This window comes from Rhipicephalus microplus, chromosome 7 (assembly GCF_043290135.1).
Source record: "Rhipicephalus microplus isolate Deutch F79 chromosome 7, USDA_Rmic, whole genome shotgun sequence".
NCBI lineage: Eukaryota > Metazoa > Arthropoda > Arachnida > Ixodida > Ixodidae > Rhipicephalus > Rhipicephalus microplus.
The window spans coordinates 21,114,394-21,167,560 of record NC_134706.1 but is presented as its reverse complement, the minus strand read 5'-3'; the positions used below and the strand labels follow the sequence as shown (position 1 = coordinate 21,167,560).

At 45.9% G+C, this 53,167-nt stretch overlaps 1 protein-coding gene across 1 annotated transcript; it reads right to left on the bottom strand.

Moving 5' to 3' along the window:
• Positions 1-28,752: 28,752 nt before the first annotated feature.
• On the bottom strand, positions 28,753-50,434 carry LOC119179347 (protein disulfide-isomerase). Its single transcript, XM_075868425.1, has 7 exons — positions 50,287-50,434; positions 46,497-46,963; positions 38,973-39,077; positions 35,721-35,846; positions 34,626-35,129; positions 31,540-31,623; positions 28,753-28,833 (listed from the first exon to the last, which is right to left on the bottom strand). Exons 1-7 carry the CDS (start codon positions 50,432-50,434, stop codon positions 28,753-28,755), a joined length of 1,515 nt encoding a protein of 504 aa, XP_075724540.1.
• Positions 50,435-53,167: the final 2,733 nt, after the last annotated feature.

Below are 53,167 nucleotides of genomic sequence, written 5' to 3'. Positions count from 1 at the left end.
TACTAGATGGTGGTACTTGTAGCCGATGATGAAAAGATGCAAGATGTTATAAACTAGAAAGCGGTACTTGTAGTTGATGAAAGACGCGAGATCTTATAAAATAGGAATGATGTCACATATGGCGCGTGTCATTGGTTGAAGGCAATCATTCGATTTAGTGCGGCGACGTACGCTAGGGGGAGCGATGTAATAAAATCGAGTGGGCAAAATGTACAGAGGATTCATGGTTTACCAGGTTTACCTCCGGAGCTTCGCCCACTCATCATCATTCACTTCGTGGATATGGCGGAATTTTTTCAAGTTTCCTGGCACAGAATTACGATGCACACTTGAGTATTGATGGAAATGTAATTACGTAAGTAAAGTGCACCTTGAAACTGCATTGAGCACCCTCAGCACTGCATACATATTGTGCGATCAGCAAATGAAAAGTGCTTGCATCACTCAGAGGCAACGGTGAGCGCGAGGAGACACTGAAGCGATGGAATGTTTACGCCAACGACAATGGGCCGTCGATCTGTGACAGGGGCGAATGCTTGTTTTCGGATGGGTCGACGTGCTGGGGTTCAACTTGAACCTCTAGGCACGGAGAATAAACGTAAGAACAACCTAGCATCACCTGGATAAAGCCTTGCAGCAACCTAAAAGCGACCTATACAGCACTTGTGTGAGGACTAGAAATAGCCCCGAAGTACCCAGGTTAGTCTTCAGAATAATACAGTTACGTTGTGTCGGGCATTTCGGCTGAGGGCAGGCTTCAGCATATTTTAAATCTTCGAATGCCTGTTTTCATGAAAGTAATTCGCAGTTCAGCAGGCCGTTGGCTGCTGGCCTGCTGAACGTAGGAGGCGAGGACTGCTTAAGTGTAGGCCTGTAGAAATCCGCAGAAAGTGTGTTGCCACAACGTTGCGAATTGGGACCTCACAATATGACGCACATGATGTACAATATGGACTGCAAATACGGCGCATAATAACTTACTTCTCGCAACAGTTCAACAGTGAAATGTGGAAAGGCCCGAGAATTCGGTGGGTAAGATTGGTTGGTCGACCAGGCGAGCGGCCTGTTTAACGTAGGAGGCTGCAAAAGTCTATAGAGGAAGTGTCTCACAGCTGCATCGCGAATTGAGACGCCACAAAATTATGCTCGTGGAACATAATATGAGCTGCGGTGACAGCACGAAGACGCTTCTCCCGGTGACTGCCACTTGCTTGTGCTCTACAATAATGGACCACGAATGCGATAATGCGGCCTGTGAAATGCCCTTTTAGTCTACCACCATACACGCGCTACATGGACATGATAAGCTGTCACTAGAATACTCGAGATTTCAGTAGGCATTGCCGGAAATATTGCGACCTGCTTGCCATTGCATAGCGTCACCTGTCCCCTTCTCGTAGTGTTGGGTATTTATTTACGAAGGCATATACGTACTACATATAGCCATTGCTATGAGCAGTGGGCTGGAGGTAGCGTTTGGCGTCTCACTATTGTGGCCGTTATCAATTGCTACTTGTACAGCGAGTAGGAAACCCAAAAACAGTTAACCAATGGGGAATGGCGGTGCCAGTACTTTTCGGTCTACTTTATGCCTTTCGCGCCATTCGCTACGGAATACCAAGTAGCTGGCTGCATGCTCATAGCCTCACCAAACACAGTCATTAGCTAATTTGCCTAATGTCTTTGTCCTTCTATATTGCAGCGGGTAATAAATACCGTAGCAAGTTATTGTGGTATTTTATTATTTACGCTGTTATATATCGCCCGCAGCGTCCCTTAGAAAACGATGAAGTTGCGCCACATGATCCATATCTAGGCGACAAGCCAAGATTTGACTCTTGGGTGGTCCTATAGTCAACTTGAACCTGATCGCCCTGATCGGGTAGGTGCCTAAATTCTAAGGAGTATCATCATCATCATTACTTCGCACGTTCGACCACGGTGCGAGAGAAGAAAACGCATATAAAAACAACAGCGTCTGGGGTTGTACTTACCTTCACGAAACTAAAGGAATTAAGTTCCTGCTTCCATAAGTATACATTGATTGATTTGTGGTGTTTAACGCCCCAAAACCACGCTATGATTATGAGAGACACCGTAGTGGAGCGCTCCGGAAATTTCGACCACATGGAGTTCTTTAATGTGCACCCAAATCTTAGCACATGGGCCTACAACATATCCGCCTCCATGGGAAATGCAGCCGCCACAGCCGGGATACGATCCCGTGACCTGCGGGACAGCAGCCACTTAGCTTAGCCACAAGACCACCATGGCGGCGCCTTTCATGAGTATCAATCCTGCAGAAATATTCTAACCTAAAAATATTTTTAAACCCCATACGCTGATTTCTGTCCAAGATAGCGACTGTACTGATCGATCTGAACTAGTCAAAAACAGGTATTTCGTTCCTTTCGTTTTATGTACGTTGGTTTTTTTAAGGTTGTGGGTTTTGCATACTGAAAAATCCTCATAAATTATATAAGGAATTCGTGGCCAATCTACCAGAGTGGGTATGAGCCATGTGTGAGGTTTTATCATAATTATCGCTGTTCACCGTCGAGCAAGCATCAGTAAAGTGTGTGCGGACACAAGCGTCTCACATCTTCGCACAAGTTCTATATCACCTTATTACCAATTATCGCAAATGCGCCCATCTACTGTTCTATGAGACCTGGGTGAAAGGTGTTTTTTTTTCGTTGGTCTGTCAATAAATTATCTTTGAATACTGATTTCCAGCCGTAAATCCTTGAGGTATTAACTTTATTGCTACTTTGCCACAAAAAAACCATGAAAAACAAAAAAGAATAAATACTCAACGGAAACCTAATTATTTTGCTTGGACGTCGACACTTAGATAACCTCTATTTTATTTATTAATGTTTTATTAGGCTGTTTCAATTAATTTATTGCTAATAAAAGAGCTTTACATTTAGTACATTTGAATGAACATCAAAATGATATTCTAGAGTTTGTGAATTTTTATGTAACCTCCGTTATAATAAAAATCCATAAAATTGATAGGGCCAAGTAATTCTTGGTCAATCACCTAAAGTGGGTTTGAGCCACAATGGAAGGCGAATAAGCACAAAAACAAACTTTTAATTCTATTCATTTCACAACTGTGTTTAAGCTGCCGTGTTTATTTTTTTAGTTTTTATTAGCAGTCTTGTTGTGTTTGTTTGCAGCGATAGGGATCTGAGAAGCATATACGAGGAGCATGAAATAGCTGCGGGTTGCTACTATCATCAGTAACCTCTCTCATCATCATCTTCATTGTCTCAAGGCACATGGAATCCCAGCTCTCGAACAAGCTGCTTCTGTTCCTCCAAGGACATTTCAATTTAGGTCGGTGAGTGTAGCTTTTCTGTACTGGGCTTTTCAAAGAAACTGCCGTGATTGCTGTGCGTGTACAGCTTATCCGAACCAACAGATGCAACAACGCACGAAACCGGAAAAAGAACGGCAGAGACGGGGTGTGAAGAGCTACCAGCACTCTTTACATTTTCTCTCAGTCCTTTTCAGTTTTGCGCTTTGTTCCATCTGTTGTAATAAAGTCATTAGCCAAGCAAAGTGACCATCCTCATCTAAATCCAACAAGAGCCCGACCATTGGCATTTCCAAGCTTTACGTACTTGTCAACCAGACGAATGAGACCACATGTCCGATCATGCTGACGTTTGAAGACTTACGCCAACGCTTCACGGAGATTCGAAGACCCGTGATAAGGAATTCGGTTCGCGAGTGTGGACACCCGATGGACTCCGATTCAGCAGTGGCTTATACCCTTGTCACACGTAGCAACTTAAGTGCACTTTGAGCGAGTACACTTAGCCGCGAGTGTCATTTGCGCGCTGTCACACGAGCAAGTTTAGTATAACTCGCTGCGAAGTACACTTGTCGGTAAGTGCGTTCCCCAACTTCACTTCACAGCGACAGCTGCGTTGGTACCACTGTCTTGTACAGAAAGACGCTGTTGCCTAAAGCAGTGCTCTACGGTATTTAAACCATTGATTTGTTATGGTAGATACTGCTGTGTATAAAACAAGTCATAAAATACAACAATAACTTCGCTACTTTCACCGTCGGATTGTTTGCGTCCGCGTCCGCTAGGGGGATGCGGCAGCACATGCACAGCAATGGCTGCGTCCGTCGCGTTTTTTCTTCCAGGTACACTTGCACGTGTGTATATGAGTTTGCATGTGCCACAGGTGCTACTTCCACGAAGACAACGTGGTCCGAGGATGAGACACAAGCGCTAAAATAACAAACATGCGTTGTGCTACAAATCCGTCAATCGCCACTGCCATCATTTGCAAAGTACACTTCGCCTCCTCGTGTAGCAGCGAGCCGCCAAAATGACACTTCGTGAGCGTAAGTACACTCGTTCAAAGTGCACTTAAGTCGCCACGTCTGACAGGAGTATCATACGATCACACTCCGGCATTCATCTTTCACGGGCTGCTCTGAGGAGTGGCGTAGCTACAATAATTCTTCTCTTTTACATCCCTAAAGTGCGAAGAAGTTATGAAGGTGGAGGGTTGTGGCAATTTTTTTTACCGCCTTTTGTTTGGCACTGCATGTACTATCTAAATATAGGTACGTCGGCCCCTAATATATTGTCTTCATCGAAACGAGACTGCGTCCCGCGGCAAGAATTCGATACGTCGACCTTCGTGCAAGCACTAGCACACCATAGCCACTAGAGTATATTGCGGCAGGTAGTCGTACACGTTGTTTCGTTAGTTGAAAGATGTGGGCGTCTTGCTTTTCGTGCATTGCTTTTGAGAATCATTTATTGCGAACAAAAAGCAAAGTCACTCTCTCTACTGCACTAGAAGCGAAAGTTGGACCAGTTAGTGGTTCATGCTTGGATGAAGGAACAGCGTAAAAATATAGGCAAAGATAGAAGAATAGATGACAAGGCGCTGAATAGACTACAAGGCGCTGATGACAAGTGCCTTGTCGTCTATTCTTCAGTATTTGTTATATTTTCGCACTGTTTTAGATCCAAGCTCTGTCATGTGTTCTCGCGCTTCAAAAACTGCCCGGAAATAATGATGAGCAAGAGCATGCGTTTACGATAGCAAGAAGATATTTTCAATGTAAGCGTATTGGCACAACTTAACATCCCAACAGATGTGATTTAGGCCTTGAGTGGTGTCCTGTGGTTCCATGGCAGTCCTCACCAGAGGAACGAGTTCACGGAGCTCGGCTGCAGCTGAATCCAATGTCGTGGGTTTGATGGCGGTCACGGCTGTCACACTTCGATGGGAGTGGAATAGTAAAGAGCCGTGTACGCTAATTCCAGTGAACTTTAAAGAACGTGATGTAGTCTAAATTTCGGTAGCCCTCAACTACACTGTGTGCCATATTTATATTTATTTTTTATATAAGAGGTTGTTGTATGCCTTTGTGTAGGTCCATATAAAGGAAGTGGTTAAAAAAATTGCCCGCAGCTTCCCTCGGGGGAACACTGAGAAGGATGTGGAGCATATAATTGGTTAACGGGGTGTTAAAGTGCGACTTACTTGGGTCGATGGCTAAGTTGGTTAACGTGGTTGTGAAATGGGGTGTTAAAGTGCGACTTACTTGGGTCGATGGCTAAATTGGTTAACGTGGTTGTAGGAGGGGGTGTTAAATGAGTGAACACGTACACACGTATGCGAAAGGGCGGCGCTGGTCGAAGAGACGTCGATCATTGTGTTTGTGGATTCGTTGGAATTCATTTCACCGCGACCTTGGACGTCGACGCACCGTACAAACCAACCGACGAGCGGCAACTGAGCGAGCGAGCGCCGACCTTGAGTATATATACAGCGCGACGGCGCATGCACTGTCAGCTGTTGAATGTTCTCGAAGCGCGACGGCGCATGCGCGTCCACTGGAGAATCAGGAGAATTTTAGAATGTTCTCGAAGGGGAGAAGCGCGCGCGGCACAGATGGTGGGTGACGGTGCATGCGCGCGTCAGCTGTCGAACGCGGTGTGTAGAGGAGGAAGGGTGCACAGATGGTGGAGGAGTGAAGCGCGCGCGGTGTGTAGAGGAGGAAGGGATGCACAGATGGTGGAAGAAGGAGGGGGAAGCTTGCGGACGGCGCCGCACTACAAGCCTCGAGTATTAGATGCTCCGCATCTAAAAGGTGCACATTGGCATGAAAATAATGGAAATTAACGAGAGAGAAACTTCAGTAACATATTGTTGTTTTGGCACAAAAATGTTATATATATATATATATATATATATATATATATATATATATATATATATATATATATATATATATATATATATATATATATATTATTATTATTATTATTATTGGATTAGCGTGTGTGCTTCGTGCCGTGGGAGAGAAAGCCCGATTGCTAATTGCGGTTGTCGCATTGTTTCGCGTTCCAATAACCTCATTGGGCATTCTCATTCACACTAGCCAAACATCAGTCACTTTTTCTGTAACGTGGATTTCATGCTTAAATTTTATGCTCACCGGAAGTTTCGAAAACGCGATTCCGTTCACGTACTTACCTTGCTTTATTAGCTTGAGATGCCACAGTAAGCACGACTACTGCCCGTGGGCGTAGAAATTCTGTTACTTCACGTCATCATAGGAAGTCGTCAGAGTGTCACAAGTTGCCGGAATCAGTGGCGTCATCACGACGTCACACGAAGACTTCGTCACATGGAACTGTCACCTCGTAAAATGAAGCCGATATCTGGAGGACTACAGAAAAAGGTCAGGCTCACAAATCTTCCAACGGCCCTAATCCCAGAATCGTCTTGGGCAAATAAGTAAGGGACCTTGCAGTTTTCTCTATCTCGTCCCATGCTCGTAATCGCGAACATCGTAGGCATGAATACGATGCTCTGAAGTCAGCCACATAACAAAATGAACTGAGAAGGCACGAGCGGACATTTCTGTTGGCATTGTCTGTGGCGAATCATCTACTGTCGCAAGCTGCGGCCCCGCTGTGGCCACATGCCATGGCTGTGGCCACGCACTTCTAAGACCAATGCTCCCGATAGCAGACCGCTGGCCACTAGACGTCACCGATGGCCGTTCTAGCACACATTCGAGTGGGCTGTAATATTTTGTGCCCGACTGTACGCCGGTGTTGGCGCTTTAGCACTGGACGCAATGCAGTTTATCAGAAGTTTAACCAAAGTTGACATGTATTTAATGCAGCAAATAGACATGGACAAATTTTGATTTGATTTGTGAAGTTGAACGTCCCTAAACTACCATACGATTATGAGAGACGCCGTAGTGGAGGGCTCCGGAAATTTCGACCACCTGGGGTTCTTTAACGTGCACCCAAATCTGAGCACATGGGCCTACAACTTTGACGATTACTTTGACGATTACTGTTACGCGCTTTCTGCCTACATAAAATTGTTTCTTGATTAGCACGAGTATAGGGAGTATTAAACCCCTTTTCAGGCTGCCAACTTGACCGTTGTCATGCAGTATGATCCAGTTGCCGAAGACCCGGCACAATACGCGTGGACGCCTCACGGACAGGCGCCGAACAAGCAAGCCGCGAACGCTCAAACGCCTTATACACAGACCCCCTTTGGACAAACGCCTTACGGACAGCCTCCGGACGCTCAAACACTCTACGCACCGACTCCATACGAACAGGCAACCAACGACCATATGGCGTCTGACTACGTATCAGTATTGGAGGGTATGTTACCCCCCAAAAAAACGTGTCGTTATAAACTTAGTGTAAATGCCGAGAACGTACGCTCATTAGATGCGGTCTTGCTCGTGCCACGTAACAGTGACGAATATGTACTTTAATTAAAATGCTTGAGTACTACAGAGATAACAGAAAAATGTATCCGACACAACATAACTTCCCAGCAATGTCATCAGCAGCGGGACGCAGACTCTAGACAAACGCGTACACAAACTTATACGAAGCCTACATTCGATTGATTGATTGATTGATATGTGGGGTTTAACGTTCCAAAACCACCATATGAATATGAGAGACGGCGTAGTGGAGGGCTCAGAAAATTTCGACCACCTGGAAATCTTTAACGTGCACCCAAGTCTGAGCACGTGGGCCTGCAGCATTTTCGCCTCCATCGGAAATGCAGCCACAGCAGCCGGGATTCGATCACGTGACCTGCGGGTCAGCAGCCGAGTACCTAAGCCACTAGACCACCGCGGTGAGGCTTAACCTAAGAAGTATCAGGTAGTTTCCTTAAAGCAGTGGCTAGGCCACTAAGTGGGATGGCGATCTGTGACATCACAGTTGTATTAATGCGCAATATTAGCACAACGAGAACACAAATCAGCCTGTCAGTACTCCGGAGAGCGCCCCCGAATCCGGCACGGCAGCGCACCGAAGCAAAGTGCCGCAGGTGTACGGAAAACACCGCTTTTCTGGTACATCGACAAAGCCAGAGCAGCGCTTTTCGTGTGCTGTAGTCCCATAACACCTAGCAAAGTAAACCCGTCCGTCTGTCTGTGCCTGTGCCACTTCGTTTCGAGGCCGCACCGGATCAACTAGTGCTTCGCGGAGCAGTGCCTCACATAGCAGTGCTCCCCGTAAGAGTGTACTGCATCCGGGGTCCGTATATAATTGCCAACTGGCTCATCCTCTGCAATTTGCTAGCAGCCTCTGGTTTGCATCATGGGTGACATGCTTACCTCGGTTCACCAGTTCCCGCCCGACAAAGTGTGCGACTACATCTTCTACGACTCGTTGTACAAGGGCGGCAACCACAACCTGCTCCGCAATCGGAGCACCTTCACCGTTGGCCTGAGCACTTTCTTGAACAGTCGCCGCGGGTACCGACACACTACGCTTGGCATCGGCTTCTCGTTCAAGTGAGTGGATCGGGTCATATCATTGCCGTCCTCCCATTGCGACAACCTCCATATTGACACTGCAGACGCAGTTTTGCAATCGCCCTCATGTTCTGTTTTAAGTGTGACTCGATAATGCTGCCATGCGTGTCATTTTGTATACATCCCACTGAAAGCATGGCAGACAAGGTGACGATTGTGGCTGTAGTGATGAGGAAGCACACCGGTTTTTAATCAAATAAAAAGACTGTCGTGGACACAGGTCAAGTCCAAGAGGATAAGCTGCGTCGCTCCTGGCAGGTAAACTTCATGATCACGTTCGCCTCATCGTGAGAGGCATCAGCTGTAGAAATGAGTGGTCAATCGAGTTAGCAGCTCCTGAAGCATAGTCACTAAAAAGCCACAACAAGTTCACATAGAGAGCTTAATGTTGCAATAAGAATTTCGGTAAAAGGCATATGTCGCAAAGGTACCTATACTTTTACTGCACACTTGTAAAATCGATGCCGACAAAACACAGACACAGAAAAAGAAAGAAATGCTACAAAGACTGCCTAACAATTGATCTTTATCGACACAAAAACAGGTTTACAAAACGAACACGCACGCGCAAGCATTTTAGGTGACATTAAAGAAATTGCGAAGCATGCGTACCAAGTGGTCAAGCCAACGATTAGAAGGTTCATATATGCGATCATCTCTCTACATTTTGATGAACCATACTCCGCGAGTTCACTTGCTAAACCGACGGCCATTCGCTTCCATTGTGACCGCGCTAATCTACACCCTCATTCACTTCTAGTCTACGGCACTTTGCGCCATCTCGTAGACAGAGAGTTAACAAGCCATTGAGGTGCTCAAGTAACTAAAAAATGATGCGAAACTGCGTCAGCTTGGCTGACCTACATTTTTAACCTTTCCTGCCTCCCTCCTTTCTTTTCAATCGGCACACTCTCTTTCGCATCTACCTTGCTGCACTGCCACTGTACAGTACAAGGCTGCGCAGTGATTTGCCTTGTCGCTTCCTCTTTTCCTTCTTCCTATCCTTGCCCACCTCGGTGGAACAGCGACTAAGGTGCTCGGCTGCTGACACGAAGGTCACGTCTTCGATCCTGGCGGCAGTTGTAGCACTTAGATGAAGGCGAAATGGCCGAAGTCCGTGCAATGTTCAATTTCGATGCACGTTAAAAAACACCCTGTGGTCGGAAACTTCCGGAACGCTCCACTACGGCGTCCCTCGCAATGATATCATGGTTTTGCGGCGTGAAAGCTCAGATATTTAATTCTTCCAACTCTCACTTTATTGTTCCAGCTTCTTACTTTTCTTTACCATGGACGTCAATGCAGTGCTGGTACGTGCTAGCAGTTCTGCGAGGACGATCACGGCGTTATGCCAAGCTTAAACACCTGTGGCGCCAAGAACCACTGCATCCACTCTGACTTTGATACGACTGCCTTGAAAGATAACTAGGCGTCATGGAGATTCCATGTCGTTCACCGCTATAAGTTTCATTCAGTCGTCTAAGTTTCACGCTATTGGCAATAAGTGTCATTGTAGCACGAGCAAATATCTACACTCAGTACACTTTTAATTCAGAAATTGCTGTCTTGTACACGCTCAACTCAAATCAAGATTAAATGAGCTGATATAACTCTAGAAGTGATGAGTAACAGTATGTGGAGTTTAACATGAAACCACCATGTCATTATGAGAGATGTCGTAGTGAAGGGCTCCGGAAATTTCGATCCCCTAGGGTTTTTTTAACGTGCTCCCAAATCTGAGCACATGAGCCTACAGAATTTTCGCCTCCATCGAAAATTCAGCGGCCGCAGCCGTGATTCACTACCGTGACCTGCGGGCCAGCAGCCGAGTTCTTTGGCCACAAGACCACCATGGTGGGACTAGGAACTGTTTGAGAGAAGTAATGTCAAAGAATCGAGTAAAAAGAAAGTCTGTTTTAAGCATTCGTACAAAAAAATTGTCACGTCCTTGCATGTTTCCAACAGTAGAATTAGAGTGTGCAAAATCACGCCTCAATCATTCAAAAGGTGAAATAAAGCATGAGGCTGCTATTGGGCCAACGCCTCCTGTAAGGAGGCGTTGATTGGGCATAGTTTTTCAATCGAGGCCACTATTTATGGACCTGTGAGCCTCAATGTGGCGGTCTATAGTGGTTATTTTCACACCATGAGAATGGTGCATGCGCCATCGCACCGTGAAAGAGGTGGCTTTCTGTGCTGCTCCTGTTAACTTTTTTTTGGCTGAGCTCATTGGAAAAAGAAATAAACACCAGTCTATAGCATGCGCCTTGCGTCCGCAGGCCAAACTCTCCTGGTGCTTCCCCACCCCCCTCTTTCCTCGAGGTCCTTGCTACGGTCTATTTCACAGCATTTGTGCCCGTTTTATTAACACAAAGACGCTTTTTTTAGGGGGTCCACCGCGGCACCGCTGACGTATTTCCGTTACGGGTATGGCGTCGCAAAATTTGTTATATCGACTGCAAAGAAAGCCACGAGATAGCAAGGCTCAGTGGCTTGGCGTCGAACTAGTGACCTCTCGGTCGGCAGCGCACAAACCTAACCACTAAGCCACGAAGCACCCGTTGTCAAGCTTGCTAACGGCAAGCTATTTAGGTGCTTTATATACCATGTGGTGGTCCTTAGTACTACGCAACCTAAACGCGTTTTCGTCATTAGTAGTGAGTTATCATTGCCTCTCGCGTTTCGATTAGCGCCGCCTCCACGCAGCATAGTCTATCCTACGAACGCGCGTGTCAGCTTCACTATTCGAGAGAGCATGAATGTCACTTCACTCGCTGCCGCGGCTGCGTGTACCCACACTTCTTTTTCGTCACAGTTCATACTTCTTCATGTGTGAGCATTGGATCACGCTGCTCACACACGAAGATGTTATGAATTGTGGCAGTTTTTCGCGCTTGTCTTCTGACTAGTTAAGCGTTCGTACCGTGCGCTTTTTTGCTGTTTCAGCGCGCTTTAAGTGTTGAGCTGTGGTAGTTGTTAGTTCACGCTCGTTCTGCAGTGTGTATGCTCATTTCGTGTGTGATTCCTTCTTGAAGTGTGCGCTGCAAGTTTCGAGCAGCTTGCCACTCTTCGCGTGGCTTTGCGATTTGGTGCTGTAGCAGTCATTCCGTCGCCTTTGGGTTGAAAGAATGCACGAAAAACGATCAACTAGCCTGCTGAAGACGCGTCTCAGTTTCGTGTTACACCGAATCTTATGCAGAACGTTCAGCCACGCTTTTTTTAATGACTGTCTTTCACGATTGTCACGTGATGCTCCATCCTAGTATTTTTTTCTCCAAGATTATTCTACCACGCGCCCATGCATGCTAGCGACGCTTCTTTGAAGTATTTCGTGTCGGCAGACCAAAAGCCGATCTGCTTGTCAACACGTAAAGCTGATATGACGAATTGCACTTTTGAGAAAAATTCACACTTTGAGGAAATGTAATTCATAACCCGCATTTACATGATCACGTCTTTTGGCAGCTTCCTGGCGAGGGCGGAGATAGATCTGAAAAAGAAAAGCCCTAGTCCGCTCGAACACTTTTGGAGGCGGGCCGTTTTCCATGCGGCAATTCTCGACACTCCCGTACGGCCGACTTGACTTCAGACGAATGATGCCGTCGAAATGCTGAAGGTATGATTTCGTATCACACATTCTATAGTGCAACTTCGAGTTGAGACGAAAGCGGTCATGGCCATGCAAAAGACACAATCCGATCGATGTGTTGGGTTGAACATCCCGAAACCGCCATATGAGTATAAGAGACGTCATAGTGAATGGCTCCGGAAATTTCGACCACCTGGGGTTCTTTAACGTGCACCTAATCTGAGCACACGGGCCTACAGCATTTCCGCCTTCATCGGGAATGCAGCCACCGCTACCGGGATTTCATCCCGCGACCTGCGGGTCAGCAGACGAGTACCTTAGCCACTAGACCACTGCGGCGGGGCCAAAAGGTACAATTCTAAGTTTCACGCTCGCCACTATGATCTCTGCATCAACAAACGTGGCCGCACGCACACTCAAAAGCATTGTTTTGTACAGCTACACACAAAACAAATCGATTGGCGGTACCACGTTACTAACGCATTACAGGCTATACACTTCTACCAGAGCAGTAAGTTTCGGTTGCTCCGGATGGCAACTTCGCTGCATAACTCTGAAGATAGTTGGCGACCTACTCTCAACCAACGTCTCCTTTGAGTATACGCCTTGAATATTGCTTTGTTTCCCCTGGAGTGGCTGCTATAGGAACGATCGCAGAGGCGACACATTCTGGTACGTGCAGGTACCAGGTGCCATGAAAGAGGGCTTCCCAATGCCACCTACCGCCTTACTGACAACGTCGTCTCCACAGACACGACGTTGTCAGTGGACACAATTGTGCTTATTGACGAGGCAATGTCTTTCTCCCTAAATACGCTATCACTTGATGGGAGTTGACTCAACGCCTCCTCTATAATACATAGCGTGGAACATGGGCCACAAATCCTGGAACGTGGGCCACCACGTCGTGTCAGTGAACACGACGGTGTCGTGCGACGTTGTCAGTGCACACGACGTTTTCAGTGGACACGAATGTGCTTATTGACGAGGAAATGCCGTGAGAGGCACTGGCCCTTGTACCGGAGAGGAGGAGAGAGCACGCGAGTAAAGAGTGCCACATTCGTGGCCCACGTTCCAGGCTATGTATTATAGAGGAGGCGTTGAGTCAACTCCCAACAAGTGGTAGTGTATTAAGGACACTATCCGTGACCCCAAAGACCAAGGGTGCAAAACGTGAACAGGCATTCACATCGCAAATGTAATGGATGAGATATAATGGCTGATGCGATGAGCACGAAGGCCATCATTTTCTGGTCACAACGTAGAGTGACTTGCACTTCCTGTTTCACCAGTTTGCCTTGTAATAATTTACTTATATCAGCCTCTCTGCTGTTGATTTTTTTGGTGCTCAGAAAATAAACCGGCTGCTGGACATTCAAAGAAGCCGTGGTGCAACTGCAATCACGGCAATCTCTGTGCTACTACCGGAGGTTGAGTGGGCCGCCAACTTCGCCAAAGAATTCAGGTAGAGGTTAAACCAGGCTGATGACTAGAGATCGGATTATAGGCAAATGCCTATTTTGTTGCTTGCGTTACTATCATAATATTTTGATATATGAGCATGAATTAGAGGTTAAGAAGATCTTTTATGGTATTTTTATGGTGGTTATAAATGCCTTTTTTAGGTGTTCTTGCCTAAAGGCCTATAAATTCCTACTTTCCCAACGCTATTTAAGCCGATATTTTGTTTTAGAGCGTGGTGTGAAACCGTTACTGATGTAATAAAGGCAGCATTGATATTTTCAAACACTATAAGGTTCAACGAAGACAAAGCGAACATGCTGCGAGCGATTGGAGGAGGAGCATGAGGAGTGCAAAAGACCCCATTTCTGCAGCCCTATAAGTGTAAGATCCTCTAAGCGTCTACAGGGAAAGGAGGCAAGAAAAATAAAGATGGGGTAAGAAAACAAAAGTGACGTTTATGGCCGGGGACGTGGCGACCACGTTCTACACATAGCTGTTCAGTGCCCTGAAGGAAAGGAGGATCAGGTTTTTCTGGGCAGCCTCGGGTAGCTGGAGAACAAATGAAAAACCATGGAGAGCACTCATGAAATGCTCTTGTTGATTCAGTGGTGGCGAAGGTCTCAAAAGCGTTATACTTTACACAGCAAAGCCTGAGACATGTGCCGGCATGTTTACAATCAACGGTGTATTTAGCATACGTTCACCTATGCTTGAATACGCTTGTTCTGTATGAGATCTGTTGCCATATGTCTTTAAGTAACAAACATGAAAAAATACAGAACAGCGCTTCAAGGTTTGTCCTAAGCCATTACTCAAAAATGACAGCAGTAACAACATAAAAAATTAACTAGGATGAGAATAAAGGTCTTCGCATCGAATTAAACGCAATTATAGGATACTTGCGCGCAGGTATCCACAGTGCGAATGCAGAACTGAAGTATAGTACGTTAAAATGAATTTCACAATGTTTTTGTCGATAAAATTACGGGAGACGTAATCTTTGTCTCTATTTTGAACCATATGATCTAAAGCATTGCCTCCGAGATGCGGCGCACAGCGATTCATTTGTAGAGCAGACGACGGATGACAACTTGCCCTAAAGCGTGTTCTTCAATCTAATGTGACAGTCTTCGTGCCCCAAATGATAAAAATTTGTTATGAATCGTTTATGAACTCATTCAACATTCAAATCTCTTACCCAACGTGTTGCAAACACATGGCCGTCACAGCAGCTCTATCTGTGTGTCAGTAATGGAGAGGCGCCACATATTAGAAGTCTCAGTGCTCTACGTATAAGAGTGAGTTCAGATACTGTAGAATACCGTGTTCAAAATAGTTACTCATATCTGCTAAAACAGCCTTTTTTCACCAAATGCGGTCACGTTTACTCACGTTTGAAGCTTATTGCCGCTTTCCCGTTCCGATTTCCAGATTTCTCAACTTAGCGCATTCTCGAAAAGCTTTGATTTGTACCACGAAAATTGTCGCTAAAAACAAAATAATGCAACATGTTTTTCTATATTACTTTATGATGGCTTTCGGTTGTCTATTTACGAGATTTTAAGAAAAATCGAAGATGGGGTTTTTTTAATATTCAAAATTCAGTGAAGTACATTTTTGCCAATACGAGAATTTTGAGGCAATATTTAAAAATTTACGTTTGCCCTACGGCAGCAAAAAATTCAGGTACCTAATGAACACACTATATCCTTAAAACGTGTCAAGTTTGAAAACACTGCTTTATTACTTTCGGAGAAAAAAAAATGGGGAATACGTAACTTATTTTAAACTGTCGCAAAATTAGACATTTTTAAAAGCTATTTTCTTAAGGTCTACAAACTTGAAACAGTACGAATTCATTCTTCATTAGACATGCATTTCAGGTAAAAAATATCTCCCTTGAAACAAAAATATTTGTCTTTTTATAGCATCTGCAATTTTCGAAAATGACAGGTGACGAAATTGGTGCCTCCGTGTTGGTAAAGTTAGATATTTTTTTTTCTCGTAAGTTAGGCAGTTAATCATAAAACGAAGTTTACTTTCAGGCTACCTGGTGAGAGGTGCACGAAATATAAAATACTCAATGAAATCCAAAATATCAACTTTTGGACCCGTGTCGATCTCTCGTCGAATCACCCAGCTCCTATGACAAGCATCTTACGCTAAACTGACATTCAAAAATGAATGTACCTAAGCAGTTCTCTTCGCTCAATGGTAATTAAGATTTTATAATACCGTATCAGATATATTTTTCTAATATTTCGGTTTTTGTCAGTTTAGTGACAGATTGAAATGGCTTATATAGAGTACAAAGCGTGTTGTGTCAATGAAGGCGTGTTTTATTTGACATTCTAACGCATCTGCTGCAGCGTTTACAGGTAAATAGTTAGATGTGCACGCGGCTTTTTTGTTTATAATTTACTTTTTAAGCGTCTCTCTTTCGGTGACATAATACGTTGTAGTTATACACTAGAAGTTTTTGCGTTGCCAGTAAAAAGCTTTCTGCCATGGTGATTTTTTTCAAGTTGGTTCGCTACGAGCCACCACAGCTTGATGCAAAGAAGCAATCTTAAATCCCTTGCCTATCGTCCCATGTAGCCATCGCGAGCTTCATCCTGAATCCTTCCCTGTTCTCTTTGATATCAAGGCTGGAGAATCACTTGACGCATATGCACCAGGAATAACATGCGCTAAGCCAAGTCACGTGCGCATGATGTGCCCCAGCCTACTTGTGCACGTACAACATCGATGTTGTGTTTCGACGTTCTCTGTTGCGTGTTGTCAGTTTCTGTGGGGATGGATCAGTCAGTACGTGTACTTCAGGAAAGGCTTGCAAGGATCATGTGTTGCGACCGCGATACACCACGTCGCTCCGCCGAAGCTGCGGTCAGAGGCGACGCACCAAACACAGACTAAGCGTTGTCAGGGTTGGCGAAGGCACGATGCAGAAATGACGAGAAGACGGACGCAAGCAAAATGGGTAGTAGTAGTAATAGTAGTATGTGTGGTTTTGCGCAAAAAAAAAATCACGATATGATTATGAAGGCTGCCGTAGTGAAGGTCTCCGCAAACTTTGACCACCTGGTGTTTTTTTATCGTTCACTGACATCGCGTAGCACACGTGCATATATATACATTTTGCCTCCATCTAGATTGACCACCGTGGCCGCAATCGAACCCAAAGCATTCGGTTCAGCAGCAGAGCACCCTATAGCGACTGGTACACCAAGGCGGACGCAAAACGAGGGCCGAGTAGTTAATAGCATCTCGATGATATTCAAAACAAAAATAAAAAAAACAAGAAGCATTTGGCTGCGTCTCTTGATGCACGGAAGGTTCTTTATATAGCGCTGCTAGATTAGTTACTAATGATTAATTCTAGATGGTTCGCCTGATGTCATCGGGATCGTTTTGAGAATGTCCTACTGCTTACCCTAATTTCTCGCTAAGTAGGCACTGCTGTTGATAATATTGTCATTTTAAATGTTGTCGAACATTGTGCTTTCACGCTGACGTAAATTGTTATTTGATTGAAATGTCCCTTCAACACTTGTATGGTATAATAAAAGCGCGCCAGTAATACGTGCACAGCACCAGATGTAGTGCAGAAAGCTCGCAATCAAATCTGTTCTCAAGGCATTGCGAAATTATATTACGTGCCGAGATTTCGGGGGGGGGAGGGGCGATCAGTAGATCGACGTAGAAGTTTGCTTCGGCTTTCGAGTCGGCTTAGGGAAATGCACAAGGTCTTCTGTGGGTTCAGTTTATTTTACAGTATACCAAAATAAGGAAGCATTTGTTCAAGTCCAAGACGGCGACGGCCGTGTGTCTTGCTTAAAACCTTTTATATCCGTACGTTGATGTCGATGTGGAAACACAAAGTCAAATGAAAACGGCAAGTGATGATCACACTTAAACGACAGGTGTGTACAGGTCGCGTGACGTAGAGAAATAGCCCCGCCGAAAGTTACGCTTCATCTGAAGGTCAAGGAGGCAAGGAATCGAGGGTCATTGAGAGGTGCGCTGAAAAACGCTGTAGGTTTGCCATAGAATCTTGATAGAATTCAACACTGCCAGTGCGCGCCAGACGATTGGCTCACGAGCTAAACAAGTTGACCTGCGCATGCGATCGGCAATGTTCTTCTACGGCGGCGTCATTGGCCGTCAGGCTGTGACGTAACTCGTGAGTGCGCGCTCATTGGTGCAACCTTGTGTGCTTCCGCCTTCGAAGAGAAAATACCGCTGTCCCCAAAAGTGCTCTGTGACTATAGAGTAGTTTATCAACCGAGTTTCTTATTCTTTCTTCCCTAAACAGAGAGCTCGACTTTACTCCAAGCCTCTTCATCTCAATCGGTCACTATCGGTTCGGTGACGAGAGCGGCGTCTGCTTCATCGAGAGCGGCGTCTGCTTCATAAAGAGGAAACTTTATTGATTTGTGCAATTTTCCACATCCTCTTTACAACGTGTCCCACAGACACGTCATCCCGACGACATTCCCTCTCAAAAGATCCTCCATGACTACACTTTCAACCTGGTGAGCACTGATTTCTTTCTTCGTAAAGCGAAACCCTTAGATGTGTTATCAGACGTGAAAAGTCGTCATTGGTATTATGCGAAACGCGAAAAGAAATTGTTGTACAAGGACGTCGCACGTGAAAAAAAAAATGTGGTGTTATTCGAACGTCACTATAACGTTACGTATTTTCGTGTCACGTGGTTTCACCGTCAGATGACGTCGTCGCTTCATTACAAAAACATCGACGCAGAGATGCTTTAGTGGTGTGAAGGCTGTAGAAAGAGGCGGGGCTGGTGTCCCCCCCTTTTCTTTTTTTTTTACAATTATCATCATCACTTTCCTATTTGAACCCCTTGAAGTGCTGTAGTATACGTTGTATTGCTTCACTCTTCTCCTTTAATCCCCTCACCCCTTAACCAGTGCAGGGTAGCGAACCGCACGTGGGTCTCGTTGACCTCCCTGCCTTTCATTTCTTCCCTTCACCCTCCTCCTCCTCCTCCTCTCTGCTGTCATGCTTCTCCTTACCATTACTTTGCCTTCCCGCACTTGTCTTCGCTACACTAAACGTGGCTATGCTAAATTTTCTTTTATTTCCTCTCTCTTTCTCTGTCTGCCTCCATTTCAAGCGGAGCATATTTAGGAATAATTGGAATTAGGTGCCGCGTTAGTAAACTGTATTAGTCCTGAGAAGGTTTAGCTCAATTAGTCTTACTCGCTATAGCTTAACTACGAGTAGCTTAAACTCAACTGAGGCATGATTGGTTCCAGTTATGTTCCATTAGTCCTAATTATTCTTACGTTTTTACCTAATTAGATTAGGCACAATTACGCTCTCCTTGCATAGCCTTGTTCAGCTGGCCAGAACAAAGATTGACTAAGCTTAACTTGGCTTCGTGAGGTGACGTCATAGCTACGCATATATGCTTGGCTAAGCTTATCCTGACGCTGCTCAGTGACGTCATAACAGGCGCAGTTTTTCTTACGAAAAGGCTAAACAGCTTCGCTCCTATTAGTCCCGCTCGTGTATTCAGCGATGTTATCTGAGGTTTAGGTCATTTACCGTGTTGTTTGATTGGAATCGAAATGGTAGTTGTTGTTTTTTCATTACTAGAACAAGTTACATTTAAGGCAGCTTAAGCCTGCCTTCCACGTATATGTACCATCGGCGACCAATATGTACAGCCTACGTCCCTGAAAAACTAGAAGACAGTAATCCCTGTGTTCCAACGTGTTTTCTGATCACGAGAGCTGCTTGACAGTGTTTATCTCCGGGTTTCTTCTCTCATACAGTACCAATGGTCATAATATGACTCTGTGTCGACAATTTTGCACTTGGTCGTTTGTAAAGCTTGCGTCATCGTGTAAGGCTCGCAAAGCGTTCGGCGAGCGGAGCTGCTTCAACTTGTAGCTGTGACAGTTTATCGCTATCCGATCTACGTTTGGATAAACCCGCCTCCGGCTGTGACTTCACTCTCAAAGACCCAACATCTTTTGCAGTACTCCTATCGGCGATCTTTCTCAAGTGCTTCGGTAGTCCACATACTTTGCGAGATCATCGCCGTGCGGGAGAGCCAGTTGAAATGAGCTGGAGATATTACGGCACCTGGCGCAACAGATATCAAACACTCCATGCATAGAGAAACATACTATATATATATAAAGAGTGGCCACTCGAGCCTTTACGTGGCCCAGTAAGACAGGCTCTGACCAACCGCTAGATGGCGTGCCCATGCTTGCTTCCACTCTTCTGTCACTGCATATAATAACCGCCTCAGGAGGTTATTGAAAACATGAGTTTGGCATCAAATTTTTGCAAAGAGGAAACTTTATTGATTTGTGCAATTTTCCACATCCTCTTTACAACGTGTCCCACTGAGGACGCTCAATGCTTTACCACAAAAATCAGTAAAGTTTGACTAGAAAGTGTTGTTTTTCTACATTTATTTTGCACAAAGGCTACAAATACATGTGGTTTAAATGTGATGTAGATGTTATCCTTTCATGCATGGGCGGGTGTGTGGCCTAGTCATAAAGACGCTCGTTTTCGGAGCTTGAGGGTACTGGTTCAAATCCCAGCATCGAAAAGAAAAAGTTTTGTTATTTTCTAAGGTTAAAGCTTGGGCGAGTTGGTTCAAATACATGATTAAAAAACACAGCGCAAACAACGGCAGGAAGAAAGGAAGAGACAGGACAGAGCGCTGACTTACAACTGATCTTTATTAGGAAATGCGAACAAATATATATCATGGCAGGCAAATAACACGTGTCCACCACAAAATCAAAAAAGTCGCACAAGCGTCACCATCACCGTGTAAGATGAACACGTGTGCGGTGAGACAGTGGCGACACGGTGATGGTGACGCTTGTGCGACTTTTTTGATTTTGTGGTGGACACGTGTTATTTGCCTGCCATGATATATATTTGTTCGCATTTCCTAATAAAGATCAGTTGTAAGTCAGCGCTCTGTCCTGTCTCTTCCTTTCTTCCTGCCGTTGTTTGCGCTGTGTTTTTTAATCATGTATTTGTTATTTTATTTTTGCAAAAAACTTTATCGGGTCTGACTAGCCACTCGGGCCGCTGAAAATAGTGCAGTAGCTGGGCCACAGGGATCTACGGGAGTGTCCGTTCTTTACGCAAGTTTGTTTCTCTGTGATCCAAGCGCTTTGTTGATGTTGCGCGAGGGCACACTGCTGGGCACTCTCGATGGATCTCGACCCGTCGGGTGCATTGCCCTCGCCTACCATGCGGGTATTAGATGAACTGAGGAGTTAAGGCAGTTCCGAGATGGAGGATGCACAAATATCTGCCCATACCAGCTGCCTGGAGACTTGGTAAGGGGCTTAATTTGTGGTGCGAATGATTTCATGTTTCTGTACCTTATAGGCTGGCAAGTTCTCAAAAGGCGTTTTTGGGTTAACGCCATAATTCTGTCACTTGGCAGTCGTTGGGAATATTGAGAATCATGAATGTCTCTCACAGTCAATAACACAAAAATTCATGCGTGGTGCAGTCAGCGCCCATGTACCAACTACGCTGGCTCTATTCCAATGGCACGGACACCAAAGGCCTCGTGTCAGTTACGTTGAAGGGACGTTGGGCGCATCCTGCGAGTCCCAAGAACGTGAGCTTCTACGATGCGTGCTGGTCTGAAGCCATTCCGTTTGGCAGCTACACAGAAGTAAGCAAAATTGACTTACATGTTTAAAAAAAAGCGTGTGCACTTCACCTAATATTGTCGAGAAATAGTTTTTCCTATATTCGTGACGGTGTACTGCCACAGCAGTTATATGGACACTATGAGCGGGTTTTCGACTTCTCTGTTACCGTGTGGGTCTGTATATGCATGGGCGTGCAAGTATATATAAAACGAAATAAAATGATTCTTCAAGAAACTTTTAAGGATCGTTCAACCAGGTATTCCAACTTGTGGCTACGTGCGCAATGGCGCGAAAAGTTGGAACACTCCACCACGCATCATAACTTTGGTAATGGCGAGGGTCCACCAGCTTTGAAGTACTTCAGCATGATCATGTTTTCGTTTTACAGCGAAAGCTGTATATGGTTAGGAGAAAAAAAAAACGTTCATCGGGGTCACAAGCGGTTCGCATCGACGGTGCTATGAGCTACGTCGTTCTCAGCAACGTACTAAGCACGTACTAAGACTATATGCACATCAGTTGCTTCTCAGAGCATCCACTTGCGTAGGCCACGGACAACTCTTCAAGTACACCAGCAGTCGAAAAGTAAGAGGGCTCGTATTCACCGACGCAATGGTGTAGTCCGGGCACTAAACTGGCAGGCACTGCGCCGTGCTCCCAACCGGGTTGCAGAAATTGGGTGCCTTTTCTCATCTTCTAACCAATACCACCACCACTGAAGAGGGCCCGGGAGGCCGAATGCCGGCAGCAATTGTTTATCGGTGATCCCACAGCCTTTCAGGTCACGCTAAATCGCGAACTGAAATGCAAATGCTGGGGGCGGGCGGCTCCTGCAAATCCCGCCGCCGAGTGAAGGGCCGTTCCATGCGCTTCCCGCACAGCCGCAACGCACGTGCCGGGACCCTTACCGCACGCAAGTGAGGGACAAATAAGCCAATTAGCGACGCTGCGGAGGGCGAAAGAGCGTCGCCAAGTCGCCAATTGGCTTACTTGTCCCCCGCTTGCGTGTGGTAGGGGTCCCGGCACGTGCGTTGCGGCTGTGCGGGAAGCGCCTGGAACGACCCTAACTAGCGTTTTCAAACGCTTGCAACAGCGCCGCGTACCACAGCGTGAACGTGCTGATTGCGTCAGCACGTTTGCCTGGGCGAACGCTCGCTTTTGGTGGGAGGTTTTCCAGCAGCACTTTGGCTTCGGCTGCGACGTTTGTGACCGCGTGTGGTTCGAGAACAACCACTGTGATTAACGCATTGCGAAACACATTTAAGTTCTCATTAAACTCCTCCAATATCATGATAATGCGAGGCCCCATGTGCAGCATTCAAAATAATCACTGTGGTAAATTGAAGTCGAACCTCATTAAGAAGCGCGAAAATGTAAGCAATAATTGTGAAAGGTTTGAGGGCAACGTCGGTGTGAAGCCTCTGTTAAACACCGGGGCTGCAAATTTCAGCGTTCACTGGTTATTGATTTGTCTGGCTGGTCAGTTTTGCATCATAACCGGTGAAATGGCTCTTACGGGTCCAGCTATGCTATAAAGGGGCCGTGCAACACTTCTTGAGCCTGGTCGGAAACACTGCCGATCGGTAGTATAGAGGCTTCCGAGAATACGCGAGCCAAATATAATAGCGCAAAACGTGGCCTGGAATTCACAATAAATTATCAAAGTCAGCTCGAAATTGCCTTCTCTTCTCTCGGCAAATCACGGAATAAGCCCAAAAATCACATTTATTAAGCCCATCTATCAGTCATTGGCTGATTTGAACGTGGCGCGCTCGGTCGTTACAGAGATCGCCACGGGAGGCTGCTACTTGTCCACGCGTGCGCGCGCGATACCACTTAAAAACTCGCGCATTAAAAAAAAAGTGCTCAAGATCAAGAGGTGGGCGTGACGTTTTTTTTGTCTCCCCCCCCCATACCTCCCTGCTTAGCTCCCAGAGCTTTCGTCGGGAAGAGAGAAGAGAGAATGCGATTGCAGCGTGTAGCAAATCTTTGTAACTCCGCTTGTACGGGACATATTCTTAAGACATTTACGGCGTTGATATTTTCAGGCAATACGCTTTTCGAGTGAATTAATTTCATGGTTACTCCAAAAAGTGTTTCATGGCTTCTTTAAGGGTTATCATACAGCTGTTATATAACTGCAGTGTTTGGATGCGCACCTCCACACTATACTTTGAACTACTAGGCATTTTCGGCCATACTTGCACGCTTATCTCTTAGGGGGGGGGGGTCAGGTTTGTAGGTGTTGTGCTTCCATCACCGTGTTTTCGGTGGTCACTTTCATCTCTGCTGCCACTGTGTTTGCGGAAAGTGGTAACTGCTAACCCTCTTTTATCTTGTATATATCACATTGTAATTTCTTGATATCACACTCATCTTGGGAAGTGGACAGTTTTTTTCAAATGTCTTTGAACTAAAACTGTTCAGCACTGGGATTGCGGAAAATTTGTAGAAGAATGTACACCATTAGTATTTTGATTTTCACATATAAACTGCAGTAAATAACATGGAAATTAGGCAATTCTTTACACAAAGGGATGTGGGTGTCAAGCCAGAAGCCATAATCTCTGGATGCAGAATCCATCGCGCCCCAGTTTCCTATAGCACTCAGTATTGCGTAACTCTTACTTAATGTCCACCAAAAAAAACTCGCCTTTTTTCAACAACTGGAAGTTATTTTTTTCACGCTTCCTCTCTCTAGGTGTGCCCAGTTGGAGATGGCCCACCGGTGGCTCCATTAAATTATTCGGTTGATCACTACGCCATGATTACCTACGTCGCCAAGATTGATCGCACTTTTACCTACGACGACGAGAGAGCGTTTGCTGAGAAGGTGCGGTAAACTATTCTGGAGCTCTCTCACACAAAGAATAATAGACATCGAGCGTGTGTCGTATATCCTTCGAATTATTTCTACGCTACTATAGGTGTTCAGAGCAATGTTAGTGATTTATAATGAGCACTTTTAGGAACGCTCATCATCTGGCTGCAGCGCGGTATCACTCGGAGGCATTTAGTATCAAAGCATAACCTAATAGATGGATCAATTGACTGTCAGAATAATTGATACTTATTACTGAATGATCAAGATGGAAGAACAGCTGGTTTTCTAGCGATCAGATGGGATTGTTGTGGCCTCTAGTGGAGCAGATCTAAACCACGAAACTCGTTTTATGTGGCCTCTGAGATGTGCAACAAGACACGAATACACGAGAGAACGCCGGTGTGCGAGTACCAGTAAAAGGCAGACACCAATGTCAAGGATTGAGCTGGCGTGCATAATATATTCGAATTTAGTTGCGTAGGTGGTCGAGACATTCGTTCGTTTTCACATAACGCCTTTTTTTTGTTCATGCGCAGTTGTGCCGCGTGAAGGCCCTTGGAACAAGCGTGCCGTTCGGCATCGCGGTCTACGACGTGGACTACGACGACTACTACTACAAGTCATCATCATCATCATCATAATCATCAGCCTGACTACGTCCACTGCAGGACAAAGGCCTCTCCCATGTCCGCCAGTTAACTGGCGGAACAGTAACTACTACAAGTGTTCTAGCCTAAACCTATACGGTGCCCACAGCCACTTGAAGGCGCTTCGCAAAGTAGTAAATTACTTCAAGAGTCCTGCGGTGCCTTACAGCGAGGTAGCCTGCAGAACTTTCATGCTGTCCTAAAGGGCGACGTACCCTGGTTCAACTGTTACGCTGTGAATGCTGTAAAAAACAATGTCTATAGTCACACGTCTCACTTTTTTTGTTTCGACAATGTTTTCTAAAGTTTGTTGCAGTCCCTCTCTGCAACGTCATGGTTTTCTGCAAACGATGACCTTGATGACGTGTACGGTAATTGGGGACGTAGTCTGAATACGCCGACCTACTGGGGCAACTATCAAACTGTTTGTTCAGTGGACTGCCTATTTTTGTCAACGCTGGTTTACAGAAGCATAGCGAGCAGCGTGCATGCTGTTTCCGGTCCTTCTTATGCGAAAGGTGTGGAGGCTCAACTTTCCAACGTCCGTTTGATGATACAGAGGCTCAACTGTCCAACGTCCATTTGATAATACAGAGGCTCAACTTTCCAACTCCGTTTGATGATACAGAGGCTCAACTTTCCAACGTTCGTTTGATGATACAGAGGCTCAACTTTCCACCCATGCGAGTGATGCGCTTCAATGCAGCAAACACATGCAGCCTATTAAGATCTGCTATAGGCTGTGTTTGTCTGAGAAGCCGTACGCTAATTCTACAAGCGTGATCGCACTGGCATACGAATAAGGGGCAACGCATAACAGCACAATTACGTCAAGATTGCCGCTTCTTGGATCAACTAAACAGTACTCTCATGACGTCAGCTTCATGTGAACATGCCCGCTTAATGAACAGTTTCAAGATTACTCCCCTGGACCTGGCAATATATATACAGTGACCCGAATAATGTCTGCATTGGCTATCTCAGTTTACTACACCGGCAAACTTTAGCTACCATTCTCTAAGGCTTGCCTATTGGGAGTCCTTATTTCGGATTGGCTGTATGATGGCTCATTAGAAACTATGCCGGCTAGAGTGAGCTCCTCATGGTCCATGTCTCCGAAGGAGGTAAAGTAAGTGTTGCATCGTGGTCTAGATACGAAAAGGAGTTGTGATAACGTAATCAAAATGGCGATTTATTGAGCAACTTTTTCTTATACCAAACGTCTGTGGTGTTCTAGTGGCGTGCGTTGACAAGGTGGCGTAGCGGTGGTGCATTATCTCATCGAGCCCTTTTTTAAAGCCATAACCTTCAGGTTGTTTTCATGACCAAGCTTATCTTTGCCAGAGTGGTCGGCGTGATGATAGCGCCACTTCTCTTTCGGGCTATCCCGCACCTTTTCCCCAGTAACGTCGGCTGGCTTCTGCTCGTTTTCTTGGTCAGTCTCTCTGTCCGCCGCTTTCACTCGACGTCTCAGCTTATCGTAATGCCTTCGGTGCAGTCCTTCTGCACAGCCCACGGAGACTATCCGGGAACCTTGTTGGTCGTGCCGTGCCCGTGTACTCCACGTTCGAAAATTTTGTCGTATTTATTGCTGCAAAGAATGCAGTACCCGTAGAATCCACGTTCGGTAAGTTGTGTCGTATTTACTACTGAAAATGCTGAACACAGTTTTCTTTGGGCTCAATGGTGGCTATCTTTGTCGTAAATTACGGTAGCCTATAACAAGGTACTTCTAACACCGTGGCCTGTACACTTTCCGCTTTCGAATTGGCATCCTCTCCGGTTCTCTTGGGAAGAAATAAATTTGATTCATTCACGTTATCAGTGTTTCTTTTTATGTCTCATTAGTCTTCGTTTAAGCTTCGCTCCACTTTCTCGTCTCCTCACATTTTGAAAAAGAAAGTTTTGCCTAAGCCCCGACGTTCTTGCGATGGTTACGATGAACCACATGCGTTAGATAGCGAACGCCCCCATTTATTGACTCACAGATCCAAGGGTCCGTAGCCGCATTTCCTTATGGCTCGTATCTGGTGAAACAGTACACTTACGGTACTGCCGCTGCTCATGCAGCCAGCAATAGCGCATCCGGTGCGCGCCACTGTTCAGACACGCACGGCGGAGGCACTGCGCTATAGTGCTCTTTGACCGAAAGGCCAGGCAGCAGTTGACTTCCGCTTGGCGTTTCGCGAGTGTCCGCCACCGAGACAATGACGCCAAACAGGGTTCAGTTGAGTGGAATTGAAAAGGTACCAGAACTACAACCAAATGTAGCCAAAGTAACTGTGTCATCTATTACTATCGCCCCATTCGTCACCAAATAGAACAGGATTGGCATTATGAACAGTCTTTACAATTGATGAAAAAATAAAACAATTCGCATAAGTAGAGAAATAAAAATATTAGATGTAGCCAATAAACTGTCATAGTGCCCTCTGGAAATTTTAATCACCAAACATGTTGAAGTGTAGCCAAATTCGGTGCAAAGTATCGACCAATGGCAACCCTACCGCATAGGACAAAACATGGAAGAACATCATTTTTACCCCCCCCCCCCCCATACTTGCACGACGTCTTAAATAGTAGGACGTGAAGTGGTCACCTCGCATATGCTGTGCCATGATGGCAGACAGAAAATGTGTGGTCTAGAACACGCCTGTTCATCCTCATCAGTGCCATTTTCATCGTCATCGTCAGTGTTGGCTGCGGGACGTAATGCCAACGCTGGACAATGGACAAGCCCCGATTTTAAAGGGGTACATCTGACACAAAAACTTTGCCTCGCGTTTTTCGGCTGCAATATGTGTCTGGGGGCATGTTATTCTTAACACGACACTACGTTTATTAGAGCACGCGACAGATAAATAGGTACATGTCCCACGTTATTCGCCGGTTTCAGTTTGGGAGAGCTCCAAAAACAAGAAGCCACCGCGTGCAACTATTGCCATCTTGCGTGCGCAGCTTTCTACAACGTCAACACACAGAACTGTGACACATTTCATCACAATCAGTATCAAGAATTACTTTCGAATATGAAACGGGACTGCGATATTGATATGTGGGGTTTAACGTCCCAAAATCACCATATGATTATGAGAGACGCCGTAATGAAGGGCTCCGGAAATTTTGACCACCTGGGGTTCTTTAACGTGCGCCCAAATCTGAGCACACGGCCCTACAACATTTCCGCCTCCATCGGAACTGCAGCCGCCGCAGCCGGGAATCGATCCCGCGACCTGCGGGTCAGCAGCCGAGTACCTTAGCCACTAGACCACCGCGGCGGGGCAAACGGGACTGTGGTGTCACCAAACAGAAAACTTACAAATCGTGAAATTTGCGATATAAGCACAATGTTAAAATCACTAGTGACCAACACTGCGTTTTAAAAATTTGTACATTTATTATACTCTACTGAAGCCTTCGCTGCGCCAACTGTGCATGAAAAAAAAGGCAGCTTCACAAACGGGTAGCAACTTGGCCACCATTGGCTCGGTGTACACAAAAGTCCGTGTGCACTCGAAATCGAGTTGAATGCTACTTGAGTTGGCGGAGGATGACAGTATAGCTTCCGCGATTCTGCCGTCAGTGGCATCGGGCGTTTTACCGCAAGCGCCATTCTGAGTGGGCGGGGAACACCTATACCGCAATACAGCCCAGCACTTGGTGCAGGCTGGGTGTCTCGCACTGCTTGTGTGCTCAGAGTTCGTCCCTCTTGTTTTCGCTATCCCTTTCCTCATCCGCTTCCTTTTCCTCTTTCTCCTCCCTTTCATCTTCAACCTGCAGGGAAAATGACCGCGTTCAACACGAATCCCTTGAATAAAAAAGAACATTTACAGGCCTGGCAAGAATACTTAATACACTCGTAAACTCAGAACATAGAAATATTTTAAACAGTACTGCTACCTAAATGAAACAATTATCTGTAACGTGATCGGTTTCCCACTTGAGTTCTGCGGCTATGTTCATCTCACAGTGAACGAACGCCTGTTAAACCGAACATGTTCTTCAGGTCACTCCAGTTTGTGTTTAGCGAGGGCCTATTGGGTACTAATAGAACCGAGTACGATAAGCGCAACTGCTAGCATTATAAAGAAAGCGGCAATTACAATGGTCGGCCGGAGAGAAATACCAATGAAAAGTACTCCGCCTGCGTCACGGAATCATTCCGACAAGCCGGAGAAAAAATTTGCTCCAGAGGGCTGGAGTAAAAAAAAAAAATACTTTTAACAGGGCATTCTAAAGAGGACAGTTATTTTGCTAACACCGGGGACTATTTTTCGTTTACAGTCGAGATTCGGCAGCCAGAAGCACAACAGTTAGCATTATCGCAAAAAAAAACGGAACGACAGAAAATGATGATTGGAATGGAACCTTATGAGTACGATTGCCGTCGAACCGTTTTGTTAATAGGATTATATAATGGCCTTCACAGATTTTCTGTTTTGTGTTAAGTGTCTAACCTTGGAGCAATTTCTCTGGGAAGTGTGCATATATAAATTTAAACGGAAGCTTTTGTAATGAGTTGGAGTATTCGATGCCAAACTCGTTACGCGATTCGCATTGTCTGAAGCCTGATTGTTCCTTTGCTGTTCTAAAGCGTTTAGTACTCGTATCAGCCAGATTCCTTTCCAAAGATCAAACCTGTCAAAGACCAGTGTGCAACGAAGTTTCAAACAGCAGCGTAGCTCTGCTTCTTTTTTTTTATTTCTGGTTGGAAGTCACATATATAAAAAAACAGCGTGGCTCTGTTGTAGAATACTGGGCTGGCACTCAGGCGACCAGGGTTCAAATGCCATTGTGACCTTAAAGTTTTAGTTATTAAAAGTTTGATTATTATTTTTTAATTATGTGGTATAGTGGTTACGGACACCGGCGGTCGTGGACAACAGCGGCGCACGTGAAACTTCTCGTGATGTCATCACAACTTTCGCTTTAAAATGGTGAATCGTATCATCCCGTTGCAATTGCTGTTCCACCCCTCAATATGACTTATAGAGACCGCCTTGGAAAGAGCTGCACAAATTTCGAACACCTGGGATTCTTAAAACGGACAGTCAACGCGTTCCGACTTCCGTTGTCCACCCGTTAAAAAGCTCGAAAGATCTCAGAGTAGATAGACCACGTTTACCGAATAGTATTGTAGCGCTGTGCGCCGCGCTGAACCTCCATTTCGAAAAAAAAAAAACAACTCCCGCGCTCTTTTCCTGCGCCTTACCAATCTTCCTTTCACGTGCAGTGACGCTAAGTAGCCGATAGCGGACTTGAATTAGCACAGAGCTCTTAAATTAGTCCAAACTGGTCTCGACGACGGGCTACGCCTTCCCCTCTATGTGAGAGAGAGGGATGGCGAGACCGTGCGAGAATTTCAACCCAGCTGTGTTCAAACCCCTGTAACACTCTTTAGTAGGGGACGTATTTGCCAAATTATGTCGGCTGCATGTTCACAAACCAAAAGAGAACATAAACCAAAGAGAACTTGAATCCCGACCGCCACGGCCGGGATTCAAGCCCGAGAACAGGAAAAAAGACCGGCATTCGATGGCGGGCCTTTTTTCAAAGAATAACGATCAAGCGTACCCCGGTTTAGCTGGGTCGTGGACGTTTTATACAATTCCCGCCTAACAGCAGCAGCAACAGCAAGTGTTTACAGGAAAGGTGTATTTAAAAAAAAAACGTGGCAGCATATCCACGCAATGAATGATGGAGAGTGGGGCGAAGCATCCGTCCGTCCATTCGTTCTTGCTTGCGTCCGTCCATGCGTGCGTCTGTGTGGCTGCGCGTGCGTCCATCCGCCCGTCCGCGCGTGCGTCTGTTCGTAAGTCCGCACGTCCATATGTGCGTCCGTCCCTGCGGTTGTCCATGCATCCGCTCCTGCGTGCGTCCATGCGTCCATCCGTCCATGCAGCCATCCGTGCGTCCATCGATGCATCCGTCTGTGTGTCCGTTCATCCACCTATTCAACACTCCAAGTACCACCATCTCGCATTTTTTCATCATATATTCCTCATATAAAACCATCGTCATCCAGCGGACATTCCAAGGACTGAACAAGACAAGGCACACGCACACTTTCTTACGGCTTGCGCTTCGTGTCTACTTCCCACCTTTAACCACCTCGAGTTCATGGTATATACTAGTTCACTGTGTTCGGGGCACTGCGGCCCAATGCTCGCTACACGTTTCTAAAACCAAGGAGGTTCCGCCCAGCGAGTATAACGTAGCAACCCTTTCTTGTCAGATAGCGCTCAATGTGCACGCCAATGGCTGCTAAGGGATGATGATAGACAGGAGAATTCGGCGTTTAGTTAACGCACACGCTGCGATTTTTTTTATTGTTCAACAACGCACACAAGAAATCTCCCACCGGCACCACGTTTGCGGTCAAAATCTAAGACTGGTTACACACTACGACTACTGCTACTACTACTCTGCGAGGGACGAACGGGTGCTGTTTTAAGGAGCTTCAGCCCTAAAGAGACGTACCCCGGCTGGATGGGCATCGCCGCACATGATGTCGATGAAAGCGCGCAGCCCCTCTTCTGTTTGCTCGCCGTTGAACTCTACAACCTGGAGAGGAAAAGAAAGAATATTGCGCGGAATTAAGGATGAGGAATAGATCAGCGAAATGAAAGCACCGCGAATTCCGTCAAGCAGAAAACAAAACTCGATCCGTCTTTTTTTTTTTCAAAGAGTGTTATGCGGCAAAAGTTACATACCAGGTTTTTTTTTTTTTTCCCAAACGCCGTACTTTACACCAAGTGGCACCCCGCAGTCTCCGGTACCAATGTAAATTTTGTGATGAGGTGGCAAATTTGGTCTGTATGCTGATGAATTCGATTAATATTCGCCAATCTTTCCTTCTCACAAAAGCATTGTCAGAATCACTGTAAATTTCTTCAGATCGGCGTAACGGGTTTTCTGCGGATAATCAAATCTCATTTTGTGATGATCTCAATGATATCTCGTGAAAATCTGGATGAATTGTTTTTTTTATATGTAACGACACACGGATAAAAATGAGACGCTTATTCTCATTCATCTGTACCAAAAGTACGCTACTTGCGTCATTTGTGCGTGAGAAACGCGGAGCACGTTTCTATCTGCTTGTCATTCTGTACGTGACTTTCCAATTTGTTGCTATCGCGTTCATTGATTTGCCATTGCGGCAAAGCTATGACTTTCTACTCTGTAATACAACACCTTTATAGGCTGTTAGTGCGTTTCTGCTTTGTTTGCGCAAAGAGTAATATATCTGGGCACGTTATCTGCAGGAATGCCCAAAGGTTTAGCGACACAACAAAACTCCTATAGTTCACGACGCGGCTGCAAGGCGCGGCAGTTTGTGCAATACGGATTTAAATATTATTAAGGATGACAGTCTTTCTTGGGGACCTTTGACAAAAAAATTTTGGTGTGTCTGTCTGCCTGTACATTTGTTTGTTTGTCCACCCTAACGATCCCTCAAACGGCAACAAACTGCCAACCCCATCCGCAGCGCCCACCAATACTGCTCAAAGTTAAGCGTTAATTGTTGTGCAATTGTCAATTAAAAAGCAAATATTGCGCATATCTGAGGCGCCATAGCAACACTTGTATGTTTTGTATGTCTGCCTTTATATTAGAAGAGGCCCACACAAGTAGCTCTAAGGACTGTAGCGTTTATCGCGCTGCGCTGACAGCGCAACGCGATGCTCAAGATGGTGTTTCCAGCGCTTTGTTACGACTGCACGGTGGTGGCACCTGCCCGTCGCTTTGCGTTCTACCCCTTATCACCTCCAAGACTCGTGCGCATCTTTCTCCGCGGTGGCACACGCCTTCGTTTTCGAAGATCGCGCTCGTGTCCAACGTGCCTATATGCGCCTGTTCGCCTCTTTCACGCGCTCGAGGCACTCTAACGCAGCGCCTTCGGAATACCATTCACCGATCTTTTTGCGCAGAACATCAAATAAACGTTTTGTTAATTCTCTCCAGACGCAAGACTATCGTCTTTCGACGACATTTACAGTGTAACATGTATAGTCAGGCCAATTATCTTTCTCTGGTTCTTCTGCGTGAAATGAAGGTTGTGCCTACCGACTTGATTACGGAATATTACGGATAGGTTAAAAACATCGGTGAAAAAAATTTATTTTGTATCGTTTTATGGGGATAAAAAAAAACTCAGACACACGTTTAGTTGCATATATAAAATACGCCCTATGTATCGTAAACACATAGGGAAATTCGAGGGTAAAGCAGCTAGCACAGTTGCCTTTCGCAAGCAAACAGCAGTAGCACCGTGTCACGTAGACGGAGTTGCCCATTTTTTTAACTTGCGACTGCGTCAACTTTGTTGACATTTCAAAAGTTATGTTTTATCATACCCAAAGGCCTGTAAGGCATTATATAGGGCAGCAAAAGTGCTAAAAAGTAGACAACATAAATAATAAAACACTATAATATAAAAGACACAAGGAAGAGTAAGAACAAAACATTTGATAATTAAAGATCGGCTAAAGAAAAGCTGTTCCAACAAAAAAGCAACCTTAACTGGGACACGTGAAAATAAATATTTTAGTTGGAGGGGAGGTAGAAGTCTTCATAACGATTAGCTTAGTCTTAGGAATGACGATAGCCCCGCCGCGGTAGTCTAGTGGCTAAAGCACTCGGCTACTCTATCTCAGGTCGCGGGATCCGATTCCGGCTGCGGCGGCTGCAATTTCGATGGAGACAAAAATGCTGTAGGCCCGTGTGCTCAGATTTCGGTGCACTTTTGAGAACCAACCCCAGGTGGTCGAAATTTCCCGAGCCCTCCACTACGGCATCTCTCATTATCATATGTTGGTTTTGGGACGTTAAACCGCACAAATCAGTCAAATCAAATCGGGAATGTCGTTACGTAATTAACGAATAAGTAATGATTGACCATGTGTGTGATTTGGGTAGGCAGAGCGTTCCATTCACGAATGTTGACGAGAAGTGGCGAGTCATAGAAGAGATTAGTGCCTACAAAAACAGGTTCAATTTTATACCGAAGATCTGATCGAAGAAATACATGACCAGCCATCCTGACATCGAAGGTATCGCACGAAGACTGATTGTAGTGAAGCTTTCGAAAGAAAGACAATAGTGTCAGCATTCTAAGCTTTTCTGGAGGAGATAAACTAAACAAATTTCGATGCTAGTGATGCTTGATTTGCGCAATTATTTTTTTTTTCGACGAAGTGACCAGACATGGAATGTACAGACTCCAACGTCTGTATGGAGTACGTCTGATGCGCATTTCGAATTAAGGAGAAGTATTCAATTCGTTAACGTACTGGGATCTTACAAGCAGGAGGTTTAGTCTCCGAGTTCACCGGATGCATATCTCATGCCCGCTGGCATTGAAGCCTCCCTGGACACTGGTATAATTTTCTTCGTGTTTTCAGTACGTGTGAGCTCCCGCAAATGTACTGCCGCGGTTACATGTTATGGCGTTTTGTCTCAGATGCCTAAAACAACCCAGAAAGAGCGTGAAGATATTCATTGAAAAAGCGTACAGACAGCACACACGTTCGCCCAGAAACATCAAGCGTAGAAACTCTCACCTCATTGGTCTCCTTCTTGTACAGCCTCCAGGTGGGGAAGCTGTGGATCTCTGTGTGCTCGTTCTCATTAGTCGTGACGTCCATCTTGGCGATGAGCAAGTCCTTGCGGTCCTTGTACTCGTGGGCCAGACTTTCGCAGATTACCGTCATAGCAAAACAGCGAATGGACCAGGGCGTGTAGAACAGCACAAGGACGTTCTTGGTCTTGTCGAACACTACCTCGTCAAAGTTCTCTTGCACGACCACCTGGGCGGATTGCGATTCAAAGTTCCCTTGACCTGGCAAAAGAGGTTCGTCTTTGATGGTGCCGTCCAGCACGCCCTGGACAAAGCTCTTGATGTCCTCTGCCTCGAGCGAGTTCGTCTCGGGCTTGAAGCGAATCGCATATTGGGGACGCTCGAGGTTTGCGAAGCGAAGGGCGGGAATATCGCGCTTCCCCATGAAGAAGTAACTGACGATCATCCTGACGTCCTCCTGATCAACGTCGATGGTCACGAAGACCACCTGCCAAGTGAACAGAGAAATCAGAGTATAAAAGCACAGTATAACAGTAAACACATAGAGAAAATAGGAGAGCGGAATGGTCAGGGTAGAAACAGGGAGGGATACCACACTCATCAGGATTGCAGCTGTGGCAACCTCAAATCATGTGATGCACCTTTATCTGAAATGACATTGCACGAGCCTGCAGATCACACCCTATTTCATTGCCAGAAGAAAAGCAAAGAACGTGTATTTGAAAGCTAATGCAACATTTACAACACCACTCGATATCGCTTGCCAATCGAATAAACTCGCACATTTACAGCTGCGCTGCCCAAGAGTTCTTACGGCGTGAAATAGGCCAAACCTGCAATCGATGAAGACCCTTCTTTTCAAACACAAAACAGGAAATTATCAATGATAAAAGAAGTATGATAGCTATATTTGTGATTGATTTTTGTGTGGTAAATAAAATTTTGTCACGCAACTGAAGTAGGTCACCAGCTGCTGTTATTAACCACTCAGTTAGTTAGGAAGATCAGTGATTTAGGACATGGATTTCATCTGGGCAGGATGCCTTGCAAAGAGTCGTTACTGTGTGAATTGCCTTACCTTGTACCTGAAGGCAGCAGCAGCCTCCCTGAAGTTCTCCAGAACTTCCGTCATATCGCCACTGTTCTTGCTGTAGAAGAGTATGCTGTACTGTCGAACAGGGACGTTGATCAAGTCCTTGTAATTCTGAAATGAAACAATGAACCGAATGGCTTTAACTGGCCGCTAGCCCGCAAACCAGTATACACTGCACATGAAAATCATCACATGCACGACGACCCCATTATGCACTTCCAGCGCACTTATACATTCGGCAAGGTGTAAGTTCAGCTGTTAATATTTCAGGCAAATAAAGGCAATTCCAAGTGTTTGGAATTGATTTTTTGTGCTACCTTCCGTGTTGGTAGCACTCAGAGTCCTGAAATACCCAAAATACATCTGGAAACATTAACCACTCAGCTGGGACCTCAAAGTCTTTGGAAACTGTAGAGAAAACAGCATAAGAAGAACGGCCGGAAGAATGACAATATAGAAAGGGACTCAAAAAAAAACTGGCTTCGGAGCCGGCTGGACAGTCACCCCGGAAGCATGGACCGAATCAGTGTCGAAAAATCGAGTCAGTTTTAAAGACAATAGTCTTTCTTGGGGACCTTCAACGCAAAAGTTTTGGTCTGTCTGTCTGTCTGTCTGTCTGTCTGTCTGTCTGTCTGTCTGTCTGTCTGTCTGTCTGTCTGTCTGTCTGTCTGTACATTAGTCTCTACATTGTCAGTTCGTCCACTCTTAAAAACGACCGACCCCATTCGCAGCACCCACCAATGTTGCTCAAGGGTTAGCGTTCACACTTATGCAATTGTCAATTATAAAGCAATTATTGCGCATGTCTTAGGCACCATAACAACACGTATATATTCTGCATGTGCATATTTTACCAGAAAAGGCTTACATAAAGAATTTTAAAGACCGTAGCTCTCATCACGCTGCGCTGACCATGCAACGCTTGCACGAAAAGGCGAGTGTGTCCAATGCTTTGCTAACACGAGACGGTGGTAACACCTACCCGTCGCCTTGCACTCTACACTTTATCACCTCTGAGAGGGGCGCGCACACCCATCTTAGAGCCACGCGCTTCGTTTTCCAAGAAAACTGCTAGGTGACACTTATGTCTAACTTGTGTCGTGACTTGATGCGCTCGTTCGCCTCCGCTACACGCTCGAGTCACGCTAACGCAGTGCCTCCAGAATACCGTTCACCCATTTTCTGGCGCAGAACAAGAAACAAATTGTTCACTCTCTTCACACGCACGACTATCGTCTTTAGACGACATTAGCAGATTAACATGCAAATACGAAACATTTTTTTAATTTCTAATTTTAACGTTGGAACCATTAAGCTAAAACTGGCTGGAGTGTCTATTTTAGGAGCTGGCTCCTTTTGCTGGGAGGTTGTTTCTCGTCGTTGCGCCGGTGCGAGATGGGGGGGGGGGCGTGGCTGTTTTCCTGACGTGCGCCCTTCCATCTCGAAGGTTAAGCGTGAGACAGACACGCGATTTCCCGTGCGATACGGTGTGCGGTGTGAGGATGAGACAGCAGGAGTGGTGACGTTTCATGACGCATCATCGCATGAGATTGTGGTTATAAGAGGGAAAAGAAGAGAAAAGTGAGGCTCGTAACTGTCCGCATCAGCGTGCGACACCTTAATAGTAGCTCATATGGGATTGGGGAGAGGAGGGATTAAAAGGATAGGATTAAAGGTGTAGAGAGACAGAGAGATGCGCTAGGACAGCGAGCGACTACATAAAAAAGATTGGAGAGATGGAAACACGGTCACAGGAGACCGATGATGGGGCACCACTTTCGAAAGCTCATGTCGGCGACAGGAGGTGGCGTAGGAACAACCCAGTTGGCCAGAGCTGCGCTGTCGTCGGATATCGTGAGGGCACAACCGGTCGGCACGGATTTCAGCGAGCGAGCGACCATGCACTGTCGCATGGCCGGTGCGGCGAGCATCCAACCGGCCAGACATTTTCGTCGCCGCAACACACCGCCGCATGGCAGAAGCCAATCACATCACAAGCAGACGAGTGACGTCACGCCGCTGGTGGCGCCATCTCCCTGTAGCCGCTCCCATCACCCGTGATCCAGGCCAGTTCAAGAGAGCCGATGGAGAGGTGCGATCTTGGATTTGCTGACATCGCCGACTGCGGCGGCGTGACAAACATCGAGTGCATTTCCCTGGTGACGTTATATTACACTGGATTGAATAAAGGGATGTTTGAAGTGTGCCATTTTAGCACGACAACGCCCGTTTTGAAAGCGTTAGTGAGACCGGAGATTGGGAGTAGCGATGCGAGGTCATTTCGCAGGTAAACGCTATCAGCATTTGAGCGCTGGCTATTTCCGTGATGTGTGTGTGTTCAGTTTTTTTGTTGCATTTTCGTCGTTGCCACCTGCGTACTAGGGTCATATGTGCATCGCAGAGGTGCAGAAGATAGTCGTCCGTCTTCGGAGTTTTCCGACAACTAGATTTGAGTTTCTGTTCAGCTTAGATGACCAAAAAACTTTCGAGCCCAAGTCTGAAATTTCTGTTCTTGAATGGGGATCGAGATGTGTATTCGCGTCGGAACTTTGTGACTACTAACCGGTATTTCCATAACCAGTACTTTCACGCTAGCGCTAAGCTATAACTGTGTAATGCCAAAGATTTTGTGAATAGGTATACTTGGCTAGTGGCTTACAGTACAAACAGAGAAACGGACCTTTTCTAGGTCTGAACTAGGCCTCCATTGCAGACCAGCACAATACAAAAAGTGCCGCCATATCTACGAAGTGAATGATGATGAGTGGGCGAAGCTCCGGAGGTAAACCTGGTAAACCATGAATCCTCTGTACATTTTGCCCACTCGATTTTATTACATCGCTCCCCCTAGCGTACGTCGCCGCACTAAATCGAACGATTGCCTTCAACCAATGACACGCGCCATATGTGACATCATTCCTATTTTATAAGATCTCGCGTCTTTCATCAACTACAAGTACCGCTTTCTAGTTTATAACATCTTGCATCTTTTCATCATCAGCTACAAGTACCACCATCTAGTAAACACTACAAGAACTAAATGAGAGGTGGCTACATACAGGAGACGGTACCACCATCTAGTGAACACTGCAAGAACTAAACTAGAGGTGGCTACATACAGGGGACGCACAGCCCACGCCCTAAGGAGCTTCGCCCCTAAAAAAAAGCATGGCTCGCGTCGTATGACCACCTCCGTACATGCACAAACTAGCATTGTAATAAAAACCAATTACTCACTTCCTTCGTCAAATCCGATACCAGCGGCAGGCTGTTCACGGCGACGAATGTCCGAATCCTGTCACAGGTAGGCTTCAATGCAAGCACGTTCCTGCCCTCGTCAAACTGCAATAATAGAAGGGAGCGTCAACATTCATTTTTGTTCAAACGTGCGTTCACATGCAGGCACGACTCGCACTGAAACCTTGCCACGACACTAAGATAAATCTCTAGCTCCCCAAAAAAAGCTTCTAAGAAACCTACTGCGAGCCAATCTACGGCACAAGGTAGTTTATTTACGATGTAATTAAAGTGCACAAAACAAAGATTGCAACAAAACTGAGGCCAGCGAATGAGGAACAGAATGCAAGTTAACACCTGCTAAAACTCATAACATCACGGGCCAGGCGCGTAGCCAGAATTTTTTTTTTGGGGCGGAGGGGATTTTTTGGGGAGGAGGGGGAGGCACTCAATTAAAGTGGCCATTTTTCTCCGCTCTCTAAGCATTGGCGGAAAAATTTTGGGGTAGGGAGGAGGGGCATGAGTCTGGTGTGCTACTCTGGCTACGCCCGTCATGGGCAAGTGTGACGACACCAGAATATTTATTTATTTATTTTCAAATACTGCAGCCCAATACAGGGCTATTGCAGGATTGGGGTACACTTACATGAACAAAATACACTGATTACAAGGTTGACATAAAAAACATGTATGCAGCTGAATAAGAGCCACACGTATTATTTCGTTCAGAAACGCGTACACCTGTTTTAATCTCAACTAAAACTGTTAAAAGGGCACTGCACAAGGAAGTCTCCATGAGAAGTGAATCTGTAGTTTTATGGGCGGAGCTCCTCTAATTGTAACCTTGTTCTACGGAAGGCGTAACCGAGAGAAGAAGAGACGAGAGAAAAAAAAACCAATATCTCCCGGACAGTATAATAGACGGCGCTGTATCTTAGAAGTACATAAAACTGCAGTTGAGTGAGAATATTTTAGATGGCGCTGCACCACTACGCTCCGACTCTACAAGAATTAGAGGCCAAATAAGAGGGAAGTGGACTGTGCTTCAACCTCACTTTCGTGAAACAAGGAAAACTCATTCAACAGGCACTACCACCATTGATGTACGCAGACGATATAGAGATAATGGACGACAACAAGGGAGATTTGCAGAGATTGCAGGACATCTGCGGTAATGAGGGAGATAGGTTAGACATCATATTCGGCAAGGAAAAGTCAGCACTCATGAGTTTTAATGATAATGAAGGTAGTGAGCTTAGAATACAGGAGGTCACGCTAGAGATAACAGATAAATACAAATATCTGGGTGAGTGGATAAGCAATGGGGCTGAGTACGTAAGGGAACACGATATATACGTGACGACTAAAGGTAACAGGAACGCAGTGGTGATGAAAAACAGGGCACTGTGAAATTACAATAGATATGAGGTTGTGAGAAGAATATGTAAATGTTTCATGGTTCCTGGTCTGATGTTTGGCAATGCGGTCTTGCACATGAGATCAGAAGTTCAAGCAAGATTAGAAATTAAGCAACAATGAATAGTTAGGCTTGTCTTGAGAGCTCACGGGAATACACCAAATCAGGGGGTACAAGGTGATATGGGATGGACATTATTTGAGGGCAGGGAAGCTAGGAGCAAGATAAAATTTGAGAAGCGATTAAGAGAAATGGGGGAGTAGCGTTGGGCTAGGAAAGTATTCAGCTACTTGTACATGAAGAACGTCGACACAAAACGGAGGAAGCGAACGAGAAGATTGCACGGTAAATACATAGAAAACAGCAGGGGGCCAAACCAAAAAGAGATATTGATTAAGAAGAAGCTGAAGGAAGCTGAGACCGATATGTGGTGAATCGGCATAATTAAGGAGGCCGCACTAGAGATCTATCGAACTTTTAAGCAGGAAATTGCCATGGAAGGATCTATAATAATACACGGGGTAGGTCTCTACTGTTTGAGGCCAGGGCGGGAGTATTGCGAACAAAGTCATATCGGGCCAAATACGAAGGAATAGACATGGTATGCAGTGCGTGTGGAGAGGAAGAGGAAACTGGCGAACACTTGATAATGTTCAGGATGATGGCGCAGAGTTTTTCAAAGCACTGGAGTTTAGGGACTGGGAAGGCAAAATAGACATTAAGGGGGTAGCATTAACTAGAAGGAGGTTATCTGTTTGCTGGCTAAAGTCGAGGCACGAGTGAAAGTTGAACCCTTCACTGCAAAGTACGAGTCCTCAACCTCACTATTTAAAGAAAAAAAATAAATCTAGTTTTTGGTTCACTACGTATTACGGCTTGGTGGCGTCAGCCACCACCCGATCTAAAGGGTACAACCATATCAATCCATCCATCCATCCATCCATCCGATTGGCTGCTGCGCGGGTTGCGCCTGGGTGCACGAGGAAGGAGTGCCTCTTTCAAGGCGTATTCGGTTGGGCGTTTTGGGCGCTTTAGAGTGCTCTGGAAAGTGGCTGTGCCTACGGTTGGTAGAATTTTAGTGCTCGAACTACCTTCGGTTTGTTTTCTCAGAGCGTCAGCCTCTGACTCGGAGCGTTCCCGACTGCTCTGACTTCGAAATGAGAGCGTGGAGCACTCCGACAGAGAGGACGGATCACGTGACACAACCCAGCCAATCTTGTGGCTACCGGCAGGTGAACGAGGCTAGGAGCGCGAGCGTGCATTTAGGAAGGGGGTATCGTCGGACGCGTAATACTTCGTATACGTGCGTTGTTCATGGCGGTTTTGTGCGCGTTTGGGCCGAATTTACATTTACAAAGCCATAAATGTACCATGTCGATAATGAGGTGGCTAGCCATGGCGGAGAAAACTTCCATGCTGTCGTTACAGCAGCTCGCAGACCACCTCATGGTTTGCCTTGAAGATAACAGCTCAGAAGAGGACGATTGCCAGATTTATGCGCTGAGCTCAGAAGGCTTTCGCTACATCCAGGCATGCCAGGGAGAGAGAGAGAGAGAGAGAAAGAATATAACAAAGGCCCCACATATAAGAGATGTCCACTGAGCTGATCGGCACCATTTGTTGACGCGGCGCAGCAATGTTCACCAGGCAGCTTCCCATGCTGGCTGCACGGTGGCATTACGGGCACGCGGCTCTAAGCGCTCTGAGATCGCCAATGTATTCGGTTGGCACACTGCCCCTCGCGCTCTGATATGAAGATACCTCTGCGTCTGGCGACTCTGAGCCAGAGGACCAGAGCGGCCAACTGAATACGCCATCAGTCTTCTAGATCGTAACCGTACGTGGCGAATTGTTGGTGGGGAGTGCACGAAGCAGAGTGGCGGCTCATGCTCGTCGCCTCATTGGTGGGGCACGGACGAAGCGTAGTGGAGGGCCTCGGCGGCATGTGCTCGTCGCCAGACAAAAATACAAACACACCAACGGATGGACATACGGTCGAAAGCAGGCATCGACGGACGGACACACGAACGCACGGACAGACACGTGCGAGGACGCGTGCAAGGACGACTGGCACACGCACGGACGGACGGGTGGACACACGCTTCGCCCCACTCATCATCATTCACTCTGTGGATATGCTGTGATCTTTTTTTTTTGTATGTCGCGAGTGTACTGCATATGCAAGCTGAAGAACTGCTGTGTGCCGTTCGCAGATGGTTGTACGCTACGTGTAAGAGCACATTACGAATCATAATTGCCTAAAAGGCCATGCTACACTACTTACAGCATTGGCCTATGTGATCGGGTCGCCTCAAGTCACTACAAGTACAGCTGCAAATGACCGCACGCGAAAGTGCGCCCACGTTTTAAGCATTCAATATAAAGAGTGTGAGGGTTGAGCCGCGCGGTAGGCAATTCGCGGACAATTTTTCACACCATGACACGGGAGGAGCGGGCGGGGTATACCAATTTTAGCAGGGGCGCTGCCCGGTCGCCACCGCAGCAGCTGCATGCTGGTTAATAGGGAGTTTAGAATAACGTTTGCAAGCGCTGCGGGCGTTGCGGGCGTTGCGGGCGCGTAGCGGGCGCCATATGAGTTTTAGAATAGCGTTTGCCCTGCTGCGATCCGCAACGCACGATTGCTGCGACACCGTAGCCTTGAAACCAGCGCTTGCGGGCCACAAGCAGGCCGCCATTACCGCACGCAATTTCAGATTTTCTGCGTGTGGTCCACGAACACGAACGCCGACTCGCGTTACGACGCATGCGCAGCGGCAGCGACCGCACCGCAAGGGCTCGTGGTGCGCTATTCTAAAACTCCCTAATATTTTTCTAGATGCGCAGGAGCTTTCGGTCGCGGCTGTGTCCGTTCATCGGCGACCCTCAACTACCCCACTGCGCATTAGCCAGCTCTCCCCTTCTCCTCGCGTGAGCGCAAGAAGATTGGGCTGAGGAGGTGACAAAGCGCTGCCTCCCGTTCGTTTATCCACTCCGATTCATTTCTCCACCATAGCTGTGCGCGCATACATAATGTTGCGCGTGCTCGCAGCCGTGGCATTCTCCAAGCAGCACTGGGTGTTCACATGGCGGCACGCACAGACACACATGGTAATACACACAAATGGAGGGGTGTAACAAGTGGTGCAATAGATGATGATGATGTGTGGGGTTTTATGGCGCAAGGGCCAATTGATGGCCAAAGAGCGCCATTTCAATGAGTATAGAGATGTGGACAATGATAGGTTGCGTGGCTGTATAGGGGCCTTAAAATTCCTCGCGATAATGCGGGTAAAAACATAAGTATTAAAGAGATGACAGTGGCGTGATATGTATATTAAAAAGGGTGACAAAGGTTTTGATAATAAACACATGTAAAAATATTTGGCACTAGCACACGTGCCTCATCAGCGCCCTTGTGTCCAAGGGCTGCGAGGCAAGTGCTTTTAAATGTAATCACAGCAGCAGCAACCTCTCTTGAAAGGTCACGCTACGCAATGCCTGGGTATAAAACATGGTAAAAATTGACATCTCTTAAAAAAGCTAACAATGATTTATGGGTGAAAAGTGGTTCCCTACCGACAAACATTGCAGGGTGTAAGGGTATATGTTGTCGGTAGGGTAATGGAAAGTGTTGTCTTCTTAGAGTGTCTAACTGTAGGCCGGTGTGCTCAGATTTGGGCGCACGTTAAAGAACCCCAGGTGGTCTAAATTTCCGGAGCCCTCCACTACGGCGTCTCTCATAATCATATAGTGGTTTTGGGACGTTAAACCCCACATATCAATCAATCAATCAGAGTGTCTAACTGTTTACATTGTACTAAAACATGAAGAACTGTCAATGCCTCACCACATTTATCACACAATGGTGGATCACCACCGGACAAAAGATGTGTGTGTGTCGTGTATGTGTGTCCTATCCTGAGTCTTGTTAGTGTTACCTCTGTTAGACGTGATTTTGATACTGGTGGCCAATGGCCAAGGTGTGGCTTGATAACGTGTAGTTTGTTTTGTGTGTGTTTATCCCACTTGCTCTGCCAGTAGTCCCTGAGCTTTCGTTTGAGAGACGGCTTCAGATCAAGGACCGGGATTGATATGGGTGTAGGGGCAGTGGTTTTGTGGACGGATGCAGCGAGCTGATCCGCCCTCACGTTGCCTTGGATCTCACGGTGTCCTGGCACCCAGCACACTACAACATGTTGGTTGAGTGTGTAGAGTGCAAAAAATGGAGTAAAGCGAGACAAGGACAGGGTTTTTTTTTGTTTTTTAAGACTGTGCAGAGCCGTTACCACACTGAGGGAGTCTGTATAAATTACTGCTTTTTGTATTTGTAATTGTTTGATGTGTTTCGCTGCCACAAGTATCGCGTAAGCTTCCGCTGTAAAGATACTTGTGCCTGGATGTAGAGGGCCAGCATCGAAAAGGATGGATGGACAGCAGCGTAGGACACAGAGGAGTTAGTCTTGGAGGAATCTGTGAAAAACTCGGGACGTGTGTATTTGTGTTGAAGTTCAAGAAAGTATGTTCGAATATGGGCAATAGGTGCATGCTTTGTAACTTCTAGGAAAGACACATCGCAGTCTATTGTCTGCCACTGCCATGGTGGCGGGTATGCTACAGGAGCCATTAAACTGTGTTCGAGTGACACGCCAGTGTCCTCAGCTAGACTCTTCAGGCGAACTGAGAAGGGCTGCCTCATTGAAGGCCTGTTTTCAAACAGAATTGAGCTCGACAAATCATTAAGAGTAGAGTATGAGGGGTGCTTTTTATCCGCTTTCACCTTAAGGAAATACACAAAAGACATGTAAGTTCTCTGCAGATGAAGCGACCACTCATTTGACTCAACATACAGGCTTTCTATGGGGCTGGTGCGAAAAGCACCCGTAGAAAGGCGGATGCCCAAATGGTGCACGGGGTCCAGCATCTTCAAAGCACTTTGAGTTGCAGACTGATAAACAACGACCCCATAATCTAAGCGGGTGCGAATGAGGCTTCGATACAGATTCATGAGGCATTGCCTGTCACTACCCCAAGTAGTACGTGACAACACTTTTATAACATTCATGGCTTTTAAACATTGTGTTTTTATATACTTTATGTGTGCACCAAGGTCAACTTGTTGTCCAAGATTAAGCCTAAGAATTTATGCTCGGCTTTGACGGACACACGTTGCCCGTTCAGTCGAATGTCAGGTTTCGAGTGCATGCCTCTCTTTCGAGAGAACAAGACACCCGTGCTTTTTTGTGGGTTAAGTCGAAATCCGTTTTCATCTGCCCATTTGGAGACCTTGTTTAAACCCAGCTGAACCTGCCGCTCACACATTGCCAAGTTGCATGACTTGAAGCCAAGCTGGACGTCGTCGACATATGTACAATAGAACATATTGCGGGGGATGGACAAGTGCAAGGAATTCATTTTGATGAGAAAAAGTGTGCAGCTAATTACACCACCTTGTGGCACGCCTGTTTCCTGGACAAATATTTGGGAAAAAACCGTGCCCACTCGGACACGGAATGTCCGGTTTGACAGGTAACTTTCAATTATTTGAAACATTCTTCCGCGCACGCCAAGGTGGGACAGGTCTCTAAGAATTCCAAAACGCCATGTTGTAACATAAGCCTTTTCGATATCGAGGAACACAGAGAGAAAATATTGTTTATGGACGAAGGCGTCTCTTATCTGTGCCTCAAAAGTGGTGCAATAGAAAGAAAGACGCACAGCGTAGCACTATCTTCAACTGGTTCCGAAATCGAAAATTACTTAAGTGGTTCTTCATTCAGTCATTATTGACTAGTTACACAACCGTGCCACAACCGCTTGAAAAAATATGGGAAACAACACACAATGTAGCTCCACATGTTGGCGTTTCTTGCAATCCCTTCTTTACGTTTTCTCTTTCTATTTTAAGGTCGTCACTGATTGTAGAAGTAATCACTCTTTGTAAGCAGTGATAGGCGTCGACAACGTACTTCGTATGCGCGTGTGTAAGGCCTATGTGCTGCGACCTCACTACAAGCGCCTCAGTATCTTGGCGGTGCCTCCCGCTGTTTACAAACTACAACGAAGTCTACTTGTGGTGTGCAACCAAGCTGCATTGACGCAACACTGACCTTTTTAAAGAGCACAACTCCGTCCTTGCTGACACCAAGCTCCTTGTACACTGCGTTCTCCGAAGTGATTGCAAAAGCGTGCTCTTCGATGGTATACGCAGCCTTGAGGAATTCTTTGGCCTCCACTCTTGTCTGGTCCTTGAAGAAGCCCACGACGGTGACGTTCGCGCTGTCCACGAAGACCCTGGCATCGTCCGCGGTAGTTAGTAGCCGAGCCGGAGGTTGGACCTTCTTTTTGATCCACTGGGTCATCTCCTCTACCGTGTGGTCACCCTTGTACTCGGCCGGTTGTCCGTCTCGGAAGAACGTGAGCGTCGGCAAGCCGCGCGCGTAGTGCCAAAAGAGCTGATGATCGTACATGGTGTCCACCTTGGCCAGCTTGACGTCCGAGCCTTCCTCCTCGAGCTGCTTAGCGGTCTTGGCATATACGGGTGACAAGGCGTGGTAGTCGACCATGAGCGGGGAGTCTGCGCACGCACAATTTCTCAAACACAAAGAGCCAGAGCCCTATTCGAGCATCTTCTAGATTAGCGGAGTCTGAGACCTCAACCAGCTAAGGCCTCTTCACTTCTCGGTGACATCATGGGATTACAACGAGCGTGGAGGGAGCGTTCTCTTATATGACCATTGCCACGAACTCGTTAGTTTACTAATGACCCATTGTGAATGCATTCGTTCATGCGGTTTCCCGTTTCTCGCAAGCGCCCGCAAAACAAGCAACTCCGTCCTTTTAGGGCGTTGTACGCGCTAGGAGAGGAGGATAAAAGAATGCCCAGGCTAGTTCTCCATCTTTTTGTCGAAATTAGCGGTGCCAGCATTATCCTCATGTTATGCCGTGGATAAATAAGCTCTAGATTTATTTATATGCAAGTAATATCCCGTCTAAATCAGCTACCGTTTGATTTAGCTTGTCATGCAGTGTTGCGCTCTTTTTCCTTTGTTTTTCACGGTTATCGAGCGCGATCGCCCGATTTGAAATCATCTTGTTATTTGTTGGTTTTTTGTTTTTTACTTCGGTGTGGCGAGGATAACAGCGCGCAGCCGAAAAGCGCGGTAATATGATACGCTCAAACTGTTAGCGCCAATTTTGTCCACCTGTTTTATGAAAAAAGAAATGGTGAATATAAAATGGCACCTGCAGGAAAGTAGTGAAAGGAACCATGAACTGGCTTTTTTTTCAACCCAGTTTTTTTTTAACGTGGCACAGAGCTTATCCTTCGTATTGTTGGTATACATCAGTAGTTAATCCGAAAAACACGTAGACATTTTTACAAGCATTGTTTTTCGATATCGAAGGCTCTGAACGAGAATGTCGCTTTTTGTCCAGCAACGCCGAGAATCGTTAGCAAAGCTGGTAGCCCTTCTGGTGATTTGCGCATGCTGCCGTTGTTCTACTTTCACAGGAATTCCTGTAGCTATGCTTAAAGGGGCACTGAAACACTTTTTCAAGTAACCATGGAATGGAGTTGCTAAAAGAGCTTATCGCCTCACGAATTTCACACCGCAAAAGTTTTAAGAATTTGTCCAGTACGAGCGCATTTGTCGCACGCTCCAATCGCATTCTCTCTTGTCTTGTCCCGACGGAAGCACTGGAATCTTAAGCTCCGCAGCAAAACGATCTCCGATTTCTTACACATATGTTTATGCATCACCGTCCCAAAGCAATAAATTGCTACCGTAACAGCGAAAAAACATTAGTTGCCACCTCAGTTTTTGCTGTAAACGTAGTCTTTATCATCATCGTTAGTCTGACCGTGTCCAATGCAGGACAAAAACCTCTCCCATGTTTAACCAGTAAATTTGGTCCTGTGTTTGCTGCTGCCAATTTATACCCGCAAACTTCATAATCTCATCTGCCCACCTAACCTTCTGCCGCCTCTAACCCACTTAGCATCTCTGAGATTCCAGTTAGTCATCCTTATTGTCAGCGGTTATCCTGTCCACGCGCTACATATTCAGCCCATGTCCACTTTCTCTTCTTGATTGCAACCATGATATCCCTAACACCGGTTTGTTCCCAAACCCATTCTGCTCTCTTCTTGCCTCTTAAGGTTAGACCTACCATTTTCCTTTCCAATGTTCACTGCGTTATCCTGACTTTAAGCTAAACCCTCTTTGTAGGTCTCCATATTTCTGCTTCGTACCTAATTACCAGAAAGATGCAGTTGTTATATACCTTCCATTTGAGGAATAGTGGCAATCTACCTGTAATGATTTGAGAGTGCTTGCTAAATGTGCTCCACCCATTCTTATTCTTCTAGTTATTTCAATCTCGTGGTGCGGCTCCGCAGTTATTACCTGTGCTAAGTAGGTATAGTCTTATACAATTTCAAGTGCCCTATTACCTATCTCGAAGCGGTGCTCTCTTCCGAGGTTGTTGTACATTACTTTCGTTTTCTGCACATTAATTTTAAAACCCACCTTTTTGCTCTCCTTGTCTAACTCCGTAATCATGAGTTGCAATTCGTGCATGATTTACTCAGCAATGCGATGAACAAAATTTGAATTTGCCAGTTTGCAAATTACCAAGGTACGTAGGAAAGCTTCAATAGTCCTTCCTGTTGAACGAATCGTGCCTAAAACGTCGTCTTGTAAGTATTGCGTGCCAGCAAGGCCACTGTAAGTGTCCTTATGACAACTTTGCAGCGCGCACAAATGGTGCAATTACGGAGGTACTTAAGCACTTTCTTGAGTTAGCATCGGGCTCGAAATTTTAGGGGCCCACGCGCTCGCCGCTTGCTTAAAAAACTCGCTGCACGTGTTTTGCCCGAGATTCGTGCAGCAACATGAATGTCTTGAGACCTCCGCAAACACCTTCCAGAATCACGGACAGCTGGACGGCATATGCGGACGAACCTTGAAAATGTAGCGGCGTTATTACCACCTTGTGAATTAAGGCTCACGGCGTATTCGCGGTGAGGTTACGGCATAATGGACTAGTAGTGAGGTTTCTGGTCTTCATGGTTTCATTGCATTGTATGACGAGGCGCGAACGGCAGGTGATTAGCGCATTCTGCATTTCTTGCCAAAATCTTAGCTAAAATGTTGCATTTCTTGCTAAAATCAGCAGTACCGAAAACATGTTGAGGCTGGTTCGCTATTTTGACAGAACCTAAGGTTATTTCAACAAATCCAACTGTTTTCGCTAAGCTATGTCTAGAAGCAAGGAATTGCATTCTATTGGCCCAATTGGCACAGCTGTTACATCCGTGCTGAGTTTTCGCAGCAGCGCATTGCAGGCGCCGATCAAAGTGCCAAAGTGGAGATCAGCTGTGCGTTTCACGGTCAAGCAAGAAGCTATGATGAAGGCTCGCAGCTGCGCTTAAGTTAAAACCGCTGTACTACCCTTGAATTTTTACTGCGTGACGAAAGCAAAGCTGTCCCTGTAGTAGCAGCCATCCTGCGACGGGGCGGCTTGACCGATCACAAAATGACACAGTTACACTGAATTTCCTTATGAAAAAAAACAACAACAAAAACACGCTAGCTAACGGCTTACGCTCTATGGCGTCTGATTACTGAATGATCAACGGACAACTAAAGAAAGAACATTCGCTTTTCGGTGGCATCTATAGGCAAAGGAAAGTGAGTCGTGGCCATGTGGTCGTGGCCGATGGCCGAGTGCCGCTTGATTGCACTCCTGCCCCGTTCTGGCAATGGGCAATGCCGCCAAAAGCGGACGTTTTGTTTAGCCGTTGGTCAATGGTGCTGTGGGCAGCCACCGCAGAGCATGGTCAAAGTGTTAGCACGTTGCTTTTCAGCATAGAGAGGAAAGCGTCGTCATACTCACAGAACATGACGAACACGTGCTTGTGCTCCTTGATGGCAATGTCGAAGTTGCTGCCGTTGAGTACGAGCACCCGGTCCTCAACATCGTATTCGATGCAGTTGGCCGCCGCTAAGCAACACAGTAGACCGAGTAACCTTGGAGAAAACATGATTCCTCCGAGTACGTGCCGCTGTCGGAAAAAAAAATCCTGTGTACGTATTCGACAAGTGAACTGGTTAGCAGCGCAGCGCACAACCCACTGAGAGTACGACAGTGTGATGGGACGACCAGACCAGAAAGCCACCATATAAACGCGGCACCTAGTCACGTGACTTCATTCGGACCAATGACGCTTCAAGACGCGCTGACGACTCCCGTGGTGTCGCCCTGCGCTGGGCTCTTTCTAAGTTCCGCGTTCGTATCGTAGCTCTTTGCATAGCACCCTTCTGTAAATGCCATTCGCCGTGATTACCATGGCTTATCCTCTTCGCGAGTCAGAACCTTTTCGTTTTTTTTTCCTATCCTGCTGCTTTCTCTTCTCTCTCACTGTCTCTTTCATCCCCCTCCCCGCAAGCGAAATTCCAGTTTTTTTTTCTTTTTCTTTATATGAAAAAAGAATCACTCCGACACCTGCCACCTGCGTGATGAGTTTGTGCTTTGCACTGGGGACACAGTGATGTCCCTGGCCTGTAGGATCAATAAAATAAATTTAAAAAAACACATGTTAGGAGAAGCGCACAAAGCAACCTTGTTTCCTGCGAGTGATCTGCTCTACCAGCATAAAGAGGGGAAATCTCCATTATCGACGCGAGAGGCCGAGGTTCTTGCTTCGGCATGGAATTTCGGAGAGTCACGCTTGGTAACAGCAGACACCCATGCAGTCAGACTTCGCCGAAAATGGTTGTAAACGCAGTGCTCGCGCAAACCTGGTTTTCAGGGGTTCACGTATCACGCTGTGGCAGTCTCAACGATAAAGAAATGGCACAGGTGACCGGTTTCCGGAACTGCAAGAACGCGACACGCGGCGCTGTTTTTTCACGAACACGCCGATATCGCGGGTGTCGAGAAGATTGCAACTTTAAAAACATTGGGGAACCACTGGAAATCACACCATCGAGGAGTTTGGAGGGGGGGGGGGGCAAGTGCGATTAAGATGTGTTTGCTCGCAACTTCAAGGGAAAAAATCATGTTCATCGGCTGATAAGAAATAAACAAGTGTTTATTTGTTTTTAAGATGTGGGGTTTCTGAAGGGCTAACTGCAAGATGGCATCTGTCCGCCGGCTATTCCTTCTTCGAGAAATGGAATGTCCTTGGCAATCTCATTATCGGCGTGCTGATCTGTTTCCTTTGTGACTGTACGTTCGCAAGCATGACACCAGCTCTTTGAAAGCCATCGTACACTCGAGCGAAACATGGTATCCAGCGGTGGTTATTGGTTTTTCAGCTTCCTAAGGCTAAAAAAAAACAGGAACATTAACAATTTTTTTAGTCTGGTCACTTATAAACTTATCAGGCTATAAAAGTTAAGTACTTTTGTTTTGCTGATGAAAAAGAGCAGTCTATCAATGCAAATAAAACAGCCAATACTCACGTGAAAGTAGTCACACACGAAATCAACTGCTTCTATATAATTTACACAGTGGATAACTGCTTGAAAAAAACGTGGGTGCTTAAAAGCATGCCAGTGCTCACCGAGATTTCACTGATGTGCTTTCTGATCGGTCTGGAAGTAGTGTTCGCCTGCAAATAATGCACGTTAGGAGATCACGAAGAACAATCGGGATAATGTCTAGACAGGCGTTCTGCCAGGGAATCGAGCTTTCAACTTGTTGGTTCTCGAAAACCTAGTGTTAATTGGTGCTGTTGTAATTTTCATGTGCTGGTGTACAATACACACGCAACTTCTTTTACGGTAACACCTAATGCTCGGTTCGAAAACTCATAGCTATGAAAGAGTGGTTAGCCAGTTTTTATCTTATTTATCGAAAAACTTAGCGGCCCGTGAATCGGATCAAGCAAATTTCTTAATGGTTAGTAACTGGATTTTCTCTAGTCATTTACAAAATATATGGCGTAGACCTCTTTTACTCACTTTGTCGTAAGGATAAGTAGCGCAGTTTTTACCATTGCCAAGAGGGATAACAAGGACACGACACTCGCTACTTTTGATCCGTCTTGTTCATTTTAAATAGTGTGCTACTTAACCTTACGCTAAAAGGATCAATTACCAACTAGCCCAGTTATCAAAATTATTGACGATCTTTTGTTGGTACTGTTTCTCATGTCGACAGTAAACATAGCTAATGTCCACCAGCGTAGCCAGAAACTTTTTTTCAGAGGGGGAGGAGGTTCAACCGTGGTTCTTGTTCGTGTGTGCGTTTGTATGTATGCGTATTCATATACGCAAAAAAATTTGCAAAAACAATACTGAAAAAATTTGAATCCTTTTTGGCTGCTCAAATGGTGACGTCACTGTGAACGAGCAGTGGGTGAACTTAAGGATGGCGTCAACACAGGTCTAGTTTCTGGGACATTCAGCAGGTTTAAGGTTCAACACTAGTAGCATTTTGACAGAAGCGAAGTGCGAGATAATTAGTGCATGTGATTCCACTAGGTACGTTTTGCAGTTGCGTGTAGTAGAACACTAAGAGCGCCAACGAAATTGATTTCACCTAAAGAATATTGACCGTATATTTTATAGGACATGTAGCCCAAGTTTGTAAATTATGCGTTCAAGCGTTATTCTAGTGAATATAACCTGGTAGATGTAAAAAAACAAAAGAATTAAACAATGTCATTGTTTAGATTTACATACTGCGCTCTGAGAACTCTCACACTATATGTTTAACAATGATAGGTTCATTTTCAGTGATCAAAATCAAGGTTGAAGATTGCTTCATA

Excerpts from the sequence above, each read along its gene's own strand:
- LOC119179347 (XM_075868425.1), bottom strand. The coding sequence starts at position 50,434 with ATGTTTTCTCCAAGGTTACTCGGTCTACTGTGTTGCTTAGCGGCGGCC. Across the intron at positions 46,964-50,286 it reads GCACGTGTTCGTCATGTTCT|ACTCCCCGCTCATGGTCGAC; the intron begins GTGAGTATGACG and ends GTGCGTGCGCAG. Across the intron at positions 35,847-38,972 it reads TATCGGATTTGACGAAGGAA|AATTACAAGGACTTGATCAA; the intron begins GTGAGTAATTGG and ends GTTTCATTTCAG.